This window comes from Pan paniscus, chromosome 5, assembly GCF_029289425.2.
Source record: "Pan paniscus chromosome 5, NHGRI_mPanPan1-v2.0_pri, whole genome shotgun sequence".
NCBI classification, from domain to species: Eukaryota; Metazoa; Chordata; class Mammalia; order Primates; family Hominidae; genus Pan; species Pan paniscus.
Window position 1 is genome coordinate 43,973,722 of NC_073254.2, and position 61,723 is coordinate 44,035,444.

The following is a 61,723-nucleotide window of genomic DNA, read 5'->3' on the forward strand; positions in this document are numbered from 1 at the left end:
TAAGTGGACTCATGGACTATTAGTCTTTCTGAGAGGCTTATTTCACTGAGCATAGTGCTCTCCAGGTTCATCCATGTTGTTGCAAATGGAATAAACTTTTTATTTTTAAAGGCTGATTTTGCATTTTCAAACTAAAAAATTGGAATACCTCTCACTCTATTTGTTTGAAAATAGGCAGGATACATAGGTCCACAATCATGCTCACTGTACTCATAACCCCACCTTTTTACCAGCTATCTATTGTCGTTTGATTTCAATTAACAGTTAGATTTGAGTGAGGCTTGAATAGGATGATCATGAGAATGGTTCTAGCATGTGAGTCTGAGTAGCTATCAAGGTTTCCAATTACCTTGAAGCAGGACTTAACTCTCGGTCATATCACTTTTGTGTATGTATATAAAAACACAAATACATAAATAAAAATCAATGAGACTTATTTCATGGAGTTGTTTTTTTTTTTTTTTTTTGCTGTAGAATAGTAATATATTTGTTTATGTCATGAAGTACACACCAGGAGATTGGTAATGGAAAACAACTAGTAAATTAGATATTAAAATTTTGATATATCATTTCAAAACCAAACCAGATTAAAATTTAAAAAGCATATAATTTTCATTTGAATTAAATGACATTATCTGCAATTTTGAACAAGATAAAAGTATACGTCCTCTGCCCAACTAGTAACATGAGAATATCCTTGCATAATGTACCTCTGCCCCATATAATATTTTACTTAGTTATGTATGCAGTCTAGTATCATTGAGCAGATGATACTTTCATGCATTTTAGAAAATAAAACATATGAAAGCTATACGATGGAATATTTTTCTCATATTGATGTGGCAAACATTTATTTACCACATCAATTCATTTCCTCCAAATAAAAACTGATACTAGTTTCTTGATACAGAAAAAGCAGAGGACTTGGATAGAGGGAATAGCAGTCACTAATTTGACTGTACCTGTATTAGTCCATTCTCACACTGCTATGAAGAAAAATACCCCAGGCTGGATAATTTATAAAGAAAAGAGGTCTAATGAACACATGGTTCTGCATTGCTGGAGAGGCCTCAGGAAACTTACAATCATGGCAGAAGGTGAGGGAGAAGCAAAGACACGTCTTACAGGGTGGCAGGCAAGAGAGCTTGTGCAAGTGTAGAAAAAACTACCAGTCATAAAAACATCAGATCTTGTGAGAATCCACTCACTGTCATGAGAACAGAATGGGGAAACCACCCCCATAATCCAATCACTTCCCACCAGGTCTCTTCCACAACACCTGGGGATTACAATTCAAGGTGGATTTGAGTGGGGACACAAAGCCTAACAATATTAGTGCCAAATGCAATCTTAGATGAACTCCTAGAGCAGGAAATTTTAAATATAAGTTTTGAATGGAAAGACAGCTATAGAGGAAGAATATGATTTCTCAAAGAACTATTATAAGTGTCCTGTTCTTGTCTAAAGTAATTCTTCCCTAACACAGAATCTCACTTCCTATAGGTTCTTAAGCATGATGATACATGTTTTATGGCTGAAATAACCTAATGAAATATTCCAATACACAGTTTTATTACATATATATGTTACTAATTTGTACATAGCTTTATAAGTATATATACAAGTATACATAAGTTTATAATATGCATCTAGCTTTTCAAAACTACATGAAAAGAATCTATGAATGATATAGTAACAAAAATCAAACATAAGGCTATGTATACAACAGTAAATTGAATTCATAGATGACAAATTTATACTATAATTCACAAATAGCAATAAATAGTAGAAAAGCATGATCTCATATTATAAAACTGAACAAAATTAATTTTAAATGCTACAACATAAATATCAAGTGGAAAAAAGCTTCCATTTTACAAGATGAGGCACATTCTTTATAGTTGTATGTTACTTGGATTAGTATTTTAATTTGTAATTTAAATAGAACTTTCAATATGGTAGACTACTATAATGATGATCCAGTATATCAGAATAGTGAATTAAATAAAACAAGAGAATAAGTGAATGGGTGGCTATGTGAATATATACTGTACATACATAGTCCCCAGGGTGAATGAGAACTGGAACTTTGCTAATACCAACTCTCTCCCTTGCCTCTCTCTCTGCCCTCTCTCTATGTATATATATTTGTATTAACAAGAACCCAGTTCTCATTCATTCTGGGGTAAGGGGCTTTCAGAGAAAAGGTAAACACCCTTGAGGCTTTCTGAAATGTCTTCTTTTTTTAATAGTAAGGACCCTTTCTCCTTTACAGTTGAGTGTGGTGCTTTGCATGAAGTCACCCATCTCTTTCCCTAAGGAGGCCAACTTTGAAGGATAGACTTTGAAGAAAGTTTATCTCAGTGCTGTTTGTTAAGTGGCTTACCCCAAGAGGCCTCTTGCAGAAGTAATTGTTAAAACCATGAGGCACACCTGAGAGAAAGGCGCCAGGGACTACCTAACAAAGCTGGCACCTCTGGAGACACTTTGGAAGTATTTAATACATATGCCCTGATGGAGCATCTTACTCTTCAAAGAAAACAGTTTTGAGGCACCTAAGCAATTATGTACTTATTGACTTTGCAAAAACATTTATAACATCTTAACAATACAATTATCTGTAAGCTTTCTAATGAGCCCCCAAGTGACCTACTAGTGGAACAAAAACTTTCTTGATAAGAGCCAGTTTCCAAGAGACCATTTTTAATTGTATGAAAACTGAAAAATGATGGTGTTAAGAAGCTGCTGTTAGCTCTGTGTAAACTGTGTGGACTCTTTGCCAGTACAGCCCTCAGTGAACACACATCTTTAATAGAAATTAGCAATTGCTATAACCTGTAGTCTTAGAAGAAAGTAAATACTGTAGAGGCCTCCAAAGTTATTCTAGTTACCTACTCTCTATATTGGGAGACAGAATTCAAACTCCAAAATTTCAAATTCTTCTTTGTTTTATGTCTAAGTGGGTTAGAATAATCTAATAAAATACTCCCAATAAACAAATCAATCCTGCATTCTTTTTAAATGTTCTGTGAAAGCAATAAACCTTGTAGCTAATTTTCAGTATGGCATATACACCAGTTAACAATACATCTTTTAGAATCAGATGGTGTGAGTTTGAACAATGAACCACCAATTGTTAGGTATGTGACTTAAAGAAAGCTAGTTAATTTGGTGGCTCAGTTGTAAAAAAGATGGTAATAGTATCTCTCACATGTGGCATGTTAAATGGGTTAATATATATTAACTACATTAAATAACATCACATATAAGCATGGAAGAGATGTTAGTGCTCATCATTCAGCCACCCTAGTAACGATGTATTATTTTCTATAGTTATTTCAAAAAATACTTTTGTATTTTTGTTTTTAAAAATTATTTTTATTTTATAGAAGAGAAAATTCAGATTAAAGAAACCATAACTATCTTGACTAAGATTGCACTGGTATTTATCAGTAGTGTTCAACTTCAAATGCACATCTTCTGATTATGAGAATGGTGGTTCTTCCATCACCTTATAGCTATTTCCACATCCATTTACAATTCAAGCTCTTCCAATACTGGAAGTGTTAAAAATGGGATGGAAAACTGTAACTGGAAGAAATAAACACTGACTATTTTGTTTCACTTAAGGTTAATCAAATTTCAAAATGCACATTCTTTTTCCCATTACGGTGGTGTAAGTACACTCATTCTGTCTCTTCCCCTGAGAAAGTTAAAATTGTCCCTGATTGCATGTGGTATATTATTGTACATAAAAACTATAAAGAATTTATCAAAAAACTGTTAGAAATAATAAATGAATTCAATAAGGTTGCAGGATACAAATCAACATATAAAAATTATTTCCATACACTAACAACAATCTAAAAAAGAAATCAAGAAAACAACCCCACTTACAATAGCTACAAAAAAAAGAAAAATAACATACTTAGGAATTAACATAACCAAGGAGGTTAAAGATTTGTACACAAAAAAACTATAAAGCATTGATTAAAGTAATTGAAAAAGACACAAATAATTGGAAAAACATCCTATGGATATATCCTGCGAATTGGAAGAATTAATATTGTTAAAACGTTCATGCTATTCAAAGTAATCTATAGAGTCAGCATAATCTCATCAAAATATCGATGACATGTTTCACAGAAATGGGAAAAAATCCTATAATTCTATGGAACTAAAAAAATAACCCAAGTAGCCAAAGCAATCTTGCAAAAAATGAACAAAGCTGCAGGTATTATACTACCTGATTTGAAAATACACTCCAAAGCTAAAGCGATTAAGACAGCATGGTACTGGCATAAAAACAGACAGAAAGACCAATGGAAAAAAATAAAGAACTCAGAAATAAATGTATGCATTTACAGTCCATTGATTTTTGACAAAAGTGCCAATAGCACACAATGGAGAAAAGACAGTTCCTTCAACAACTAATGTTGGAACAATTGGATATTTGCATGCCAGTAGAATGAAATTGGACCCTTATCTCACACAATATTTTTTTAAAAAACTGAAAATGGATTAAAGACATTTGGATTAAATGTGTAATTTGAAATTGTAAAAATGCTAGAAGAAAATATTGGGGAAAAAGTTCCATGACATTGATCTGGGAAAGACTTTTTGGATATGACCTTGAAAGTACTGGCAATAAAGCCAAAAAGAGACAATTTTGACTACATCAAACAAAAATGCTTCAGCACAGCCAAGCGAACAATCAACTGAGTGAAGAGACAACCTTTGTAATTGGCCAAGCACACATCTGTTAAGAGGTTACTATTCAAAATATATATTACAAATAACCCAATTAAATAAAACAAATAACCTGGTTACGATCAAATGACCTGGAGAGACATTTCTCAGAAGAAGACATGCAAATGGCCAACAGGTATATGAAAAAATACTAAATTAATAGTCAGCAGAGAAATGCAAATGAAAACCACAATGAGATATAACCTTATATCTGTTAGAATAATTAATATTAAAAAGACAAAAGGTAACACATGCTGATGAGGATGTCAAGAAAAAGGAACTCTTCTGCACTGTTGATGCAAATGTGAGTAAGTATAGCCATTATAGAAAATAGTATGAAAGTTCTTTAAAAAATTAAAAATAAAACCACCATATGATCAAGGAATCCCATTACTTGGTATATATCCAAGGAAATGAAATCAGCATATCAAAGAAATATGTGCACTCCAATGTTTATTGCAGCACCATTCATAATAGCCAAGACATGGAATCAACCTAAGTGTTCATCAGCGGATGAATGGATAAATAAAATATGGCATATATACACAATAGAATACTATTCAGTCTTAAAAAAGAAGCAAATTCTGTCATTTGTGACAACATGGATGAACCTGGAGAACGTTATTTTAAGTGAAGTAAGCTAGGAACAGAAAGACAAATGCTACATGATCTCACATTATGCAGAATTTTTAAAAGTTGAAGTCATAGAAATAGAGAGTAGAATTGTGGTTACTAGGGGCTGGGAGGGGATGTGGTGGGGAGATGTTGGTAAATGGATACAATATTTCAGTTATATAGGAGAAATAAGTTCAAGAGATCTATTGTACAACATGGTGACTGTAGTTAATAACGTTTTGTATTCTTGAAAATTGCCAAAAGAATAGATGAGTTTTCTCACCACAAAAAGGTATGTGAGGTATTGCATACGTTGATTAGCTCGGTTTAGCCATTTCACAAGGTATACATATTTCAAGACATCATGTTGTACATGATAAATATAATTTTTATTTGCCAACTATAACAATAAACGAATAATAGTGTATGACAGGTAAAAAAAGATTGTAAGCAAATTATTTTCTTATATTACAAAGAAAAACAAACCTTGGATTCCTTTGATTTAAAACCTCATCAGTTTTTAACTTCCAAATCCACAGGTGTACCTACCATTTCTGCCTTCATTTCTCTAACTGTGGTGAACTCCTCCGGCTATGCTCAGTATGGTAACTGCTGCTGCTTTCTCAGGTGTACAATGCCAATGACTATTGGCTCCCTTTTCTGTTTCTTTATCCTCACTTCGCACAGTTCTGACTGTCCTTCCTTTTCTGTTATGAGAAAACAGGGCTCAAATTGTCTGTGAACCTCTCTAGTGGTATTGAAATGGGAAAAGTTCCCTTGTCCCCCTCGCAGGGCATGCGATGGGGATGTGGCTCGCTTTTTCAGGGCCCCACTGCTCAAACAACTAGGGGAGCTTACAGACAGGCAGACTGTGGAGCTCCAACCCCATGGCAGTGTTTAGAGGTGAATGTTTGCAGCTTCTGAAGCCCCAGTGGGCGTGTGTTACAGGGTGCTCTTAGTTTGCTGTCTACAGGTGGCTTGTGTTAGCTCAATTAGACCTTCTACCTTGTCCAAGGACAGAGGGCTTTCTGTATCCCAGGGTTTCTTGCCTTGGTGTACCGGGAGAATTAGATCACACGTGGGCTTGGAGAATTAGTGTAAAGCTTTATTGAGTGGAAGTAGCTCTCAACTGATGGGGGAGCCAGAAGGGAGATGGTCTTCCCCTGGAGTTGGGCCACTCGGCCTTGCTCTCCTCTGCCGCGGCCAAACTCCACCTCCTCCCACCAGCTGATGGCCTGCTGGTATGCTGGTGCCTGTCTGTGTGCTCTTCTGCCTGCGTGCTCCTCTTGACATCCTCTCGAGGACCAGCTGCTTGCATCTACTTTCGCCAATGTACTCCTCTGGACATCTGGCCACCTGTGTGTCTGCCTGCTGGGGCCTCGGGTTTTTATAGGCCAAGGATGGGGGCATGGTGGGTCAGGGTGGACTTTTGAAATGCAACATTTGGGCGAAAAAGCAGGAGTGCCTGTCCTCACCTAGGTCCGTGGGATGGAGCCCTAGTCAGGGAACACACCTTCCTCTACCCAGCACTTCTCTTCTCCCCTTTTGTATCATTTAAAGGGACCACGTTCTTCCCTTCCCAGCACTCCCTTATCAGTATGCTAGCAAATTGCTTTTGGGATTCACTTCTCTAGGTTTTATTGTGTGTATTTTACTTTTTTTGTTTTTAATGTTTCTTTACTTATTTTCTTTAGTATACTGAAACTGAACAGCCTTAGATTTAACAAAATGCTATATTTGTTCAGAGCTGTGAGTTAATCATTGGAAGAGCATCAGAAAGTAAAGAAAACGAATGGGATATAAACAGAATGTGAGAATTGCAGTGGCATTGATAAAACAGATGGCAACTGATTTTTGTTAAAGGGTTATGAGTTTGAATTAAAACAAAATATGGCGTGAGATTTGGTTGAATTTAGAATAGAAGTAAAAGCTGCAGATAAATAAAGTGAAAGTCAGTGGTACATGGTTAATATTTAAAGCAAAAAAAAAGAGAAAGAGGTAGACTACATTGAGACAGAAGAGCATGTTGTCAAAGTATGAGGCTTGGATGTTTCCTACTTTGGAAATATTTGATGAGAAATACGTGTTGACCAAAAAAAATTTTTTATCATCTAATAAGCAAATGTGTCAGAAAATTTTGACTTAAAATAATATTTGCAACCAACTAAATTATATCATTTATTATCTCTACTTATTCATCTATTCTGTGAACATAATATTCTGGAATAATATTCTATGGTGAATGAAATAAACTATGGGATGTGAGAAATACTAAAATGTATACTTCCTGTAAGATGTGTGTTAACTGGGAGCATAAAAAGTAGTAAGAAAGCAAAAACTTTCATGCACAAACCCTCTAGGATGTTCAATGTCATGGTAGTTTTATGGTATGTTTATATATATTTTAAATTTTATTTTATTTTAGGTTCCGGGATACATGTGCAGATGTGCAGGTTTGTTACACAGGTAAACGTGTGCCATGGTGATTTGCTGCACCTAACCACTCATCACCTAGGTATTAAGCCCTGCATGCATTAGCCATTTGTCCTGATGCTCTCCCACCCTCCACCCGCCGACAGGCCCTGGTGTGTGTTGTTCCCTCCCTGTGTCCATGTGTTCTCTTTATTCTACTCCCACTTATTAGTGAGAACATGCGGTGTTTGGTTTTCTGTTTCGGTTACTTTGTTGAGGATGATGGCTTCCAGCTTCATCCATGTCCCTGCAAAGGACATGATCCCATTCCTTTTTATGGCTGCATAGTATTCCATGATATATATGTACTACATTTTATGTATTCTATCATTGATGGGCATTTGGATTGATTCCAAGTCTTTGCTATTGTGAATAGTGCTGCAATAAACATATGTGTGTGTATCTTTATAATAGAATGATTTATATTCCTTTGGTTATATACCCAGTAATGGGATTGCTGGGCTAAATGGTATTTCTGGTTCTAGATCCTTGAGGAATTGCCACACTGTCTTCCACAATGGTTGAACTAATTTACATTCCCTCCAACAGTGTAAAAGTGTTCCTATTTCTCCACAGCCTTGCCAGCATCTATTGTTTCTTGACTTTTTGATAATTGCCCTTCTGACTGGCATAAGATGGTAGCTCATTGTGGTTTTAATTTGTATTTCTCTAACAATCAGTGATGTTGAGCTTTTCTTCATAATTTGTTGGCTGTGTAAGTATCTTCTGAGAAGAGTCTGTTCATATCCTTTGCCCACTTTTTGATGGGGTTATTTGTTTTATTATTGTAAATTTGTTTAAGTGCCTTGTAAATTCTGGATATTAGACCTTTATCAGATGGGTAGATTGCAAAATTTTTTTCCCATTCTTCAGGTTGCCTGTTCACTCTGATGGTAGTTTCTTTTGGTGTGCAGAAGCTCTTTAGTTAATTAGATCCTGCTTGTCAATTTTTGCTTTTGTTGCAATTGCTTTTGACAATTTCATCATAAAATTTTTGCCCATGCCTAGTCCCTGAATGGTATTACCTACATTTTCTTCTAGGATTTTTATCGTTTTAGGTTTTACATTTAAGTCTTTAATACATCTTGAGTTAATTTTTGTATAAGGTGTAAGGAAGGGGTCTAGTTTCAGTTTGCTGCATATGGCTAGCCCATTTTCCCAGCACCATTTATTAAATAGGGAATCATTTCCCCATTGCTTGTTTTTGTCAGGTTTGTTGCAATTCAGATGGTTGTAGATGTGCCGTCTTATTTCTGATCTGTTGGTCTATGTGTCTGCTTTGGTACCAGTACCATGCTGTTTTGGTTACTGTAGCCTTGTATTATAGTTTGAAGTCAGGTGGCATTATGCCTCCAGCTGTGTTCTTTTTGCTTAGGATTGCCTTGGCTATACAGGCTCCTTCTTGGTTCCATATGAGTTTTAAAGTAGCCTTTTGTTTTTTAATTCTCTGAAGAATGTCAATGGTAGTTTGATGGGAATAGCATTGAATCTATAAATTACTTTGGACAGCATGGCTATTTTCACAATATTGGTTCCTCGTATCCACAAGGATGAAATGTTTTTCCATTTGTTTGTGTCCTCTTCTAATTCCTTGAGAAGTGGCTTGTAGTTCTCCTTGAAGTCTTTCACATCCCTTGTTAGCTGTATTCCTAGGTATTTTATTCTCTTTGTAGCAATTATGAATGAAGGTTCATTCATGATTTGGTTCTCTGTTTGTCTATTGTTGGTGTATAGAAATGCTTGTGATTTTTGCACATTGATTTTGTATCCTGAGACTTTGCTGAAGTTGTTTATCAGCTTAAGGAGATTTTGGGCTGAGACGATGGGGTTTTCTAAATATACAATGTCATCTGCAAACAGAGACAATTTGATTTCCAGTCTTTTTATTCAAATACGCTTTATTTCTTTCTCTTGCCTGATTGCCCTGGCCAGAACATCCAATACTATGTTGAATAGGAATGGTGAAAGAGGATTTCGCTGTCTTGTGATAGTTTTCAAAGGGAATGCTTCCAGCTTTTGCCTATTCAGTATGATATTGGCTGTGGGTTTGTCATAAATAGCTCTTATTATTTTGAGATATGTTCCATCAATACCTAGTTTATTGAAAGTTTTTAGTATGAAGGGATGTTGAAATTTATCGGAGGCCTTTTCTGCATCTATTTAGATAATCATGTGGTTTTTGTCATTGGTTCTGTTTATGTGATGAATTGCATTTATTGATTTGTGTCTGTTGAACCAGCCTTCATCCCAGGGATGAAGCCGACTTGATTGTGGCAGATAAGCTTTTTGATGTGCTGCTGGATTTGATTTGCCAGTATTTTATTGAGGATTTTCACATTGATGTTCATCAGAGATATTGGCCAGAAGTTTTCTTATTTTGTTCTGTCTCTGCCAGGTTTTAGTATCAGGATGATGCTGGGCTTATAAAATTAGTTAGGGAGAAGTCCCTCATTTTGAATTGTTTGAAATAGTTCCAGAAGGAGTGGTACCAACTCCTTTTTGTACCTCTGGTGGAATTCGACTGTGAGTCCATCTGGTGCTGGGCTTTTTTTGGTTGTTAGGCTATTTATTACTGCTTCAATTTCAGAATTTGTTATTGGTCTATTCAAGGATTTGACTTCTTCCTGGTTTAGTCTTGGGAGGGTGTATGCATCCAGGAATTTATTCATTTCTTCTAGATTTTCTAGTTTGTTTGCATGAGATGTTTATAGTATTCTCTGATGGTAGTTTGTATTTTTATGGGGTCAGTGGTGATATGCCCTTTATCATTTATATTGTGTCTATTTGATTCTTCTCTTTTTTCTTCTTTATTAGTCTAGCTAGCAGTCTATCTATTTTATTAATGTCTTCAAAAAAGAAACAACTTCTGGATTTATTGATTTGCTGAAGCATTTTCTTGTGTCTGTCTCTTCTTCAGTTCTTCTCCGATCTTAGTTATTTCTTGTTTTCTGCTAAATTTTGGATTTATTTGCCCTTGCTCCTCTAGTTCTTTTGTTGTGATGTTAGGGTGTCAGTTTGAGTTCTTTCTAGTGCTACAAATTTCCCTCTAAACATTGCTTTAGCTGCATCCCAGAGATTCTGGTATGTTGTCTCTTTGTTCTTATTGGTTTCAAGAATGGTTTAGTTTCTGCCTTAATTTCATTATTTACCTAGGAGTCAGTCAGGAGCAGGTTGTTCAATTTCCATGTCGTTGTTGGTTTTGAGTGAGGTTCTTAATCCTGAGTTCTAATTTGATTGAACTGTGGTCTGAGAGACTGTTATGATTTCAGTTCTTTTGCGTTTGTTGAGGAGTGCTTCTCTTCCCATTATGTGATCGATTTTAGAGTAAATGCCACGTGGCACTGAGAAGAATGTATATTCTGTTGTTTCAGGCTGGAAGGGCTTGCAGATATCTATCAGGTTCACTTGATCCAGAGCCAAGTTCAAGTCCTGAATATCCTTGTTAGTTTTCTGTCTTGATGATCTGTCTAATGTTGAGAATGGGGTGTTAAAGTCTCTTAGTATTATTGTGTGGAAGTCTGCGTCTCTTTGTAGCTCTCTAAGAGCTTGCTTCATGAATCTGGGTGCTCCTGTATTGGGTGCATATACATTTAGGATAGTTAGCTCTCCTTGTTGAAGTGACCCCTTTACCATTATGTTATCCCCTCCTTTGTGTTTTTTATCTTTTTTGGTTTAAAGTATGTTTTATCAGAAACTAGGATTACAATCCTTGCTTTTCTCTACTTTCCATTTGCTTGGTAAATTTTTTCCATCCCTTTATTTTGAGCCTATGTGTGTCCTGGCACATGTCAAGGATCTCCTGAATACAGCACACTGAGGGGTCTTGACTCTTTATCCAATTTGCCAGTCTGTGTCTTTTAATTGGGTCATTTAGCCCATTTACATTTAAGGTTAATATTGTTATATGTGAATTTGATCCTGTCATCATGATGCTAGCTGGTTATTTTGCACACGAGTTGATGCAGTTTCTTTATAGTGTCATTGATCCTTGTATTTCAGTGTGTTTTTGCAGTGGCTGGTACTGGTTTTTCCTTTCTGCCCCCCATGTTCATATATTTATTCAGGAGTATTTACCACCTATGATAGGCCAGGAATTATTCTCTTCTTGGCCCTAAAGATAAAGAGGTGAATAGGATACATAATTCTGATAATAATAACTTTAGATAACTGCTATGAAATGAAAGACAGAGTGGAGTTATCAAGAGTTATTGAGTGGGGGAGTGGTGAGAAGTTGTAATTTTAAATAGATTAGTCAAGTAACTCTCACTACCACCACCACCACCATTTCAGGCAGTACCATGTGATTTAAGGAGGAATAGAAAACATTAGGTGGAATGATGGAGGAGAAAGTAGATTTTGAATTGAACTATAAAGAATGAAGAGAATTTTGAACAAATAAGGGAGGAGATGTGAATTCCAAATTAAGGGAATCGTCATAATAGTGGTATGTAGTCAGGAAAGATCAAGCCATACCTGGGGAAGAATTATTTAGGGTTCCTGCAGGAGATGAGTTACAAAGTAGGTAGTACTTAGATTTTATAGACAGTGGTTACAAATATATTTAGTTAAATGAAGAGTGTGCCAGTAAGCCAGTAGAGTTTATTAAAACAAAAACAGTATAGGAGACTGTACATAACACCATGTTAAGAAAGTTAACTCAGAAATGATGTGCAGGGTACATTAAACAGGATAGGAATGGAGACAAGGCACTCCACTAGAACACTATGACAACATTACACAAAAGAGGGGCTGGGAAGTCAAGACTTAATCAAGGGAGGCATCAGTAGGTATGGGAAGAAAAAGAAGACGATCCTGAGAGAACAGTGAAGAAGGACGCTAGACAACTTGTATCTACCTGATCTATAAGCCTTTTTCTATCTCTCTTTCAATCTCTTAGGCTCTTACATTGTATGTTATTTATTTTCCCTTCTTGGTATCTCTAAGTCTCTTTATCTTTTAAATTTTCTCTCCAGTGTCTGTATTTATTTCTCTCTTCCACCACTTAGTCTTCCTTCCCATTTGTCTTGACTTCATAACTGTACTTTACATGGTAATAACACATAGAAAATAGTAATTAAGTACTTTTACTTTTAACATTAGTAATTTCTACTTTTTTTTCTAAATTTAGTCATTATATAACTAAGACTTTTTATTCCCCATCAAAAAACCCTTATTTTTTCTGTATGTTTTATCTGATTCTGTTTTCTAAATTTTTAGCGAAAAAAGTTTCCCAAATTTAAGATACTCTATAAAATAGTAATATGTTTTGGGGACTTAGTTTTAGAAAAATCTCTCAGGAAATTCTGCCTTTTGAATAGAATAAAGAATGCATGTCAAATGGGATTGAAAATTATGACTGTCTTCATTCCAATGTGAAGATAAATTGGCCTTGGCCCATGCAGCAGGTGATAAAATTAAAATTAGCTACCAACAGATCTGGAGGTAAAACATCACTTTACCGTGATTACATTTCTTAATCTATTGGTGATGATGTTTTATTAAGAAGGACCTACTAAAGAAAGAAAGGTCAAAAGCATGGCTTAAGTAGTAAGAACAGAAAAATATGACACACATATGAGGAATGTGAAGAAAAATATTTCACATTATTTAATATACAGAAAGCAATATGAAAAAGCAGGGAAATTTTCAAGTGATGAAGTCCATTAAACAAATATTTCATGAAAGAGGGAAACAGTCTTTGAATGCAAGATTCAGGAATGGAAAAATAAATAAGAAAATAATATCTAAAGAGAGCAACATTGATATCTCTCATAGAACTAACTAAAGCTCAAGAATAAGTACACTTAGACTGGAGTGTATCAACTCTTCAATATCTGTCCCAACATTGGAATTATCTTTTAAACTTTCAATAAAAACAGCTGACTGGTGAAAAAGTTAATTTTGTAGTATAAGATTATTGAACCTGTGAGGTTCAATAAGTGAGTTTACTATCCAAAGAGGAAATTGGTGGCTGCCACTTGCTCCCTATAGTTTTGACAGCTTCTTTGATGTCCTTATTCCTCAATGTGTAAATTATAGGGTTTAGCATGGGGGTAACAACACTGTACAACACTGAAACCAGCCTATCTTTCTTTAATGAGTAAGTTGAGATGGGCCGTACATATGTAAAGATGGCGCTGCCATAAAAGAGAAAGACAGTGGCCAGGTGGGAGGCACATGTAGAAAAGGCTTTTCGTCTTCCCTCTGAGGAGTGGATCCTCAAGATGGTGGAGATTATGCAAATGTAGGAAAGTATGATACAAAGGAAAGGAGTCCAACCAATGAAGACCCCAGTAGATAGCAGTGCCAACTCATTGACAGAAGTGTTTCCACAAGACAAGATCAGCAAAGGGGGGATGTCACAGAAGAAGTAATTAATCTGATTGTTGCCACAGAAGGGCAGGCGGAATGTCAACACTGTATGCACCACTGAGTTAAGGAAACCAGCAGCCCAGCATGAGGCTGCTAATTGATTGCATAGAACCTTGCTCAGAATAACTGAATACCTTAAAGGATTGCAGATTGCAATGTAACGATCATATGCCATTGCTGCCAGTAGGAGACACTCTGATCCTACAAAGAAAACAAATGCAAAAAGTTGAACCACACACCCTACATAAGAAATGCTTTTTTTCTTTGAGAGGAGGTGCACCATCATCTGGGGGACATTGCTGGTGGCGTAGCAGATGTCAATAAAGGCCAAGTTCCCTAGAAAATAATACATAGGTGTACGCAGGTGTGGATCAGTCACAGTCATCAAGATAATTAATATATTTCCTCCCAAAGTACAGAAATAAGTCAGAAAGAAGATGGTGAATAGTAAAAACTGCAATTCATTTAGGTTGGAGAATCCCAAGATGATGAATTCAGTTATAGCTGTTTTATTCTTTCTTTCCATGATGTCGCCTGGTTTCCTTTCAGGAATTGGGCAAAGAGAAGACCAGATTATAAAAATGAATCATATGCTGCAATAGCATTACCTGAAAAATAAGGGAAAAAACGGTTACAAATAAAAGTAATCACCATTTATGTCAAACCAGAGAAGCAGCATTCTTTTGCAAACCATAGCTCCTACCTACCATGCAACACAGATATAAATACATCCAATGTTTCACCTGCAGATCAAATCTTTTTAAATATACAACACTGGAAGTTTTAAATTAGAATACAAATGGACACCATATGTCCTAGAGTTCTCTGTTAATAATGGCTGGGTCATGCTCACCAGCATTTTCCTGGGGATGTGTGAACTTGTGCTGTAGAATGCGATTTCTAGAAGAATCTCTGGTATTCATTTGCTTCTTTGAAGCCATCCCTGCTCTCTTTTTTCATACTTCAACGTTAATATAAATTTTGTTTTATATTCTTTTCCGATTAAAATTAATGTATTTGTTTTAGAATATTTGGGAAAAATATAGAAAAGAAAATTTAAAACATTAAAAATCTTTAGTAGTCACCAGAGAAAATCTCTATTAATGATTTGGTATATGTTCTTCTGATCCATTTTCCATATAGAAATGTTGAATAGAGGATCAAAAGTACCTATTTTAATCTGATTTTTCCTTAATTTTCCGTGGCAATACATTTTATGCTAAAACATGATCTTTGAGTTGTATTCAAGTATTTGTATGAATATAGCAAAGTTTTTATATATCCCACCCTTATTAATGAATATTTATATTGTTTTATTTGTTCATTTTTGATATGATAAATTTCAACAAGAAGCATATTGAATTAGATTCCCTGAATTTGGGGTTAGGTTATCTGAATTTTTATAAACTTTCCAAGAGACTTATCCTAATGAATTAGAAACCTATTGCTATAGATCATCAATCTGGAAAATTCAAGAGCTATTTGGCTGGTGCAGGAATTAGTGTCTGTTTCAACAAATTATTGTTAAGTGCTTCATATAGAAGGATGCTGATAATCTCTGAGCACTTCCTACACAGCATCTCATTTAGTCTTTACATAAATCCTTTAAGATAAGTAATATTTATCATTCCCATTCTCTGGATGAGAGCACCAAGCCTCAGCAAGATAAACGTCTGGAAGATGTCACGCAGCTAGCAGGTAAAAAAAAGGTAGCTTTATCACTCACAAAGCTAATATACTTTCAATTGAGTGGCTAAAAATTTAATTTCCATTAACTTATGACAACAGAATGCCCTTAAAAAACACTTCTCTTGTTTTGAATATAACCTACGTTCATACAACTGAATTATTTTAACTGGTTACAAATTGTTATGACTTCTATTTCTGACTGTTAATGGCAATGTGCTATGCCTGCAGTGTTTTGATGGTTAAATCCAATTGTTTCTAAATACCTGGTTTTTATTTGAATATGTTTATTTGAACAATCAATTTCTAGTGTAGTTGTTTATTTCCTGGACCAGCTATAGATTAATTTAAATGTTCATGTTTGTGTTATTAAAAGATACTCTTCTAGAGCTTAGTTTAAGTTGGTTAATAAAAATGTTTAATAAAATTAAAACAGTTGTAGGGAGAATCCCCTAATTTAAAATGCTCAAGGCCTAATTCAAGTGAGAAAAATTAATCTGCAGTTTGATGTTTGAAGCAAATTATAAAAACTTAGATAAATAAAACAAAATAAAAACTTAAAAATGAAGATAATTGTTGTATATTCATTCAAACTATATACTTTATCGATTGCCCTCACCTATAGACAAATATGCATTTCAATGTCAAGTTTGAGAGGTGGCTTAATTGTGCTTTTGTTGTAATTGCTGTCTTCTTTCCTTGTGAACTACTGTGGATATTTTTAATGAAGGGAGAGGATAAGTTGAAAAAATTCACATAATATAGTATTTCACATTACCACAACTGAATAAATTCACTGGGACAATTTTCATTCCATCTACAGAAGAACTCCAAAATTGTATTCTCAAATCAATCTTTTTCCCTATTCCAAATCTCTATCTCCCCTTTCATCTTTTTTAACATTTCCTTCCACTTCTGAGGAGGAATTAACCCTTCTACTCATTTTATTCAACAAATGTATTTTAAGGCAAAAATGTGGAAAAAAGGGAACTGGCACAGTGTTAATGGAAATGTAAATTAATAGAGCCATTTTAGAAAACAGTGCAGTTTCTTCAAAAAACTAAAAATGCAACTACTATGTGATCCAGCAATTCCACTTCTGGATATATATTCAAAGGAATTGAAATCAGTATCTCAAAGAGATATCTGCACTCCCATGGTCTTTGCAGCATTATTCACAGTAGCCATGGAAACAACCTAAATCTTCACCAATAGATGAATGACTAAAGAAATGTTATATATACCTGGTGGAATACTATGCAGCCTTTAAAAAAGAAAATCCTGTCATTTCTGACATGGGTTAAGCTAGAGGACATTATGCTGAGTGAAATGAGCCAGGCACAGAAAGACAAGTATTGCATGATCTCCCTTATATGTGGAATCTAAAAAGGTCAAATCTATTGAGGTAGAGAATAGAATGGTGGTTACCAGAGTTTGAGGTAGGAGTGGACAGGGGTGGACTGGTCAAAGGGTACAAAGTTTCAGTTACACAGGAGAAGTAACTTCTAATGATTTATTGCATAGCATGGTGACTATAGTTAAAATGTATTGTATATTCCAAAATTGCTAATGGAGTGGATTTTAAATATTTTCCCCACAAAGTAATGATAAGTATGTGAGGTGGCAGATATGTTATTTAGCCTGCTGTACTCATTCCAAAATATATACATGCATTATAACATCACGTTATGTATATACTGCAGACTAGAGTGGTGACAATTTGGTTGGATAGAAATAGAGGCATTTGAGAGATATTAGAATATACAGTGTTACAATTTTGGTATAAAATGACGAAGAAGGATAAATTAAGGATAGTAGTCATAACCAACATATATTAAATGCTTATTATAACATAACCATTCAACAATCATTGTATTACCCAGTTCACATGCCCACACACACCAAAAACACACACGCACACAATGAAAGAGACATATTATGTCCATATTACAAGTAAAAAATTTTAAAATAAGTTTCAGAGAAATTAAATAATTTGCCTAAAGTTACTCAGACTTGCAGTGGTGATATTGGGTTTTACATTTCACTTTGTGGCCTAAACGAGTGCACTGTGCTGATCTAGATTCCTGGATTGAACAAGCAGATGGCTGGGGATGTCATTCTCTGAAATGAAAGCAGGAAATTGGCACTTGTTGGCAAATCTGGCAAGATGGCTGAATAGGAACAGCTCTGCTCTGCAGCTCCCAGTGAGACCAATGCAGAAGGCAGGAGATTTCTGCATTTCCAACTGAGGTACCAGTTAGGTAACTGGTTAGGAAGCAGGTGCAGCACCTGGAGGGCAGGCAGAAGCATGGTGCGGCATCGCCTCACTCGGGAAGTGCAAGGAGCCTCCCCAGCCAAGGGAAGCTGTGAGGGACTGTGCTATTCACCCACATACTACACCTTTCCCACGGTTTTTGCAATCCGCAGACCAGGAGATTCTCTCACGTGCCTACACCACCAGGGGCCTGGGTTTCAAGCACAAAACTGGGTGGCTGTTTGGGCAGACACTGAGCCGGCTGCAGGAGTTTTTTTTCATACCCCAGTGGCACCTGGAACATCAACAGACACAACTGTTCACTCCCCTGGAAAGGGGGCTGAAGCCAAGTGCTCTCACTCAGCGGGTCCCACTCCCATGGAGCCCAGCAAGCTAAGGACCACTGGCTTAAAATTCTCACTGCCAGCACAGCAGTCTGAAGTCGACCCTGGATGATCGAGCTTGTTGTGGGGAGGGGCATCCACCATTAGTGAGGCTTGAGTAGGCAGTTTTCCCCTGACAGTGCTAAGGAGGCCTGGAAGTTTGGACTGGGTGGAACTCAACACAGCGTAGCAAAGTGGCTGTGGCCAGACTGCTTCTCTAGATTCCTCCTCACTGGGGAGGGCATCTCTGAAAGAAAGGCAGCAGTCCCAGTCAGGGGCTTAGAGGTAAAACTCCCATCTTCCTGGGACAGAGCACCTGGGGGAAGGGGCAGCTGTGGGCGCAGCTTCATCAGACTTAAGCATTCCTGCCCGCCGGCTCTGAAGAGAACAGTGGATCCTGACAAGGAGGGTTCTCCCAGCACAGCGCTCAAGCTCTGCTAAGGGACAGACTGCCTCTGCCAGTGAATCCCTGACCCCAGTGCCTACTGACTGAGAGAGACTCCCCAACAGGGGTTGACAGACACCTCATAGAGGAGAGCTCCAGCTGGCACTGGGCTTCCCTTTGGGATGAAGCTTCCAGAGGAAGAAGCAGGCAGTAATAGTTGCTGTTCTGCAGCCTCCACCGGTGATACTCAGGCAAATAGGGTCTGGAGTGAACCTTGAGCAAACTGCAGCAGACCTGCAGAAGAGGGGCCTGACTGGTAGAAGAAAAAATAACAAACAGAGAGCAATAACATCAACATCAACAAAAAGGACCCCCACACAAAATCCCATCCAAAGGTCATCAACCTCAAAGATCAAAGGTAGATAAATCCACGAAGATGAGGAAAAACCAGCACGAAAATGCTGAAAATTCCAAAAACATTCTTCTAGAGAAAAATGTCTTTTCTCCAAATGATTGCAACTCCTCTCCAGCAAGTGCACAAAACTGGGCAGAGAATGAGTTTGATGAATTCACAGAAGTAGGCTTCAGAAGGTGGGAAATAACAAACTCCATTGAGCTAAAGCAGCATGTTCTAACCCAATGCAATGAAGCTAAGAAATTTGACAAAAGATTACAGGAACTGCTAACTAGAAGTTTAGAGAAAAACATAAGTGACCTGATGGAGCTGAAAAACACATCATGAGAACTTCATGAAGCATACATAAGTATCAATAGCTGAATTGATCAACCAGAAGAAAGGATATCAGAGATTGAAGATCAACTTACTAAAATAAGGTGTGAAGACAATATTAGAGAAAAAAGAGGGAAAAGGAAGGAAAAAAGTCTCCAAGAAATATGGGACTATGTGAAAAGACCAAACATGTGATTGGGTGGTATACCTGAAAGTAACATGGAGAATGAGACCAAGTTGGAAAACACACTTCAAAATATTATCCAGGAGACCTTCCCCAACCTAGCAAGACAGGTCAACATCCAAATTCAGGAAATACAGAGAACACCACTAAGATACTCCTCGAGAAGGGCAACCCCAAGACACATAATCATCAGGTTATCCAAGGTCGAAATGAAAGAAAAAATGTTACGGGCAGTCAGAGAGAAAGGTCAGGTTACCTACAAAGGGAAGCCCATCAGACTAACAGTGGATCTCTCCGCAGAAAACCCACAAGCCAGAAGAGAGTGGGGACCAATATTCAACATTCTTAAAAAAAAAGAATTTTCAACTCAGAATTTTGCATACAGCCAAACTAAGCTTCATAAGTGCAGGAGAAATAAAATCATTTACAGACAAGCAAATGCTGAGGGATTATGTCACCACCAGGCCTGCTTTACAAGAGCTCCTAAAGGAAGCACTAAACAGGGAAAGGAAAAAGTAGTACCAGCCACTGCGAAAACACACCATAATATAAAAACCAAAGACACTATGAAGAAACTGCATCAACTAATGTTCAAAGTAACCAACTAGCATCATGATGAATGGATCAAATTCACACTAACAATATTAATCTTAAATGTAAATGGGCTAAATGTCCCAATTAAAAGACACAGACTGGCAAATTGAATAAAGTGTCAAGACCCATCAGTGTGCAGTATTCAGGAGACCCATCTCATGTGCAAAGACACACATAGGCTCAAAACAAAGGGACAGAGAAATATTTACCAAGCAAATGGAAAGAGAAAAAAAAAGCAGGGGTTGCAATCCTAGTCTCTGATAAAACAGAATTTAAACCGACAGAGATCAAAAAAGACAAAGAAAGGCATTACACGATGGTAAAGGGATCAATGCAACAAGAAGAGCTAACTATCCTAAATACATATGCACCCAATAAAGGAGCACCCAGATTCATAAAACAAGTTCTTACAGACCTGCAAAGAGACTTAGACTCCCACACAATAATAATGGAAGACTTTAACACTCCACTGTCAATATTAGACAGATCAATGATACAGAAAATTATCAAGAATATTCAGGACTTGAATTCAGCTCTGGACCAAGCAGACCTAATAGACATCTACTGAACTCTCCACCCCAAATCAACAGAATATACATTCTTCTCAGCACCACATAGCAATTATTCTAAAATCGACTACATAATTGGAAGTAAAACACTCCTCAGCAAATGCAAAAGAATGGAAATCAAAACAAACAGTCTCTCAGACCACAGTGCAATCAAATTAGAACTCAGCATTAAGAAACTCACTCAAAACCTCACAACTACATGAAACCTCACAATTACATTAACAACCTGCTCCTGAATGACTACTGGGTAAATAATGAAATTAAGGGAGGAATAATGAAGTTATTTGAAACCAATGAGAACAAAGAGACAATAAACTATAATCTCAGGGACACAGCTAGAGCAGTGTTAAGAGAAAAATTTATAGCACTAAATGCCCACGTCAGAAAGCAGGAAAGATTTAAAATCGACCCCCTAACATCACAATTAAAAGAGCTAAAGAAGCAAGAGCAAACACATTCAAAAGCTAGCAGAAGACAAGAAATAACTAAGATCAGAGCAGAACTGAAGGAGATAGAGACACGAAAAACCCTTCAAAACATCAGTGAATGCAGGAGCTGGTTATTTGAGAAGATTAACAAAAGAGATAGACTGCTAGCCAGACTAGTAAAGAAGAAAAGAGAGAAGAATCAAATAGACAATAAAAAATGGTAAAGGAGTTATCACCACTGATCCCACAGTAATAGAAACTACCATCAGAGAATACTATAAATACCTCTATGCAAATAAACTAGAAAATCTAGAAGAAATGGATAAATTCCTGGACACATACACCCTTCCAAGCCTAAACCAGGAAGAAGTCGAATCCCTGAATAGACCAATAACAAGTACTGAAATTGAGGCAGTAATTAGTAGCCTAAAAAAACAAAAAATCTCCAGGATCTGATGGATTCATGGCTGAATTCTACCAGAGGTACAAAGAGGAGCTGGTACCATTCGTTTTGAAACTATTCCAAACAATAAAAAAGAGGGACTCCTCTCTAGTTCATTTTATGAGGCCAGCATCATCCTGATACCAAAACCTGGCAAAGACACAACAAAAAAAGAAAATTTCAGTCCAATATCCCTAATGAACCTCGATGCAAAAATGCTCAATAAACTACTGGCAAACCAAATCCAGCAGCACATCAAAAATCTTATCCACTACAATCAAGTCGGCTTCATACCTGGGATAAAAGGCTGGTTCAACATACACAAATCAATAAACATAATCCATCACATAAACAACCAATGACAAAAACCACATGATTATCTCAATAGATGCAGAAAAGGCCTTTGATAAAATTCCATACCCCTTCATGCTAAAAACTCTCAATAAACTAAATATTGATGGAACATATATATAAAAAAAGACCTATTCACAACAAACCCATAGCCAATATCATAATGAATGGGCAAAAGCTGGAAGCGTACTCTTTGAAAACCTGCACAAGTCAAGGATGCCCTCTCTCACCACTCCTATTCCACATAGTATTGGAAGTTCTGCCCAGGGCAATCAGGCAAGAGAAAGAAATAAACGGTATTCAAATAGGAAGAGAGGAAGTCTAATTGCCTCTGTTTGCAGATGACATAATTGTATATTTAGAAAACCCCATCATCTCAGCCCAAAACTCCTTAGGCTGATGAGCCACTTCAGCAAAGTCTCAGGATACAAAATCAATGTGCAAAAATTACAAGCATTCCTATACACCAATAATAGACAAGCAGAAAGCTGAATCATGAGTGAACTCCCATTCACAATTACCATAAAAAAATAAGATACCTAGGAATACAACTTACAAGGGATGTAATGGACCTCTTTAAGGAGAATTACAAACTGCTTCTCAAGGAAATAAGAGAGGACACAAATGAAGAGAAAAAAATTCCATGGTCATGGATACGAAGAATCAATACTGTGTAAATGGCCATACTGCCCAAAGTAATTTATAGATTCAATGCTATTCCCATCAAGCTACCATTGATTTTCTTCTCAGAACTAGAAAAAACGACTTTAAATTTCATATGGAACCAAAAAAAGAGCCCGTATAGCCAAGACAATCCTAAGCAAAAAGAACAAAGCTGGAGGCATCATGCTACCTGACTTCAAACTAGACTACAAGGCTACAGTAACCAAAACAGCATGATACTGGTACCAAAACTGATATATAGACCAATGGAACAGAACAGAGGCCTCAGAAATAACACCACACATCTACAACCTGACAAACCTGACAAAGCCTTTGTTTTGACAAACCTGATAAAACCTGACAAACCTGACAAAAACAAGCAATGGGGAAAGGATTCTTTGTTGAATAATTGGTGCTGGGAAAACTGGCTAGCCACATGCAGAAAACAGAAACTGGACCCCTCCCTTACACCTTATACAAAAATTAACTCAAGATGGATTAAAGACTTAAACATAAAACCTAAACCCATACAAACCCTAGAAGAAAACCTTGGCAATACCATTCAGGACATAGGCATGGGCAAAGACTTCATGACTAAAACACCAAAAGCAATGCAACAAAAGCCAAAATTGACAAATGGGATCTAATTAAACTAAAGAGCTTCTGCATAGAAAAAAAAAAAAAACTATCATCGGACTGAACAGGAAACCTACAGAATGGGAGAAAATGTTGGCTATCTATCCATCTGGCAAAGGTCTAATATCCAGAATCTACAAGGAACTTAAACATATTTACAAGAAAAAACAAACAACCCTATCAAAAAGTGGGTGATGGATATGAACAGACACTTCTCAAAAGAAGACATTTAGGTGGCCAACAAACATGAAAAAAAGCTCATCATCATGGGTCATTATAGAAATGCAAATCAAAACCACAATAAGACACCATCTCATGCCAGTTTGAATGGCAATCATTAAAAAGTCTGCAAACAGCAGATGTTGGCGAGGATGTGGAGAAATAGGAAGGCTTTTACATTGTTGATGGGAGTGTAAATTAGTTCAACCATTGTGGAAGGCAGTGTGGCAATTACCCAAGGATCTATAACCAGAAATACTATTTAACCCAGCAATCCCATTACTGGGTATACACCCAAAGGATTATAAATCATTCTACTATAAAGACACATGCATACGTAGGTTTATTGTGGCACTATTTAAAGTAGCAAAGACTTGGAACCAACACAAATGCCCATCAATGATAGACTGGATAAAGAAAATGTGGCACATATATACCATGGAATACTATGCAGCCATAAAAAAGAATGAGATCATGTCCTTTGTAGGGACATGGATGAAGCTGGGAACCATCATCCTCAGCAAACTATCACAGGAACAGAAAACCAGACACCACATGTTCTCACTCATAAGTGGGAGTTGAACAATGAGAACACATGGACACAGGGAGGGAACCTCACACACTGGGGCCTGTTGGGGAGTAGGTGGCAAGGGGAGGGAGAGCATTAGGACAAATAGCTAATGCATGCGGGGCTTAAAACCGAGATAACGTGTTGATCAGTGCAGCAAACCACCATGGCACATGTACACCTATGTAACAAACCTGCACATTCTGCACATGTATCCCTGAACTTAAAGTAAAGTATATTAAAAAACAAAAAAAAAAAAACAAAAAACGGAAATCCAGATCCAGGGGGAGATCATGTGTTCAGTTTTGGCCATGCTGAATTTGAGATATCTGAATATCTAAGAAAATATGTTTATTTGACATATTTTGGTATGTGGCCTCAGAGGAGAGGTATGTACTAGAGATACGAATTTGTAACACATCAGCATATAGAGGATAGTTGAAACTACTCCTATGGATGGGAGAGTGTGAAGTAGGAAAAAAGAGAACACAGAATTGAACTTTCTCAGAACTAATTTCCTGCATGTAGAAGCTAAACAATGAGACTAAGAAGGAGAAGCATAAAAGTAGAAAGAAATTCAAGGAAGCACGGAATTGCAGTTAGTGTATGAAAGAGTGCTGTTATTAAAAGAACTGTTTGTGAAAATAAGGGGCCCCATTTTTCTTGCCAGATTATTCCTCATGAGAAAAGCTATCCTGTAGAGAACTGCCCTCCAACACAAACATAGGTCATTATGAGATGGTATCAGCTGTCCAGTTCTCAAAATAGCAAAGGAGGACACACTTGGCTCAGCAGCCCACCTCTCTTCTCAGGGTTTCTTACACATTAAGAGAAGGAATTACTTTCTCCTGGGGATCTCCTGATGCTTTTGTTTTGTTACCCAAGTCCTCTATGTTCTGTGATCATTGCCCTTTACTTCAAAACATGCCTTTCCCATGTCCCTATTTGTGGGGAAGCTGTTGTGATAAAACGACTAAACGAAATAACTTAAACAATAATGTATTACTCCTCTAAGGTTATTTGCCTTGAAATAAGAATTTTCTTTTTCAGAATAGCCTCTTAATTTTAGTCATTTTTTAACCACTCAGCCTGTATGTTTTTCTTCCTGCTTTCATTTCTATCTGCTCATCTACATATTTTTAAAAGCTCAGCTTAAATGCCTCTTTTCTCTTCAAGTGAAATGCTTCTGTCCCTTCCTGGAAAATCTACAGGCATTTGTTTCAATCTTGATTATGACACATAACACACAACATACTTATTTGTGTGACTTATATCACTTGTTTGTCCATAATATCTTATGGTGCATATTCTGTCTTACTAATCTATTTCTCAATGAATTAATACGTAACTGGGGACACAGCGGTCTAACATTCAGTAATGGATTACTACTGTTGAAATATAAGGCAGTATAGCAAAATTTTCCAAGAAAACAATTGTATTTCCTCCCTTTTTTACATACTTATTGTGATGTAGAACTTGGAAAAAATGTTCAGACCTTACATATTATTTTTATTCTTATAACATTTGTATTAGTTAGAGTAGAGGAGTCTGTAATTTATGGAGGATTACTTATAAGATCACATAGTTAACAAGTAGTGAACTAAGAGTAGAAAAAAATTCTTCTATTTCCAAATCTAGAACAACATCCTGCAGCTGGTACTCAAATTGTGCTACATGGGTCATCGTTGTCTCTCATAGGCATAGATTGACCCTGACACAGAATAGAATTCACCACGCGAAGCACAAGTATTTCACACAGAGTTATAGGAAAATTACTGCTTTTCCAAGCAGCCATGGTCTTGACTCCTTACTAAAGAACCGAAACTTGATATAATACAAGGACAACTGAGAAAATGTTTTCAGAATTTCATATCATAGTAAAGAGCTCAAGAATGGCCTCTAAGAACCCACAAAGAAAGGCCCCCAGAAAATTCACGAGAATGTTTGCCCTCCAAGCTCAGTCTTGACTTTTTCATTTCCTTCTAACAGACCCAGTAGCTCTTCATTAAAGAGTGTTCTCAAAAAACAGACCTTAGAAATTCAGAATCTTAAAATTTCAAATTTTCTCAAAATATACTATCCAATTTCTTACTAAAAACTGAAATCACATAGCAAACACGTGAAAATCAGTGTGGCTAAAGCTCAATCAATCATAGCTAGCATGCAAGGATATTAGATCCACATGAAAGATGGTTTCTTGTGAGAAAGTCACACAAAGTGTGTTCCTGATACTATTCTCTGCAGTCCAGTGGCATTTTAGTCTCTTTTTGCAGAATAAATACACTGTCCTTTATTTAATAAAAAATCGGCAAACCAGCAGAGGGCTATTCTGAATGATATAAAAATTACCCAAAATGAAAGAAGCTTCCTGATTCACATACTCAGTAGGCTGATTGTCACCCAAAGCATGGGACAGACAATTTTATTATTCCCTCCTTTGGAACCCCTCAGGTCATTACACTTCCATCTCCTACACAGTTAGTCTCATGCCCAAAAAGCAAGACAGAAAAGTGTATCTGTAAGAGCAATGAAGCTATAGTTAAGCAATTAAAAATACTTACTCACTCACCTGTGATTGGAGATATTGAGCAGAGATTACCATTCAGACTCTGAGAGACTGATATGGGGCTGCTTTTATGAACACAACGAAGTAACACAAAATAATGTTCCCTACAGAGTCTGTGCTGATAAACTTCTGAGTGATGGGTTTTCTAGGTGAGTGCCAAGACTCTACTCAGTCCCTGAAGGCCAGTGCATGGGACTGGAGTGAGTAAGGAAAATGCCCTTTGGATTAAGAAGATCCCCACATCTTATGGGAATATTTCAAGAGCCTCAGAGACACACCTTGGGGATCTTCAAGCACAAGTCCTGACCCCTGAGCATCTATTTGTCTTCTAGTGGCTCTGTTGCCATCATAATTATGCTTCAGGAAGTGTCCTGTGGAGTCCGACCTGCTCCAGGTGGACCACTACCTCCTGGCCCACATCTGTCTAGTGAGAAACAACCCACATGCTTCCCCTATTAACACAGGAAATGCAGTTCTCTAGATTTTGCTTCTTGGCCATGTAAGAAATATCAGTCTTTGGACTCCAAAATTCCAGATGTAGAAATCAAGCTCTCTAACTGGTTTTTCTCTCAGCTTAAATTAGGAGAAAGCATCCTCATTTCCTCCTGGAGGTGGGGGAAGCTTACATTGCACACTACTTCTCACTAAAGAAATATTCTTCAGCCACTGAAGACTGATTAGTCCTCCAAATATCTATTCCTTTGCATGTTATGTGTTCTTGAAGATGTATCAAAAACTCACTAACGAATATACAGTATCCATATATTTTGTGATAGATTAAATATTAATTTTGAGCATGACTTGTAAATTAAAAGTATAATTGCTTGATTAATTTTGATCCTATAATTATTTAAGAATTGAGGCAGCTAAGTATGCCACTATCACATAAAAACAGAATTTCTGAATCCTTTGACCTCTAATCATTATATTGCCTGCCCTGTAAAATTAAGAATTTGGATTAAAGAAGAGTTATTTCTCCCAGATTCATATGGTTCTTAATCATCACCTGTGGTTTAAAATCAAATCTCAATTCTCAACAAATTAATTACCTACTAGGCATTATCCAATTTCATCACTTGCTAAATTCTTACCAGCTGACTTGGGTACACACAGCAAGAGAGTTATCATCTGAAGATATCTATGAGTGGTTATTTCACTCCAAAAACAGACGATAATAAATTTTGCATTATTCATTTATTGTATCTAACATTCATTACCAGTAAGTCTTTTTAAATTTTTTATTTTATATTTATTTTTAGTTTTTACATTTTTTAAAAAAATTCAACTTCTATTTTAGACATAGTGGATATATGTGCAGATTTGTTACATGGGAATATTGCATGATGTTCAAATTTGGAGTATGGATCTCACCACCCTGGTAATGAGCCTAGTACCTGGCTTGATAGGCAGTTTTTTAACCCATCCTCCCCCATCCCTGAAGCCTCTGGTAGTCCACAGGGTCTATTGTTCCCATACCTATGTTCATGTGTGCTCAATGCTTGACTCCCACTTATAAGTTACAACATGCAGTATTTGGTTTTCTGTTCCTGTGTTAACTTGCTTAGAATTATGCCCTCCAGCTCCATCCATGTTGCTGCAAAGGACATTATTTTATTCTGTTTTTATGGCTGCATAGTATTCCATGGTGCGTATGTAACACATTTTCTTTATCCAGTCTATCATTGATGGGCACCTGGGTTGATTCCACATCTTTGCTATTGTGAGCAGCGCAACAATGAACATGTGAGTGTATGTATCTTATTGGTAGAATGATTTATTTTATTTTGATATATACCCATTAATGAGATTGCTGTATTGAATAGTAGTTCTGTTTTAAATTATTTGAGAAATCTCCAGACTGCTTTTCACACTTGCTGGACTAATCCACATTCCCACCAACAGCATATAAGCATTCCCTTTTCTCTGCAGCTTTGATAGCATCTGTTGTTTTTTGACTTTTTAAAGTCATTCTGACTGGTGTGAGATAATATCTCATTGCAGTTTTGATTTGCATTTCCCTGATAATTAGTGATGCTGATAATTTTTTCGTATGTTTGTTAGCCACATGTATGTCTTCTTTTGAGAGTGTTTTTTCATGTCCTTTGCCCATTTATTAATGGGATTATTGGCTTTCTGCTTGTTGACTTGTTTAAGTTCCCTATAGATTCTGGATATTAGGCCTTTGTCAGATGCATTGTTTGTGAATATCTTCTCCCTTTCTGTAGATAGTGTGTTTGCTCTGTTGATAGTTTCTTTTGCTGTGCAGAAGCTCTTTAGTTTAATCAGGTCTCACTTGTCTATTTTTGTTTTTGTTGCCATTGCTTTTGGTGACTTAGCCAAAAATCTTTTGCCAAGGCCAATGTTGAGAAGAGTATTTCCTAGGTTGTCTTCCATGATTTCTATAATTTGAGGTCTTACATTTAAATCTTTAATCAATTTTGAGTTAACTTTTGTATAGGGTAAAAGGTAGGTATCCAGCTTCAATCTTCTTTTTATGACAAGGAAGTTATCCCCGCACCATTTATTAAATAGGGAATCATTTCCCCATAGCTTGTTTTCTTCTTATAAATCTAGGAGTTTGGGGTGTCTTTGCTTTTTATGATGTATAATAAGGGATTTACCAATAATGTGTGCTCTCTAACATTAAATCAGCTGTTTTTTTCCAGTGAATAAATTGAGATTAAATGAGTGTACATGACTATAAATGGCCATAACAAAAAAGAAATAGATAGGGTACAGACAAAAAGGAAAAAAACTTTCACCTCTTTTTTAAAGATGATCTATTCAGAATAATAAAAATGAGGTGAAAATTGGAAAATATTATTAAGAGCAAAATAATAGTAGAATCAACTCTTTTATAGCGACATACTCATAGAACAGAGTAGGAAAACAGGGACATCATACACTGAAATATTTGCTCTGTTTGTTTCTACAAAAAAAGCAGAAAAAAATTTAACAAAAATGAATTTAAGATAAGGCCTGGAGTGCTGGCTCACACCTGTAATCCTATCACTTTGGGAGGCAGAGGCAGGAAGATCCCTTGAGCCCAGGAGTTCAAGACCAGCCTGGGAAACATAGGGCGACTCTGTCTCAATTTAAGAAAAAAATATATATATAAGCATCAACCCTGAACAGTATGGCCAGCTACATATGTTGTACCTCGATCAGGAGTGACTACATTAGTGCCTGTGATTTAGATTATATCACACTAATGTTATTGATACTAGAAAGTAGTCGTGTGTACCCACAACAGATAGGAAGATCTACATTCCACAACCTCAAAAATAATGATTTTTGTTTCTCATTACTTGCCATAATAAAGTAACGAGATTTTCTCTCCTGATTAAACATCTAAAAAATGGAATAAAATATATAAAGCAATGATTTTAATACACTGTACAAGACAGGGTTGGGTATGTCCCATGACCCATCAGCCTGATTGGAACAACTTGTAATAGACAAGGACTTAGGTGGAGTCCTGAGAAGGATATTACCTTAGTAGTGGGGGCTAAATTAATCTCAGAATAAACAATGTTCTGGATCTACATTAACAAAAAAAAAGTATGCCTCAAAATAAGCATAATAATTTAGGGGAAATACAGACATAAAAAGAGAGAGTTTTTTTAAAGACCCACATAGAACTTGTTTAAATAAAAAATAAAAAATATAAAGTGAAAAATGCAGTGCATGGAATAAACAGTAGATTAATTACTGCAGAAGAAAAAATCAAGGAACTTGGAGACATAGATATAAAAACAATCCAAAATGAAGCACAGAGAAATTTTTTTAATAAAATGGACAAAGTATCAATGACCTATGTCATAATTTCAAGCAGTCTAACATATGTGCAAGTGGAGTACTAAAGAAGTGTTTGATTAAAAAAATTGAAGAAGTAATGACTGAGTTTTTCCAAATTTGATAAAATATATAATCTATAGATCCAAGAAGCTCAATAAAAATTAAATAGAATAAATATTAGAAAACTTTACAATGAACATCATAATCTATTTGCTAAAAAAGTCATAAAGAAAAATCTTAAAATCAGCAAGAGAAAAATCAACAGAGTTATTACAAAGGAATAAAGATAAGAATGGCAGCATGCATCCCACCAGAAATTATGTGAGACAGGTAATGGAGCAACAGCTTTAAAGCACATAAACAAAAGTCTGGCAATTTAAAATTTTATATACAGAGAAAACACCCCTTAAAAATAAGGGCAAAGTACTTTTTCATGCCAACAAAAGCTGAAGTAAATTATTACCAGCAGAACTTTACTACAAGAAATAGTTAAGGAAGGTCTTTAGACAACAACAACAACAAAAAAATGATACGAGATGAAAATCAGTGTCTCCATGAAGGGAACAAAGGTGCCAGAAATTATAAATATGTGTTTAAGTGTAAAAGACATTTTTATTATTTTTAATTACCTTAAAAATAATAGAATTTTTCAAAAAAAAACAGAATTGCAGTGTCTCGGATACCAATAACATAAGTAAAAGTAAAATGTGTGACATTAAAATCACAAAGCATGAGCAGGGAGATGGAAGTACAGTATGGCATGACTCTAGCAATACATCTTAAATGGTGTAATATTATGTGAAGAAATATTTTGTGAATTTAAAATGTACATTGTAAACCCCAGAGTAACCACAAAAATATAAAATAAAAAGGTATAAATAAAAGGTCAATAGTGAAAATATAATGAAATCATAAAAATATTCCCATAAAAAACAGTAAATGAAAGAAGAAGCAATAACAGACAAATAGGACAAATGAAAGGCAAACAGTTGGAGGACAAATTTAAATTTAATTCTATCAAAAATTTATCAAATTTAAATTGTGCAAACACTCCAACTAAAACAAAGAGCTTGTCACATTGGCTTAATGGGTATGAAAATGCAGTTAGATAGAACGAAGAACTTCTAGTATTCAACAGTAAACTAATGCAGGGACAGTAATGTAGGTTTAGCTTGATAGTGGTAGTCTCTTCACAATGTATACATATACTAAAGCATCATGTTGTGAAGCCTAAATATATGCAATTTTTATTTGTTAATTATACTTCAATAAGCTGGGGAAAAACAAGATATTTTCAATGGCTAGAAAAATCTTTCCCTAAAATTAAATACCCATTAAAAATTCTCTTCAAGAATTAAGATTAACAGAAATGATATTCTAGATAAAAACTGTTGTGAGAAAAATTATCATCAGTACATTCCTGCTGAAGGAAACACAAAAGGAAAAAAATAGGCAAAAATAAAGATTATCTCATATGGAATTTCAGTAAGATACTTTTATTACTTGGAAAATTCCAAAGGTTTTTGTCCTAGGAGAAATGCCACATTCTTTTTTACACAGCAGATACCTACTCTAACCCTCCCCATACTTCCTACCTCCTTAGTTCTCCTTGCCACCGAATTATCCTGACATATGTACTTATGCGTTTGGTTATTTGGGGCCTCCATCACATTAAACTTTACGTTTGATGACATTATGGAATTTGTTTTGCTCGCTCCTGTGTTTCTTGAACCTACTACACTGCCTAATACAATATGTGCTCAAAATTTTTGAAAGAAAAATATAAACCAGGTAAACTAATCATTTCTTACAGTGAAGTGATGGAAATCAGTCTTAATAGAAATCAGATATCCCTCATTAGTCCTAGTGGTGTTGCTGCCAGTCTTTAAACAACTTCCTACCAAAGATTTTCTTCAGAGCCATCATCACTTCTTTGTTCCTAAGGGTGTAGATTAGTGGATTCAGTACAGGGGTGACGGCGCTATACATGATGGCCATTATCCGGTCCTGAATCATGGAGGTGGCTGAAGCAGGACGAATATATGTGAAGACCACAGGTCCATAGAAAAGACATACCACCATAAAATGGGAGGCACAAGTGGACAGAGCCTTGTGGAGTATTCTGCAGGACCTGTTCTTAAACAGAAGGAAGCCAATTACATAGAAGTAGGAGAGAAGAGTCAGAAAGAAAGCTCCCATGGATATGCTGCCTGTGACAATGGAAAGAAGCCATTGATTGAGTAATGTGTCACTACAGGCCAATTCTAAGAGCGGCTTGACATCGCAGAAGAAGTGATTGAGTTTCTGAGAGCCACAAAAACTCAGGTGTGCAGTCATGACAGAATGCATCAGAGCGTAAAAGAAGCTGATGAGCCAGGCCGCAGCTGCCAACAGAATACACACCTGGGGGTTCATGATGACACTGTAGCGAAGAGGATTGCAGATGGCAACAAAACGGTCAAAGGCCATGATAGCCAGTAAAATGGCCTCTGTGCTTCCCAAAAAGTGGAAGAAGTGTAGCTGGGTGATACAGCCTAGAAAAGATATAGCCCTGCGACTGCACACGAGGTTTACGAGCAGCTTGGGCAGTGTCACTGAAGAATAAGAAATATCCAGACAAGAAAGGTTTCCCAGGAAAAAATACATAGGGGAGTGGAGTTGTGGTTCCAAAACAACCATCACCAATATAGATCCATTTCCAATCAAGTTTATCAGGTAAATGATTAAGAAAATCCCAAAGAAGAAAGGCTGCAGCTCCTGAACACCAGTCAGGCCAAGTAGAAGAAACTCATTCATTGTAGTGACATTCTCCATTGCTCTGGGAAGCAAATTTAACAATAACAGAATTAATTTTTCTGAATTTTTAATTTTACACTGTGAGGATTAAATAAAGCAAGTTTACTATTTGGAGGAACCTAGGGATGAGCAACAGTGTGAAGAATAGTTAGGAACAGTAAAACTAAATTTATGTACAACAAAATTGAGGAAGACTAATATACCTGATAAATTCTGAGCTGTTAAAATGGCACTAGACTAATAAAAGCATTATATTATGAACAAATCAGATATAGATAAAGGGCGGCATTTGTTTTCAAAACTAGGAAGTGTAAGATTTGATGGACATAATCATAACCTCATGTATGGCATTAGAATTATGTATTACAAAAATTTTAAACATACAAACAGGGAATAGTTTTTCAACTTATGATTCTAGGTTCTGGCAAAAATTCAGATGTAGCTCAGTGGGGATTTCATCACTTCTTCTAAGATACATAAAAGCCACAAGAGAGTAACACATCTCTTCTGACAACCCAAACTTTCAGTGAAAGTAAGAAACATAAACACCCACAAACCAAATGTTGCATGAGTAGAGGAGAAAAAAACAGCAAAATTGGCATCATTAGTCACAAGACTGTGTCATAGCAATGAGGCAGTGGATGTAGTTGGGAAAAACTTGAAATAGTTAGAGGTCCCATTAGTAGAAGAACTTCGAAAACACCCCCAATTTTTCAGTCCAAAAGGGGAGTACCTCCCAGGGAGTGAGAATTTCTGTGGGGCAGGGGATAGAAAAAGGCACAGTCTAAGCACTGAAGGTGATGGAGAGAAGAGGTATAGTAAATATATGAAGAACAAAGGAAGCTTGTCATTTGTAAGTAATTCATAATAATAATAACAATAATGATAATCACCACCTTATCAACAGAAAAGGGAGCCCTTGCACTGAGGAATTGGAAAGGCTAACTAGGATACTCCTCTCACCCACGCCTACTAAGATTCTTCTGCTAATAATTGGTCCACAATATCATAAGTTCTCCAGTGTAAGTTCTCCATAAAATAACTCTAAAAATTGACAGAAATAAAGACATAGTTAAAACCACAATCACAATGAGAAGATTTAACAAGTTTCTCTCTATACCTGACAGAAGAATCAGCCAAAAAGTCAGTAAGGATATAAACATCTGAACAACATAATTTACAAATTTGATTAACATATAAGGAACACTGAACCCAACCAAAACATAATTCACATTATTTTCAAGTATATCTTGTACATATTTACAAAATCAAGCATGAGTTGAGTATTACCAAAAGGCTTCAAAAGGTTTCAAAAGGTTGAGCTATTCAAAGAATGTCCCTTGACCACACTGGAATTAAAAAACAATAAGAAAAATGCATCTAGAAACTCACCAATTGCTTCATATTATGTAATACACACAAATAATTCATAAATAAAAAATTCGAATAAAATTAGAAAAAAATTGAAATGAACAATGATGAAGATGAGATATATCAAAACTTTTGGCATATAGCTAAAGAAATAAATAGAGGGAAATTGTCAGCCTTAAATGCATATGTTAGAAAAAAAGAATTATTGAAAAACCAATAACCTAAACTTTCATTTCAAACAGCTAAATGAATGAATGCATGAATGAATGAACAAATAATCCAACAACTCAAACCTAAACAAAGTAGAAGGGAAATAGCTAAAATAATAACAAGAATAATTGAAATAGAAAACAAAAGTTCAATAAAGAAAAGTCAACAAAGTCAAAATTTAGTCATTTGAAAAGATTAATGAAAGTTATCAACTCAGTAAAATTGTTAAAAGAGAGAGAGAATACAAATTTTAAGCTAGTATCACTACAGATACTATCAACGTCAAACATTGTAAAAGGTCGTTATGAACGACTTCATGCCCAAGAATTTGGCAATTTAGATAAAATTTTAAAATTACTTAAACCAAAAGTAACTTACCAAAATTGACAGTAGAAGAAAGACAATTTCAATAGTTTGATATTTATATAGGAAAGTGTAGTTCTTATTCAAAATTTTTCCAGAAAGGAAACACCAAGTCCAGATTTTACTGGTGAATTCTACCAAATAATTAAGGAAGAAATAATAACTTACACAAATACTTTCAAAACAATGAAAAAGGAGCACTTCTATATTTCTTTTATAAGGTTAGCACAACTTTGATACCAACACTTTAAAAAGAACTCAACAGAGGCCAGGCGCGGTGGCTCACGGCTGTAATCCCAGCACTTTGGGAGGCCGAGGAGGGCGGATCACGAGGTCAGGAAATCTAGACCATCCTGGCTAACATGGTGAAACACCGTCTCTACTAAAAATACAAAAAATTAGCCTGGTGTGGTGGCAGGAGCCTGTAGTCCCAGCTACCCGGGAGGCTGAGGCAGGAGAATGGCGTGAACCCGGGAGGCGGAGCTTGCAGTGAGCTGAGGTCGCGCCACTGCACTCCAGCCTGGGCGACAGAGCGAGACTCCATCTCAAAAAAAAAAACAAAAACTTAACAGAAAGGAACTGCAGACTAACCTGTCTTGTGAATATAGATGCAAAAATCTTGAAAAAATGAATAAAAACAAGCAATATCTACATCGCAACCAAATAAAATTTATTTCCAGATGTAAGGGTAATTTAACATTAAAAAATAAATTAATACAATAGCCATATTAGAGAAAGAAAACAAGAAACACCACAGATGCAGTAAAAGCATTTGATTATATTTAGCACCCACTCATGATTTAATAAAATAATCCTTAGCAAACTAGGGATACAAGGGAAATTAGTTTATTTGATAAAATTAATAAAAAATACCATAAGAAAAGATCATACCTAATGAAGAAACATGAAAAGTTTCAGATCAGGAATGAGACAAGGATTTCTCCTATCATCACTTTTTTGAACATTGTCCTAGAGGTTCTATCCAGTGTCATAAAGCAAGAAAAAAATAAATAAAATACTTTAGAATTAGAAAGGAAAAAATAAAACTCATTTTCATAGATGATATGCCTGTATGGTTAGAAGATTTCTGAGATATGAGGACATTAAACAAGAATTAAATATATTTTATATGCTAACCACAATCAAATGAAAATAAAATGTCCAATGATATTTTCAATAGCATCAGAAACAATAAATGTATAGAAATAAAACTAAATAAAAATATATAAGATCTCTATCCTAAAAACTACAAAACATTATTCTGAGGAAATAAAGAATATCTAAATAAATAGAGGAATATGGTATATTCATGGGCTGAAAGATAAACTATAATGAAGATGTCTACTCTCCTAAAAGTAATCTAAAAAGTCAATGCAATCCCAGTACAAGTCCCTGATTTTTAAAATATAAAATTGTCAAGCTGATTTTAAAAGTTACATAGAAATGCAAAGGAATGGGGAACCTGAAAACCCCCTGGGGCTGGGTTCTCACCGGCATCTGGAGACCTTTCTGAGCCCCCAGCAACAAAACCACAATGCAGTGCCACTGCACAATAACTAGAACAGTTAAAATAAAAAATGATGGAAAGCGCCAAGTGTCAACAAGGATGTAGAGCACCCTGAGCACTCATATACTCCTCCAGGGAGTTTAATCAGCATAGTGATTTTGGAAAGCAATCTGGCAGTATCCTCAAGCTAAACATACGCATATATGAATACGCCAGAAATTCCATTCCTAGGTATATAGCCAATAGAAGGTGCACATACCAAAATATATAAAAATGTTCATAGCAGCAGTATTTTTTATCAAAAACTGACAACTATATAAATGTCCATCAACAAAATGAAACATTGTGAAGGAGTCAAAATGAACTACAGCTATATTAAGTAATATGGATGAAGCTGTTTCTTCATGTGGGTGTGTTGGTTATACAGATATGTCATTTTGTGAAAATTTATTGAGACTCAGGATTTATCCACTTTTCTGTATGTGTGTTGTACTTTATATGTCATATAAACTTTTACAGAAAAAAGAGAATAAGGGAGGAAACAATAATCTTGGATTTGGAAATAATTTTCTAAATATCATAGAAAAACCTGAAGCAATAAAAGAAAAGATTACCAAATTTGACTACATAGGCATCAAAAATGTCTGCATGACAAAAATCCTACAAATAAAAGATCAAAACGCATCCAGGAATAAAATCACAAAGCAAATTGTAGACCATGTGCTAACATTCTTAATATATAAATTATTTAATAAACCTAAAAGACACAGAACAATTTTTTTTAAAGAGAGAAACATACAGACAATTTATAGAAAAGGAAATATGAATAGATCTTAAAGATAGGAAAAGATGCTCAACCTCATTAAAGATAAGAAAAATGCAAATTGAAATATGACATGCAGGCAAGTGCTACAGCAGGCTGCCGTGAGCACTGTAAAGAGCACCAACGCGCTGCACCTCGACTCCCACCCCACTTAGTCACAAGCACATGCCCATCTGCTCAAGGCATGTTCTGCCGCTGCCCAGCTCAGGTCTAAGCACCCAGCAAGTTTGAGATTTTTCGAAATAAAATAACTTAAAAACAGTGATTTTGACTTCCGGATAAGATGGTATATACAGGTTTCTCCCTTCTCCCTTCCCATTAAGTACAACTACAAACCATAGAAACAATACAAGAGGTAACCAAAAAAGAGTTCTCAAATGTGGGAAGAGGAAGGTGAACTGCTTTGGGATTCCAGAACTGTAGGAACCACACAGCAGCAGGGCTGTCCCTTCACCTAACTAAAGAAGGCAATTAGTTTATTTGACAAAAAATGTTTGCCTCTTCCAACAAGCCATCCCACAACAAAAGGCAGCCTAGGTAGGTTTTTTCCTGCCTCCTATCAAAAGGTAGTTCCTCCAACAACACAGCACTTGAGTAAAGGGGGGCCCATCAGGAATTCTACTAACCCAGAGAAGTACTCTACTCAGCTCCTCTCTCCCTGCTGTCTGGCATTCTCTTCCCCTAAAGAGAGACAACAGGGCAGTCAGGTGGCATCTGCAGAAGGACCCCACCATAACAAGCATCCTGGCCCTCTGGCCCTGCAGGCCTGAGACTTCCTTCTGCCACCCACAGACACCAGAGTGAGAAAGGGGGAAAGAGGGCACCAGCCAGACATATTCCAATTTCACAATCATCCAGCAAGTAGCAGTCTCTGTCCGGCACAAGCAGGCAATCCCGCCACAAGCACCCCGACAGGGAAGCCTCTTTGCCCTCATCGTCTTGATATTCTCTCCACCGCACGAGGACACCAGAAGGCTTAGCCTAAGGAAACCCCTTCTTCTGCCTTCTCAGGCAGTACCAGCAGAGAACAATGGAAACCCTAGTAGTACCAAATAAAACTAGAACACAAAAATAACAGCTAAAAGTCTCTTTAAAAATTGCCATTGGATGCACAGCCTACAAAATTAGGTCAGGACCTGGGTGCTAGGTCTAAACAGAGTGACTGTCTGCTAAAATTAAAGATTTAAACAGGACCTAAATTCCAGTTTATAGTTCTGTAATAGCCAAAATGTCCAGGATACAATATTTTAAAACTCTACCTGTTATAAATTATAGAACTGGAAAGTTCAGTAACAGAAATAAAATCTGACTGAATGGGCTCATTAGTTAAGTGGAGATGACCAAGGATGAAATCAATGAACATGAGGACAGATCAACAAAACGTAGCCTATCTGAACAATGGGAGAAAACAGACTGAGAAACAATGCAAAGAACCTCAGGGACCTATGGGACAATAACAAGGGATTCAACTTTCATATCATCAGAGCTCCAGAAGAAGAGGAGAAAGAAAATAATGCCAAAGGGTATTTAAATAAATAATAGTTTAAAACTTCCCAAATCTGTTGAAAACGTAAGCATATACAGGTTGAAGAAGCTGAATAAACCCCTTGCAGGATTAATCCAAAGAGATCCAAGCCAAGAAACATCACAATTTGATTAACATTACATATACTATTATACTATATAGCATGTGTATATATAAACACACAAACATAAATATATAGAGTAATATGCAGTTCAACTCCAAGGACAGTACGAAACAAAAAAAATACATTCCAATATCTCTCATGAATATAGACAAAATATCCTCAATCAATTATTAGAAAATAGAATGCAACATGTAGAAAGAATTTACATAGGCCAAGTGGATTTATTTCAGATGTACAAGACTACATAGACATTTGAAAATCAATAAATGTAATCTATCATATAAACAGAATAGAGAAGAAAAATTATATGATCGTATTAATTGAGGCAAAAAACAAATTTGATAAAATCCAACACCCGTTTATGATAAAAACTCTCAGCAAGCTAGGAATAGAGAGAAATTGTGTCAACTCAATAAAGATCATCCATAAAAATCTTCCAGGTAAATGCTTTCCTTCTAAGATTAGGAATAAAGCATAGATGTCTGCTCTCACCACTTGTAGTAGGCAAGAAAAAGAAATAAATGGCACATATATTGAAAAGTAATAAATAAAAATGTACTTATTTTCAGATGTCATTACCTACATAGAAAACTCCCTGGATTCCACATAAAAATTCCTATAGCTAATACATGAGTTCAGCAAGGTGACAGGATACAAGATTAACACAAAAAATTAAATATTTTTAATAAACTATGAATATGTGAAAACCAAAATTAAAACACAATTTAATTTATAATCTCTCAAAATATGGAAATATCTGGTTGTAAATCTAAAAAAAACATGTTTAGGAGTTGTATGCTAAAAACTTCAAGCACAGATGAAAGAAATAACAAAAGATTTACATAAAGTTAGAGACATATTATATTCATGGATTGTAAGATTTAACATAGTAAAGATGTCAATCCTCTCCAAATTGATATGCAGGTTTAACACAATTCTTATCAAAATCCCAGAAATATTTCTTAGTAGACATAGATAGGATTATTCTAAAATGTGTATGTAAAGGCAAAGGAAATTGAATAGCTAACACAATTTGGAAAAAGAAGAATAAAAGTGGAAAAATCAATTTACTCAACGTTAAAGCTTATTATTTAACTATAGTTATCAGGTTTTTGTATGGTATTAACACAAGTGATAGTGAAACAGATCAATGGAACAGAATAGAGAACCCATAAATCAGCCCACACAAATATGTCCAACTGATTTTTTGTGAATGTGCAAAGTAACTCAATGGAAGCAAGACTGTCTTTTCAACAACTAGTTCTGAAATAATTGGACATCCATAATAGAAAAGAAAAAACAAACTAAATTCAAATTTCACCTCATATACAAAAATTAACACAAAATAGATCATGGACTTCTATGTAAAATGTAAAGCTACTTATCTTCTAGAAAAAATAGAAAACAGTATTCAGGGTCTAGAGCTAGGCCAGGAGTCCTTAGATTTTCCACCAAAAGCATGACACATTAAAGGAAAAATTTTAGTTTGACCTAACCAGAAAAAAAAAAAGCTCTGCCAAAAGACTCTATTAAGAAAATGGAAAGACAAGCTGAAGACTGAAAAAAAGAAATACTGTTTCAAATCACATATCTGACAGAACTCTCAAAACTTAATAGTATTCTTAAAAGTCCAAAAACATGGGCAAAAACTAGGAAAAGACATATAAACATAAACAGAAAATGATATATAAATGGCAAATTAACACAGGAAAATGTGTTCAAAATCATTTTCATCAGCACAATGCAAATTAAAACCAGTAAAATGCTACAACACATCTATCAAAATAGATAAAATAAAAATAGTGACAACACCAAATGCTAGGGAGGTTACAGAAAGACTGGATCACGAATATAAAACTGGTCAGGATATAAAATGGTACAACTGCTCTGGAGAGACTATAGTTGCTTCTTACAAAATTAAACATACACTTACTATATGACCCAATAATTGCACTCTTTGGAATTTATGTCAGTACAATAAAAACATGTGCACACAAAAACTTGTATGTGAATGTTCATAGACTCTTTATTTATAATAGCCAAAAACTGGAAATACCCCAAATGTCCTGCAATGGAGAAATGCTTACACAAACTGTGGTATATCCATACAATGGAATGCTACTTAGCAATAAAAAGAAAACAACAATTTGGTAATCTCTCCAGGAAATTATGCTTAATTTTTTAAAAAGTGAATTCCAAAAAATTATATACTGTATGATTCCATTTATATAACATTTTTGAAATAATATTTTAGAAATGGGGAAAAGATTGGTAGTTACAGTTGGAGAATGAAGTTGGAGAAGGAGCAGAAGAGAGGTGCGTGTGGTTATGAAAGGATACCAAGAAAGATCCTTGTGGTGGAGGAACTATTCTGTATTTTGACTATGATGGCAGATACAGGAACATGAGATAAAACTGTGTAGAATTAAACTCAGATACACAAAACAAATGAATACAAATAAAACTGGGGATATCATTCAGATTCATGGGTTGTATCAGCATCAATATCCTGATTGTGAAACTGTGCTGCAATTTGTTACCATGGGGAGGAACCATGTAAAGGGAAAACAGCATCTTTGTGTATTTTTTCTTACAACTGCATATTGTAATCATACATAAGATTTTAATTAAATGGCAAATCATATTTGTACAAAGATCAAAATACTTAATAAATTATATGTGTTTGAGAATGGCTAAATAGGAATTTCTGATGATAATTTGTACTAGTTATATGCTGGGTAATTTTTTCAATAGCTCTCAAAGTTGTAAATTGTGAATCACATATTTTGTATTATAATTTACCTGTAGATATTATTCAATGTGTGGAAATTATTATTATATACCATAATATTTATTTGAATATTTTAAAAGCAAAAATTAGACAGAACCCTAAGAGCCAAAGTAGGGGACGAGGTGAATTATTACACCTATGAGAGAGAATAATATGCAGCTTTAAAATATATATATGTACATATATATACACACACAAAGAAAATAGCCAGGTGGACAGATACAGAAAGGTGCACAAATCATATATATGCAAATTTTTACATATGTACCTATATACATATAAATTATATATGTTATGAATGCCAAGGTGACTTGTTAAATGATATAATCAAGATGCAGTACAATGTGAGTAGTATGCTAAAATTTCTGTTTAACATTTTTTTCTATACGCACATGTACTTCTGAATGGACATAAAAGAAACTGATAACTGTTGTAGTCTCTAGGAAGAGAAACTGGCTGTCAAGGAAACAAAGGCAGAAGAAATACTCTTTTTCGTGGATTTTGAATTTTGTACCATGTTCATATATTATGTACTCAAAAAACAAAATTATTTTCTTTAAAAATAAGCATGGCAATACTATGCACAAATATATAGTTGTGAAAAAGAGCAGTGAACTGAGCATCTAAAATATTTAGGCCCAGTAATATTATGTATAAATGGCAGTGTATATGACAAGTACAGTCTGTTTTATAGATGGCAAAGTGGAGACTGTGACTTACTTTGGACTAGAAAGTCGTTACTTCGGCATCTGTTTTACAGATTATACTTGTCATACGCACTTCTCTGTTTTATCAAATCAAAGGCACTATTCCATTTATTCTTTTTTTTTTTTTCAAGACTGTCTTGCTCTGTCACCTAGGCTGGAGTACAGTCGTGCAATCTTGGCTCACTGCAACCTCCGTCTCCTGGGTTCAAGCAATTCTCAGGCTTCAACCTCCCAGATAGCTGGGATTACAGGTACGCATCACCACACTGTGCTAATTTTTGTATTTTAGTAGAGACAAGGTTTTACCACGTTGGCCAGCCTGGTTTCTAGTGCCTGATCTCAAGTGATCTGCCCACCTCGGCCTCCCAAAGTGTTAGGATCACAGGTGTAAGCCACCATGCCTGGCCACCATTTATTCTTATAGGTAGAATTTTGCATGTCTGTCTACTCATTGGAATATCAGATTATTAGAGGTGAAAAAAACTGAAAGTATCTTATTCTTCATATTCTTACAATTCCTATACCATGTAGAAAAACAGAACAATGGTGTAGAAAAATAATCTATAGAATAAAATTGGTCGCTTATTCTGGCTATCCATGTACTCTTACAAATGACTGTTATTCTAATATAATAATTAGTAAATATGAAATAAATTCCAAGAAAAAATGAACATAATATTGAAAGAAAGACAAATAGTAATATCTTTAAGTGACTTTGAACTAGTGACTTTGATATCAAAACTACATGTGTTCCAAGTATAAAATTTATTCTGGCTATATAGCTTCTAAGAGGGAGATCTCTTGTCTAACCCCCACTCTGAGTTCTAGACTTACCTAATTTCATATTTGACTCTCCACTTGAATTCACACAAAAGCTTGTATTCATATATTCATAGAATCTTTATTCATAACAACCCAAAACTGGAAGTAGCCCAAATGTCCTTCAATGGAGGGATGGTTGAATTCTTTACTGAATTACAAAAATCAACACGTCAAACAGAACGCATCCTCTTTCCAAGCATGCTCTCACAGTGTTTCAACGTAGTGAACAGAATAAAAACCATCTAGTTGTTCAAACCAGAAATGTGAGAACCACATTGATTTCTCCTTCGCTTCAATCCACTCTCTTTAAGTCAGTTATCAAGTCTCTGAAACATCCCTCAAATTCACGTCTCTTTATCCACACTGCCGCAATCCTGGCCCAAGTCATGATTGCCTTTAAACTTAACTACTTCAAAGCAGCCCTACAGTTCTTTTCTTCCCCTACTCTCAAGCCATCTTCATAGTGTAACCAGAATGATTGTTTAAAGGCCTGCGTTACAGTATAAATTTCTATATGAAACATTTCAGTACCTTCCAACTGGACAAGCTTACAAACCCTCCATGAATGTCTGTGGCTTATCTCTTCAGTCTCACCTTTTATATTACTTGGATGTGATCCTACTGGATATCTTCCAATTCCTCAAATATATCAAGGTGTCCCTTGACAGGGACTTCATTCATGCTTGTCCTCCCTGGATCACTCTTTACTTCCCCTGTCCTTTTTTTTTTTTTTTTTTTTTTTTTGAGACAGAGTCTTGCTCTATCGCCCAGGCTGGAGTGCAGTGGTGCGATCTCGGCTCACTGCTAGCTCCGCCTTCCCGGTTCACGCCATTCTCCTGCCTCAGCCTCCTGAGTAGCTGGGACTACAGGCGCCCACCACCACGCCCGGCTAATTTTTTGTGTTTTTAGTAGAGACGGGGTTTCACCATGTTAGCCAGGATGGTCTCGATCTCCTGACCTTGTGATCTGCCCTCCTCGGCCTCCCAAAGTGCCGGGATTACAGGCGTAAGCCACTGTGCCTGGCCTCCCGTCCTTTAATGTAAGAAAATATCTATTTATCCTTTGGGTTTCAGCCTATCTCAAATTAAGTTAGACCCTATTATGATACCCTTCTATAGGTTTCTGTACTTCCATTTGTCTGATAATCATTATTATCCTTCTTCAGCTACTTTCTCCTATCATTAAACTCTAGATTTATTACTCATTACTCACTAGTCATTAATAATTTCAACCCTTCATGATCTCAGTAATAAGCATCCTAGACTCCAACTACCACCAGGTAAATTCATAATTTACTCTCTCCAATACCACAAATCCTATAATCTTTATCCCCTAAATTACAGTTATTCTATTTCATGTTCTTTACTACTCTCATGTACTCACACTCCTCCTTACTCATCTTAAGTTCCATATGCATATGTATAGTCACTTTATAGTAGCATATATCCTTACATCCCTTGACCAATTTGTGCTTCATGTCTTTACCTGGAAAAAGTCAAACCACTCTCTACTTACTCCGCATCTAAACATTTGCAGCTGAACACGATTGGAGGAAAATGCACCTGTGCTCACTTGCCTAGATCTAAATTCATTAATACTCAACTGCATTGAAATCTTGGGAATGCCATTGACTCAGCCACCAGGCCCACCCACCTGATGACCCAAGCACTAAGCCATCCTGCCCAGGACTCCAGGAACAAACCTACTTCCAGACCACGCCATATGACCTGCCCAGAATCTCTGGATAGGCTGATGCATGAAGGGCGTTCCCTGCCGAAACAGTCTGTAAAGACTGGAATATATGCCTATTTCTTCAGATGCACAGACACCAACGCATGACCACAAGGATCATGAGCAATTAAAAAAACCCCTGAAATCTTAGAGATGCCAATCAATTACATATTTCCCTTTCTCTTTACAGCCCATACCTCTAACTCTTCTCTCTCATCCTCTCTCTCAGAGAGTGACATTGTTTCTTTTATTTTGGAAAAGTAAAGGCAGTCAGAAGAGAGTATCTCCAAGTTTCATCCTAGTATCTACCCACAGTTTTGTAACTGTGTTCATATACTGTGCATTCACTCTGTTTCTAATGGTTTCATAATTGATACTCCTGATGAAGACCACCTCTTCCACCTGTGTCCAAGAGCCCATTCTCTCTCATCTTCTAAGAACACTGCTCCAGTTATTTTCTCATCTCTGTCTTAAATCATGAAAATTTTCCTCTCCTGTACTGCCTTTCTACCTCCATTCCATTTCTGTGTTCTCCTTTACAATTAAATTCTGTAAACATTTGCCTATACCAGCTGTTTGCAATCCTCTTTCCATTCCCTCCTACACCTATACCAATTAAAATTTTACCCTCACTCTTCTACCAAAATTTCTTTTATAAACAACACCAATAACAATTACATTAACAAATCAAAAAATGAAGTCTCATTTTACTTGATCTTTGAACACCATGTGGCAGGGTTAATCACTGTCTTCACCTTGAAATGGACATCACATGCTTGTGTTTTTCTTCCTGTCTCACTAGCTTCTCTCTGTCTTATCTTTCTGTATTTTTTGGCTCATTTTCCCTCATCCCCCCACCCCATGTCTTAATGCTGAAGTACCTAGGACTCAGTCTTACATCTCTTTTTTTTCCTCTTCTCTAACTACTTTCTTTGGTAATCTCACCAGGTTAATGGCTTTCTATATAATCTATTCTCTGATAACTCTCAAATTTATATCAATGGTTAGAACCTCTTCCTTGAATTCATGAATTTCCAACTGTCTAATCAATATTTCACTGAGAGGTACACTAAGCATAGAAAACTTAACCCTGGATGTTTTGCACAAATCTTATGCATTCTTCTCCAACTGGTAAATAATAACTCCATCCTCTCAGGTGTTCAAGCCCAAAACCATGATTCAAGCCTGACTCTACTCATTCTCTCACATTCCATTCCATTGACAAATTCTATTGGCTGTAGCTTCAAAATAAATGCAGAATCTAGCCTTTTTTTTTTTTTTACTATCCCGCATGCTACTCTGTTAGTGTAAGCCACAGCAATATTAGTGCATCACCCATTTGGAATATTGGAATAATCTTATTTCTACTCCTGTCCAGCTAACACTACTCTTGGAACAACATCCAAGATTATTCTCTTAACTGTAATTCTAATGCTGTAAGCTCCCTAGTGGTTCCCATAGTAATCAGATTAAAATTAAGTCAATATAGTGACCTACAAGATCCTGCATGATCTAACCCCTTTTTACTTTCTGCATTTACTTCTACTCTATCCCTTGATTACTCAGCCCCATTGATCTCTATGCTGTTCCTAGCACTCACTAATCACACTCTCATTTCAAGCTTTGTGCAGTAGGTCTCCACTTGATTAAAACACTGTTACATGTGGTAAATGGACATGGTTAATTTCCATATGCCTTTCATGTCTTTCCCCAAAGTGTGGCTTTATCTGATTGCCCTACATTAAATTCGTCCCCCAACACATACATATGTGAGCACACTTCTATCCTTTCCTGCTTTGTTGTTATCAATGGCACCTCTTTTAATCTGGTGGAATAGATCTTATTACATATCTTAAATTTAAACATAAGCTCTAGAAAGGAACAAATATTACATATTTTATTCAATACTGCACTCTCAGCAGCTAAAACAGTGCCCAATACATTTTAGGTACTCTCTTTCTAGTTACTGGATTAACTAATGGATTGTTATTAACTGTTCAATGCTTGTCAACTATGAAAGCTACCCTCATGAGGTCAGATCTGTCTTTTTGTAAGCACTCTAATATAGAATCTATCCACAATATTTCTCTGAATGTGATACTAAGCTCAGAACAGATTCCTCCATTCTTATCAAAGGACATGGCAACACAGAACATAAACATGTATATTTGTAGAAAAAGTAATGGTTTTTAGCCAATAGGTACAGGTTTTTCCACAATTCATTTTTGGCATGACCTGCTCTCAATGGCATTAATAATTCTTATTGATTAATTAGCATCAGTAAGTAGTATTGAATATTTAATTATAAGATTGGTGAATTGACACAAAAACCTAGGAGCTGTATTCCATGGGTATAGATACAGAATAAATGTTCAAAGTGAAATTATTGATAGTGGAGAGAAGAGAATTAATTTCAGGAATCATAAACATAGCTGAAGGACATTGTAACGGATGCATATAATTAAGGGTTTGGGATGTACGCTTGTGAAACTACATAAGTAAATACTTTATACAACAGTTTCGAAATTATTTTTTCCTAAATAATTAACACCATCCCTCTTCTACTAAAAATAATACTACTGCAAAGTTATATAATTATCTAACATTAAATACAATCTAATATATTATCTAACACGAATTGGAATCTGCTACTTTTATGAAAACTGATTGTGACAGATGCTAAAAGGTTACTCACCTATTTTTTTTTACTTCTCCCTCACTTCCTTTTCCCTTTATTTCGTCTCTTTGTAACACAAATATACACACACTACCACTATCTCCATTAAACAGTCGTACACACTCAGACACTTAACTATAACATACACCTATACTTGATCATAGAGTCTGCTGCCCTGAAACCAAAAAAAGTCCAAAAAAAGCATAAGTAAATAGATCAGGAAATTTGAAGCTTCCCTCATAAATGTTTTATGTAATGAGCCCACCTGTTGCATCCTGTAATCTTCATAGCCTATATTCAAAGAGGTTCCTCCGTCACTCTAACCCACTCATTCCAGTTATCTCAACCTCTTTTCATCAAGAATTTTTCTCTACTATCATAATATCATTTTTCTATTTAGTCTAAGCCAATTTGCCCTGCACATTCCTTTGCACGTATCTTAGTATAAATATAATTTTTGGGTCAAAAGAGTTATCCAAATATCATAGATCAGATGTATTTATTGTGTCCTTGAATAAAGTTATCAGAGAAAGTTCTGACTGCTCAAAACCTATTATAAACACCCTTATTGAAAACAACTTACATGGAATCTAAGCAAATCTCATGTCTTATTATGGACAGAGAATGAACAGGCTAAATCTTCTCAGTAAACCTTCCCAGTAGCATCTTGAGCATTAACACTTTGGGATTTTCTCTCCAAGGACTTATTCTCTTTATATTTCTCTTCCCCTGTGTATCAGTTTATTCCTTCTTTGATGTGCTTATGAGATCACTACATTGATTTAAGTAATAATAATAAATTTTTGGCAGAGCCCTTCATTAGTCATAAGAAAAAAAGAGTGATGATAATATAAAAGAAAGAGAAGACACAGCTCCTATCCTTGAGAAATCTAACATCTAATGAATCTGAAAAGTAATATCACTTAGAACAATATAATGAAAACTAAAAATGATTAATTATAAACTGAGGTCTACAGATATTGAAATGGAAAGATTTAAGCAAATTATGATCAAACAGGGAAGACTAAACAGTGGAGATAAATTTGGTTAACATACTTTTAGGGATTAGTGTTTATATAGATTCTTGGCAGAGACAACTTTATGTATGGAGCCCATTGAAATAATTAAAAACATCTAACTAAAGTCATTATTTGTACTATTATGATCAATGTTCTTTCTTACTGTGAATAAAGAAATGGTAAATTTCCTGAGCCCTATGTTAATTCATGAACAACCAATAAAATCAATTTTATGATTTACTAGAAATATCTCCAAAGTTTTAATTTCAACTATCGCTGTTACTTTAGAGTAAGTGTCAAAGACAAGTCATGTTAACACACAGATTAGTTGTAGGATGAGACTCACTGAAATAGCTCTTGGGAAACTGGGTCTTAGACAATTTAGTTTTCAACAATTGGCTTATTCCCCTTCAAAGTCCCATACAATGGAGAGTTATGCTGCCAATATGGCCATGAAAGCTCCTTAGAGGAATAAAATGCAAATTAAATAAAACAAAAACTAAACATCCTAGAGAATGATTAAAAGCAAGCATACTTGTGAGTGGAATCAAAGATAGAAAAAAGGGATAGAGAACTAGGTGGGATTTTTTTCCCTGATATCTGTTATCTTTGGTACAGTTCTTATTCATAACCTAAATTGTTTTCCTGATTTCTTTGTATAATTTTTAAATACTGTCTGGTATCTCACTGAGCTGTTTTAGTATCAAAATTTTGAATACTTTGTCTGGGATTGTTGACATTTCTTTTTTATTGGGATCTGTTGCTGGAGAATTATTGTGTCCTTATGTTGATATCTGCATACCTAGTATAACAGTTACTTTTTTAAATTTTTTGAATTTGCTCTCATGGGGAGGACTTTTTCCAGAAGATGTATCTAAGGTGTAGTTTGGGTAGGGTTCTCTGGTTTTGATTCTGGGTGTGTACAATAGTGCAGTCTCTGTATGATTTCTTCATCTGTAAACAGTGTCAGTGGTGTCTGTTATTTCTTTGGTGGCTTAGGATATGGTTGTTAGTGGAGGCTGTGCTGAAGTCTTGCTAAGAACTGAGATGCCAGTTGGGCCAGTCTTCGGCTTCCATTGGTAGAATCAGTGGGATGAGCATGTGTGTCCTTGGGCCCCAGGGCAGCATACACTGGCACCAATGTTAGCGGGTTTAGGCAAGACAGTTCTTGTGCTTCCAAGTGGCTTGCTTGGCTTCTGGGAATGGCATCAGTAGTTCAGGTATGAAGTTGAATTCTTGAGCCCTTTGGCAGTGGATGTGGTGTGGGTGATGGCAGTAGCAGTGGTGGGACAGCCCTCTGGGACCCATGTAGTCCATGCTGATATTGCCAATGGCTGTGACAGGTTGGGCAGGTCAGTTCCCAGATCCACAGGAGGCACATGAGTGTGGATGTCAGCTGTGGTGCCAGGGGAAGGTTGAGTGGGGCTGACCTCAGATCCCAGTAGGGGTGCTGAGGAGCTACCAGTGATGGACTGGGCTAAGTGACCCTCGGGCCCCTGTACGGTGTGCTCAGGTTCTGTGGGTGGGTGAAGCCAGGCTGAGTAGACCTTCCCACGGGCTCCTTGGTGGTGTATGAGGCACTGGCTACGGTAGGCAGGGGCAGGGGGATCCCCAGGCCACAGATGGAATGCTCAGATAGGAGTGGTAGTGGCTGTTTTGTGGTCATGGACTGGGGAGGACTGGGTTGCTTTTCCTGGGAACAACCATAGGCAAGAAACTGGGGAGGCATGGGCTTTGCTCATGCCTCTGCCCCACAGTAGTTCATCATGGCAGCAGTTGCAGGCAGTGAAATTTGTCGTCAGGGCAAGTAAAAATGTGTAGTTGTCCCTCTGGTCGGGGTAACGGGAGGTGGGATTACTCCCTAGTGCTCTTGCCTCGGTCTCAGAAGCAGAGTAAGATGCAGTGCGTTGGGATCTGTGCTGTCAAAATGGTGCCGTGCTGCAGTTAGTTAGGACTTAGGGTTCGTGGGACCCAGTGTGAGGTTCTTTCTTGGGTAGCGCCTTCACGTGCTCTCCAGGCAGCTCCCTATGTTAGTCTCAGGGGCTACGATGGTTGAGGGGATCTCCTGTGGCTAGAATTGTAGGTATCTGTGGTGAAATGTGGGCTGCTGGGAGTCTCCCCCTTTCCCTTTTCCCACATTGGAGAGCCGTTCGAGACTCATATCCGATCTTGGTTGAACAGGCGGTCTCATTTCCTTCTCCTTTGCTTTTGGTGCTTCCTGGTCACTTCTCTGCTGACTTTCGGTGTTCTCTCTTAGATGATCTATTCAACGTGTGATTATTGACTGGTTATTTTGGTTACTTTACATGGAAGAGCCAAGTACCAGATGTATCAAGTCAGCCATGTTGGAGCCTCTCCAGCTCCATTCAAGGGGCCTGTTTTGAGTTGGCCCTAGGCCTTTCCCCGTAAGCAAAATTTCTATAACATTGAAATTACTTGGGAAAAAAAGCTGTCAAAAGACTTTGAGGGTGTTTTGTTTTGTTTTGTTTTATGGCGTCTCACGCTGTCACCCAGGCTGGAATACAGTGGCAATCTCTGCCTCCCAGGTTCAAGCAATTCTCCTGCCTCAGCCTCCTGAGTAGCTGGGATTACAGGCGTACACCCCCATGCCCAGCTAATTTATGTATTTTTAGTAGAGATGGAGTTTCACCATGCTGGCCAGGCTGGTCTGGAACTCCCGACCTCAAGTGATCCACCTGCCTCGGCCTCCCAAAGTGCCGGGATTACAGGCGTGAGCCACTGCACTCAGCCAACTTGGAGGTATTTTGGGGGAAAAAAAGAAGTAATGATTTTTCCTAACTTATGAGATATTAAGACCTACAATAACATCATATTACTTAAATTACAGCTTATTCAATGGAAAAAATAGTAAGTGGAGAAACAAACCATGTATTGAGGGGAACTTGGAATAGTATAAAGATGGCCTCACAAATCGATGAAGAAGGAATGGTTAGTCTGTCTACATAGAGACAACCAGAACCAAGACTAGCTGATTATCTCACAGGATATGTAAATATAACCTCTAGAAGACTAGAGTCCTAAATGACAAATATAAAACTCTAAATCTAATTAACAGAACCAGTTACATAATCTTTAAGTTTCAATGCAAGATAAAAAATGATAAAATTGAGGTGGGGGACATTTTGAAAAAATGGAAATTACATTGCAGTGATCCCTAAAACTAAAGAGCCTTATTTTGAATCCTAGTTTCACAATCCATTGCGAGGAAAAGGAAAATTTACTTAAATCCTTTGAGCCTTGGTTTTCTTGTAGTAAAGGAATAATTTTAATACTTTTACATTGGGTTTTTGTGAGAATTAAATGAGCTAATATATGTGAAGAACTCAGAACAATAACTTATACATAATGAGCATGCAATAAATGTTATTTATTTATAATATATTAGCAGTATATAAAATAAGGAATTATTTGTATGTGGAATGGCTCATACCTATAATCCCAACATTTTGGGGGGATGATATTGGTGGATTGCTTGAGACCAGGAATTAGAGGCTGCAGTGAGTTATGATTGCATCACTGCACTCCAGCCTGGATGACAGAGCAAGACTCTGACTCAAAACAAGAAAAAAAATTAAAGATTAAAAAAAAAACAAAATTAAAAAATTAAAATAAGATATTATTGTGATAAATATATATAATAAACTTTTGCCAAGCAACAAAAATGGAAACTCAATAGAAAGATGGAAAAAATACATCATAGTTACAACTGTTAGTAGAATCCTTGGATTGATGGAAGGTCACGCATAGATACCCTGGTGTAATTCAGACAGAATTTTCTTACCTAAAAAATAGCAAAAAGTAATGCTACACATTGGTAAGACCAAAATCCTTATCCCAAACAGAGAAAAATGTGAGCTTTTGGACCCCAAAATTAATTGTTTAAAATAATTTAGTATTATTAGCAACAGTGAAGAGTAAGATGTAGAAGGTACAAAAGCAATACTATTTCTCTTTATGTCTCTTTCTTTGGTTTTCATAGAACCACAGTAGAATATTAAAGATAATCATCTTTCTGTACTGATCAATGGAATGTGGGTGACCATATTTATTAATTTTTATTGCCAATTTTCTTTCACTTTATATACCAAAATATTTTCCAAGGGAGCCCTCAAGAAGAGAAAGTGAATCTGAACCTCTACCATAGGAAATGAAAGGAAATTTGACTAGCAAAAAGTATTTTAAATAAACAAATAAATATTTTAAAAAACAGTATTGTGAAAGGTCAAATAAAATATTGGGTTACTATTTTAAAGAAAAAATCCAGCAAATATATTAAGCTATTGAAAACTGTCTTGTCCATGGTTATGAAACCAAGGAACAAACATATTAAGAAAAAAAGATAAGAAGAACGACAACAACAGAAAAGTGGAATTCTACAGAGAAATTCCATATGGCTATCCCCTTATGCTGCAGGTGCAGAGAGACCTCCTGTTTATTCTCACGACAATCCTTCTCAGCACCCAGGGGACAGTTTCTCTCAGGTTTTTATGTCTAGAGATCTGCAGCTCATTGGAAGGCAGGCAGATTTTCAGAGAGGAAAAGATTTTTGAAGCTAATTTATGCTGCAATCCCAACATCAACCATCACTTCAAATATTTTTCTATTTATAATCACTGGGAGTGTAAATTTGAAAAGCTCTTTTACCTGTGATTCTGAACTCTCAATCCGGGTGAGAGAATAGAATAGGAGACAGGTTGGGAAGCTGCTCGTATTTTTTATCTGTTAATGAGTGACCTGACTGCTTGCGAGTATTAAAGTTAGATGCCCAGGATTTAGAGCTGGTTTCCTATTTTTATGATGGAGTCTTCATTGTAGTTGTAGATTATGAAAGCATTTTGTTTTCCGCACTTTTATTGCCATATCTCCTTCTCTATTCAACATGCCTGGCTCTCTAGATATTCGCTAAAGCAAATCTGAAATCCCTAAATATTGAAATTGCAGTGAAAGAAATATTTTCATACAGAGAAGTTGGCTAAACAACATTCTTTAAACGTTAGGAAAATGTTGTTTTATTATTTATTATTTTTTAAATTTTCTTTTTACCAAATAGATTTTTGATACAATTTTATTTTATGGGTCAGAGAACCAAAAATAATATTTTAGCTATCATTTGTACTTTTAAAAGACATGGTAAAAGTTTTGAAAAATATGCAACATACATGGCTATCAAAGAAAGCTACTTTAAATTGTTTGGAGGCAGTCCTTCATGGAGGTGTGGTAAAGGTTAGATAATCTCTCAAAATTTCCTCTTGCTGTAAAGCCAAATATCCTATGGGCTCCCTAGAGATGTTTCCTAGTTCATTATTTTTTTTAACTTTAGTCACACCAAATCATTTTCTTCTCTCATCAGCAATTTTTCAACCTCGAATTATTCCCCATTTATAGGAAACACTCTAATGTCTGCATCTTTCTTCTGATTTCCTATTGGTTCTTATTCTTTTCTAAGTGCCTGCCATTTCTATGGATTTCCCACACATTCTTGCTTCTTTTCTCCTAATATGCAAAAGTTAATCCACTACATTTGTACAAGAAAGGAACAAACAGGAAACTATTTCACAAAATTATGTCTGCTTTTGTCAGTGCACCTATAGAAGATAATCCCAAGTACTTTGCAAATAATGTTAGAAAAGACCTTCAAAATATATTTCTGCCTTTCAGTAAACAGTATAAATTTAGTCAAATATTAAACCTCATTATAATTATCTTACTTATAATCCCTCATGTGTTTTAACAGTTACTGAAAAAATTCTATTATTTCAATTCTGCAAAAGAAAGAAAAATGAATACATTTCTTTCATAGAAAATGGAAATTTTATCTGATGGAAAGAAGGGGCAAATAGAGAAAACACATTTTACAGATGAAAAAGGCAAGAAATGTGTGGCAACTTTGGAGAGAACTGGTATGAAGCCAACAGACCTCTGGGTTGATGGAGGAGAACCTGACTGTCAGTGTCACATTGATGAAACTAGAAGAAAAGAGAGAAAATTCACTTGGATACAATGTTTCTTCACATCTAAAAAGTGAGTTTATTTCAGGCAAAATAAAAATAAGACTTAAGAAAATGCATCACAAGAGAAGACAGAATTTTCAGTGGTCTAAATTCTTAGATACTTTAGAAGAAGACACTATTGGGTAAAATGAAGGAAGAATTGTTGAGTCTATTGGAAGAGTTTTTCTTATTCAGAGATTCAGGGGTGTGAAAAAGGAAAAAGTCTCAGTGCAACTGGAAACTAAAGGAACAATAACATTTGTCATCAAGTAAGTAATTTGGGATTTACTTTGAAAAAATTTAAAGGCTTAGGTAGAAGAAACTAAGCACATTATCTGATATAGCAGTGATAAAACTTCAAATATACCTCAGGTTAATATTTGATTGATGTATTATTTTTTCCTTTCCCAGTAGAGCTCCATGACAGAGCTTCATTTTACCCATGCCAGAGATGTGGATTAGAAAGAGATCAGTAAGAGAACATCTCCAGCCTCATCTACGTTCTAAGATGAGAACAAAATAATTACTACTATTTTAAAGAGGTTTTTATATCTCTTTAAAGACTTTGTGATTATAATGAGTTCATTTTTATCTTCCTCTCTTAAGTCAAAAAATTTCAGGAGCCATTTTCCTGGGTCAAGAGATATCCAAGTGGTGGTGCACTTAAAAATTGCCCCCTATTAACGCTGACTTGGGATAGGAAAGGAAAGTTGTAACAGAATACGGATGTATTCTTCTCAACCAGAGAAGATGTAAGTTAGCAACATGTTCTAAATCCCCAGAAGAAAGAAATACGTTAATGATAAACTTAATTTTAAAAAGTGGTTAAGTCATAGTCCATAATATGCATGAATCCTTAATATTGAAGAGACCAACAGCTAAGCTTCTATACAACTTCTGAGGTTTGGAAGAAGTACAACAGTACTCTCCTTCCAAGTATCTTTGGCTTGGTGAGAAAATTCTGAGCTGGAAGGATTCTGATTGCAATTAGTGTTCCATAGATTATTTTGTCTTTTGTCTGAAGTGATGCTGAATACAACCTCAGTCACCGAATTTCTCCTCTTGGGAGTGACAGACATTCAAGAACTGCAGCCTTTTCTCTTCGTGGTTTTCCTCACCATCTACTTCATCAGTGTGACTGGGAATGGAGCCGTTCTGATGATTGTCATCTCCGATCCTAGACTCCATTCCCCTATGTATTTCTTCCTGGGAAACCTGTCCTACCTGGATATCTGTTACTCTACGGTGACACTGCCAAAAATGCTGCAGAGCTTTCTCTCTACACACAAAGCAATTTCTTTCTTGGGATGCATAAGCCAGCTTCATTTCTTCCACTTCCTGGGCAGCACGGAGTCCATGTTGTTGGCCGTGATGGCATTTGACCGCTCTGTGGCTATCTGCAAGCCACTTCGCTACACTGTCATCATGAACCCTCAGCTCTGTACCCAGATGGCCATCACAATCTGGGTCACTGGTTTTTTCCATGCCCTGCTGCACTCCGTAATGACTTCTCGCTTGAACTTCTGTGGTTCCAACCGTATCCATCATTTTCTCTGTGATATTAAGCCATTGCTAAAGCTGGCCTGTGGGAACACTGAGCTTAATCAGTGGCTACTCAGTACTGTCACGGGGACAATTGCCATGGGCCCCTTCTTTCTGACACTTCTCTCCTATTTCTACATTATCACTTATCTCTTCTTCAAGACCCGTTCTTGTAGCATGCTCTGTAAAGCACTGTCCACTTGTGCCTCCCACTTCATGGTAGTTATTGTTTTCTGTGCACCTGTTCTCTTCACCTGTATCCATCCTGCGTTAGAGAGCTTCATGGACCAGGATGGGATTGTTGCCGTCATGTACACTGTGGTCACTCCTGTACTAAACCCACTGATCTATACTTTGAGGAACAAGGAAGTGAAGGGGGCCTTGGGTAGAGTGATCAGAAGGCTTTGATTTGAATAAACCAGAGAACTCTTCTGAGGCATAAATAACCAGCAATGAAAAAGTAGAGATGTGTAATTTTACTGCTTCTCAGATGGTTTATAAGTGTAAAATAGAGGCAACTGGATAAAAGAAAAAAAAGTCCAATCTAGTTGTAGTAAACAATACATTTCTAAGTAATATGAGGAATACTTGAAAATGCAAGACACTAGCCATGGAACCCTAATGCTGAAAATTTTTTGGAATATCAGTTGATATAATTGACTTATTATGTATTCTAACATGTACTTGTATGCAATTGCATGTAGAATTTTGCCTATATTGCCCATGTATTGTATAGATAGATGATATTTAGGACTGTTTGTCTGTAAGATCCTTTTAGTTTAACACATTTTAGTCTGATCAATAAAATTATTATGCTTTTTTATTTTAAGGATTGTCATGTAGGGCTATGTTTATTCAATTGGAAAAGTAAATGCTAACTTGCATATTATTTAAATAAATTTTAAAGAGGTATGTCATGATTTCTTTTCAGTTCGGTTGGTTTTTGTTCTTTTAATAGTGATTCAAAATGCAAAAGACATAGAAAGATGTCAAATGTTTCTCCCCATCTCTGCCCTCCGTCACTGACTTACTCTTCATATACAATCAATGTAATCAGTTGTTATCTGTCCTCACAGAGATCCTTTATGCTACACAGTCAAATACAAATATTTTCTTTAAAAAAGAATGGCAATGAACAATACATGTTATATGAACAAACCAATGTTGAGGGCAATGTGTATCTTGGAGATCTTTCCCTATTAGAACATAGAGCTTCTTTATTTTTTTAACATGCATGGTATATGCCACTTTGTTCATGTATTATATTTGATAGATCAGTCTCCTATCATTGGACATCTGTGTTATTTCCAATCATATGTTGCAGTGTATAATCTTGTGTACACGTCATTCTATATATGTGCAAGTCTATTTGTAGGACAAACTTCCAGACATGGAAATGTTAGGTCAAGAGATATCGTTATTGTAATTCAGATAGATACTGCCAAATTGCCCTCCCCAGAGGTTATAAAAAATTTCATCACCACTTGCAATGTAAAAGTGTTTAGATTTTACACTACATTGAATATGAATAATGCCAATGACTTATTTTGTAGATGCCTCCCTGAAAATATTCTACTTTTACAGCCTGGTTATGTAAAAAATGACATCCTAAAGACACTTTCCATAACATGGAAGTCTGCATAATTCTGCCATTGTTATAGAAAGTTTTCATACTATTTGAAGCCCAAGCAAGATGGCAACTGGGAGAAAGGAAAAGCTAAGATTACAGCAATTCTTGCCATTGTTAGCTGGCACACAGGCAACATGAAGTGTTTTCCCCTACTTCAGCATAAAATACTTAAAACTTTCCTCTTACTACACCAACAGTTATTCATGTGAAAAATTAATCAATTGTGTTGTTTATTATTTTAATCAAAAAAAGCTCTACAGGTGTTAGATTTATGAAAGTCCTGCACAAAATAAAGGAAAGGTGCCCTAAAAGACCCACCGTTTAACTAAAGAAAATGAATCTCACACAGAGGACATGCTGCAGAGAGAATGAGCTACTGAAACACACTAGAATGTTTCATTTCTTTTATGACACAAAAAGAATAGGAAAGAGTGGAAAAAGGGAACAAACTTTTACTAAAAGTTGACAATTTTATTTTTACATTTTATAATACAAATGAAAAATGCTTTTTACTTGGTCCAGAGAGGCTAATAAGTAATTAAATTGAATGACATTGCGACCACTAATTAAGAGATAAAACAACCAATTGTTCAGCTAAGAGTTCTGGTACCTATATCTTCAGAGATGTTTTAGAAGTCAACTGGCCAGACTTCAAGGATTACTATGAAATACCATTAAAAGTGGAGCTAGGTAAAACAAACAAACAAACAAACAAACAAAAAACACCTCAAGAATCACTTTGTATCTCATTAGAGTGTTATAACCACTCGTATCTCTCCACCCTTGGTCATGAAAGATGATGACTTTAAACACTCTATTATTTTGGTTTCGTTTTCCTTTATCTGTCCTTATTTTGACAGATTGTAATGCATGTAATATGATGTAATACAGGTGAAATACAAAAAATTCATGAAAATTTATTTTTCTTTTCCTTTGGTACCAAACTCATACTAAGTGAAAACAATGAAATCATAATTGTGGAAGTATTTCTGGAGCTAATAGACAAGAATAGGTATGATGTTTCTTAGTTTCTAAGTACCTAGAAATGGATTCTGGCTCTGAAAAGATGTGGTATGCCAACATTTGTAACTATTTAGAGATACAAATAGACAAGACTATGGAAGCTATGTTGAGCGGGTGGGCTGACTATTCAAAACCTCTGCCTTCACTTTTGCAAACCCAAACGATCTGACCTCTCTCTGGTACTTCTTCTGTCTTCCAAGTCAACCTTCTTTGGTCCTTCAGTTCCAGTTTTGTTGATGAGAGAATGCCTGTGTGGAGAAGACACTATCCACCTGAACTATCTCAGACTATCACTTCTGTTGGTCAGAGTTTATTGCATAATCCCATCTACATGGAAGCTGTGAACTCTAGGAAAACACATGGGTTCTAGTTATCTACTGCTGCATAACAAATAGTAGCCTAAATCTAAATGGCTTAATTTATTTAATCAAATCCCAGGATTCTGTGGGTCAGAAATTTGGAAGGGCACAGCAGGAAAGGGTTGACTATGCTCAGTAATATCTGGATCTGCTCTCTCTCTTTCTCTCTCTCTCCAGTTTCTCAGTTGACTGTCATGTGCTTCTTTAACAGGGAAGCCTCGGGACAGACTTTTTCATGGGGGACAGCAAACCAAGACAAAAACTGTTAGTTGTCTCAAAGACAAAAACCAAGAACCAGCATTAACATAACTTTTATCATACTCTATTGGCCAAAGAAATCGCAGGCCAACTGAGCTTCTGTAACCTTCAATGGAAAGAGTGTCAAAAATTGTGTGGACATCCTTAATCTACCACAGTCCCAAATCTAACCACTAATAATTCATGTTGTTCCCATATGCAAGGTACACTTACTCCTCTTCCTAATAATCTTAAAATCTCATCCCTTTATAGCATCAGCTCAAAGTCTAGGTTTTTAAAATCCAAATCATGACAAAGTGCAAATGGGGCATATTTAGTATGATTCCTCAAGAATGGTTCCTTTTGACCTGAAGACCTTTGAACTTGAAGAAGTCAGGTTATCTTCCCATCACACACTCAGCACATAATGATAAAGTAGATATAAGATGACAGTAATAGAAAATCTTACTCCAAAAGAGAAAAAATGGAAGGCACATAACAGTTACATAGCAATTGTGAAACCCATTTGGGGACATTTTTCTCACTCCGTCCTCTAGAGTCTAAGATGATGCAATTGAAACTGATGATACCAATAAAATTCTCTCTCTTCTTCTTCTTCTTCTTCTTTTTTTTTTTTTTTTTTTTAACACGGATCTCACTCTGTCACCCAGATTGGAGTACAGTGGGACGGTGCAATCTCGGCTCACTGCAACCTCCACCTCCCAGGTTCAAGTGATTCTCTCAACTGAGCCTCCCAAGTAGTTGGGATTACAGGCGTGTGCCACCATGCCCGGCTAAATTTTGTACTTTTAATAGAGACAGGGTTTCCACCATGTTGCGCAGGCTGGTCTCAAACCCCTGATTTCATGTGATCCACCCACATGAGCCTCCCAAAGTGCTGGGATTACAGATCTGAGTCACTGTGCCTGGCCCACCAATAAAATTCTTTTTAAAATATTTTAGGTTCTTAGGATTCTTATTTGGGTTTAGTCAATTAGATAAGTACCACACTCATAAATCTCCTTAGGACAGGCCTTTCTCTGACTTGGGCTGACAATTAGTGTACTGTGAGATAACACCCTTGAGATTTCTGTCTGTCTGTCTTCATGCCAGTAGAATACTGTTTTATTTACTGTACCTTTGCAACATCTTGGGAAGTCAAGAAGAGTGATACCATCTGCTTTGCTATTCTTTCTGAAGATCACTTTGGCTAGTTGAGGTCTTTCTTGAATAGTTTTTTCCATTTCTGTAAAAAATGCCTTTGGAATTTTGATAGTGATTGCATTGAATTCATAGACAAGTTATGGTAGTATGGACATTTTACAATTTTAATTCTTCTAAGTCCTGAACATAGGTTATGTTTCTATTTATTTGAGTCTTCTTCAATTCCTTTCATCAATGTTTTTGCAGTTTCCAGTGTACAAGTCATTCACTTCCTTGGTTGAGTTTATTGCTAAGCATTTTATTCTTTTTTATGCTATTTTAAATGAAATTGTTTTGGTTCTTCCTTTTCTGATAGCTCAGAAAAGCTAGATTGTTAATGTATAGGAATGCAATTGATTTTGTATGTTAATTTTATATTCAATTTGAATGCCTTCCATTTAATTAAAATAGTATAGTACCGAGATAAAGACAGACATACAAGCCAATAGAACAGAATGGAGAGTCCAGAAATAAATGCACATATATATAGTAAACTGATCTTGGACAAGATTGCTGAGAACACACAATGGAGAAAAAATAGTCCCTTCAATAGATGGTGTAGAATAAACTACATAGAGAAGAATGAAA

The 61,723-nt window shown here is 36.1% G+C and overlaps 3 protein-coding genes across 3 annotated transcripts; 1 reads left to right on the forward strand and 2 right to left on the reverse strand.

Annotated features, from left to right (window-relative positions):
- Positions 1–12,287: 12,287 nt before the first annotated feature.
- Positions 12,288–27,103, reverse strand: LOC100972682 (olfactory receptor 5V1). The gene is made up of 2 exons (XM_057302461.1): positions 26,870–27,103; positions 12,288–14,816 (listed from the first exon to the last, which is right to left on the reverse strand). The coding sequence occupies exon 2, from the start codon at positions 14,732–14,734 to the stop codon at positions 13,769–13,771; it is 966 nt and encodes a 321-aa protein (XP_057158444.1). The 5' UTR covers positions 14,735–14,816; positions 26,870–27,103; the 3' UTR covers positions 12,288–13,768.
- Positions 27,104–31,657: 4,554 nt separating this feature from the next.
- On the reverse strand, positions 31,658–33,482 carry LOC100971996 (olfactory receptor 12D3). Its single transcript, XM_003829718.5, has one exon. The coding sequence runs from the start codon at positions 33,476–33,478 to the stop codon at positions 32,528–32,530; it is 951 nt and encodes a 316-aa protein (XP_003829766.1). The 5' UTR covers positions 33,479–33,482; the 3' UTR covers positions 31,658–32,527.
- A 21,743-nt stretch (positions 33,483–55,225) lies between these two features.
- Positions 55,226–57,476, forward strand: LOC100971665 (olfactory receptor 12D2). The gene is made up of 2 exons (XM_003829717.6): positions 55,226–55,410; positions 56,166–57,476. Coding segments are annotated over exons 1-2 (927 nt in total). The 5' UTR covers positions 55,226–55,409; the 3' UTR covers positions 57,092–57,476.
- Positions 57,477–61,723: the final 4,247 nt, after the last annotated feature.

Coding starts and splice junctions, on each gene's coding strand:
- LOC100972682 (XM_057302461.1), bottom strand. CDS start 14,734: ATGGAAAGAAAGAATAAAACAGCTATAACTGAATTCATCATCTTGGGA.
- LOC100971996 (XM_003829718.5), bottom strand. CDS start 33,478: ATGGAGAATGTCACTACAATGAATGAGTTTCTTCTACTTGGCCTGACT.